This window comes from Triturus cristatus, chromosome 10 (assembly GCF_964204655.1).
Source record: "Triturus cristatus chromosome 10, aTriCri1.1, whole genome shotgun sequence".
NCBI classification, from domain to species: domain Eukaryota; kingdom Metazoa; phylum Chordata; class Amphibia; order Caudata; family Salamandridae; genus Triturus; species Triturus cristatus.
The window spans coordinates 162,559,931-162,632,019 of NC_140593.1; the positions used below are offsets into that span (position 1 = coordinate 162,559,931).

At 45.8% G+C, this 72,089-nt stretch overlaps 1 protein-coding gene across 1 annotated transcript; it reads left to right on the top strand.

The window, feature by feature from the left end:
- The first annotated feature begins 10,929 nt into the window (after positions 1-10,929).
- On the top strand, positions 10,930-51,950 carry LOC146789149 (uncharacterized). Its single transcript, XM_085630731.1, has 3 exons — positions 10,930-11,087; positions 43,873-44,081; positions 51,520-51,950. The coding sequence occupies exons 1-3, from the start codon at positions 10,995-10,997 to the stop codon at positions 51,557-51,559; spliced, it is 342 nt and encodes a 113-aa protein (XP_085486857.1). The 5' UTR covers positions 10,930-10,994; the 3' UTR covers positions 51,560-51,950.
- Positions 51,951-72,089: the final 20,139 nt, after the last annotated feature.

A 72,089-nucleotide genomic window follows, 5' to 3' on the forward strand; every position in this document is an offset into this window, starting at 1 on the left:
TGCCTGGGGGGCGGTGTGTCGGGGTTTCCTGTCGCTCAGCCCCTTGATCTGTTCAGGTGTGTCCGGGAGAGACTCCAGACGCCCAGCAGGAGAGGCGCCCGCTCACCGGGGGCCTGGTGGTCGATCGAAACCTCCCTCGGGGGAGAGACCAGGGGTGTGACCAGAGGGTCGGCGCCTCTCGGTCTGGTTTGGGGTGGGGGTTTCGTTCTCCCTCGGCCGGGCATGCGTGTTGGGGATCTGGTCGGCCCTCGGGATGTTGGCCCACGGAAGCCGGAAGGCCGTGCCCACGAGGTTCGGTGTGGTTGTAGTGTGACTTGCTGGTCGGGAGGGCGCACGCCACGAGGCCGGTCTCACACGTGCCCCCCCCAGCTGAAAGGCGGGGAGAACTACCCATCCACTTGGGAGTTCTCCTCGCTGAAGCGGAAGAATCGGGACAGGCCGTCCGCGTTGGCGTGGTCAGTCCCGGGGCGATGTTCCACAGTGAAATCCATCCCCTGGAGAGAGATGGACCAGCGTAGCAGCTTGGGGTTTTCCCCTCGCATCTGCATCAACCACCGCAGGGGTCGATGATCTGTTTGCACTCGGAAGTGTGTTCCGAATAGGTAGGGCCGTAGCTTTTTGAGGGCCCAGACTACTGCGAACGCCTCTCGTTCAATTGTGCTCCACCGCTGTTCCCGGGGCAGTAACCTTCGGCTGATGAAGGCTATGGGCTGATCTATGCCTTTGTCGTCGTACTGTGAGAGGACTGCCCCGATGCCGTGTTCCGAGGCGTCCGTCTGGACCACAAACTCCTGGGCGTAGTCGGGTGCTTTGAGCACTGGAGCCGCGCACATTGCGGCCTTTAGGGTGTCGAACGCCTTCTGGCAGGCGGGAGTCCAGTGTATTTTCTTGGGGTGTTTTTTGGAGGTTAGTTCTGTGAGAGGGCCTGCGATGCTGCCATAGTTTTTAATAAACCTTCGGTAGTAGCCGGTGAGGCCCAGGAAGGCTCGGACTTCCGTTTGGGTTGCAGGGGGTTCCCAGGACAAGATGGCGCCGATCTTCGGCTGGAGGGGGGCGACCTGCCCACTCCCCACCTGGTGCCCCAGATAGGTTACGGAGCCGTGCCCAATTTGACATTTGCTAGCTTTGACGGTGAGGCCGGCTCGGCGCAGAGCCTGCAGGACTTGACGGAGGTGCTGGAGGTGCTCGGCCCATTGGGAGCTGAAGACCGCTATGTCGTCGAGGTATGCTGCGCTGAACCCCTCTAGTCCGGACAGGACCCTGTTCACCAGCCGCTGGAAGGTGGCCGGGGCATTTTTCATTCCGAACGGCATCACCCTAAAGCGGTAGTGCCCATCCGGGGTGGAGAAGGCGGAGCGCTCCTTGGCTCCCTCGGTGGGGGCAATCTGCCAGTACCCACTGGTCAGGTCGAAGGTGCTGAGGTAGCAGGCGGCCCCAAGGCGGTCAATGAGTTCTTCGGCACGGGGGATAGGGTGAGCGTCTGCTCGGGTGACCACATTGAGGCCTCGGTAGTCCACGCAAAATCTCAGCTCGGGGGCAACACCCGGGGTAGTCGCTTTCGGAACTAGGACTACCGGGCTGGCCCAGGGGCTGTCGGAGGGTTCAATCACCCCGAGGTCCAACATCTTTGCCACCTCGGTCTGGATGCAGGTCCGGACCCGATCAGGGACCCGGTAGGCCCGATGTCTCACTGGCGGGCTGTCTCCGGTGTCCACATCGTGGACACACCAGCTGGTGACCCCGGGGGTCAGGGAGAAGAGATCCGCGAACTGCCCTAGTAGCTGGCGGCAGTCGTTGGTCTGTTGGGCTGTGAGGGCGGGCGACAGCCTCACTCCCTCCACGGATCCATCGGTTTCCTTTGCCCCCAGGGGGTCTGGAAGGGGCTCGGTGTCTTCTTCGGCCCCATCGTCGGTGGCCAGGAGTAGACTTAATTCGGTCCGTACAAAGTGGGGCTTGAGGCGGTTCACGTGGAGAACCCGGAGGGGGTTCCGCGGGGACTGCACATCGATGAGATATGTGACTTGGCTCTTCCGCTCGATCACCTTGAAGGGCCCAGTCCATTTATCTTGGAGAGCGCAGGGTCTCACCGGGGCCATGACCCAGACTTGTTGGCCCGGCTGAAACTCGAGCAGCGTAGCATTCTGGTCATACCAGCGCTTCATTTATTCTTGACTGGCCTCGAGGTTTGCTTCTGCGAGTTCCCTGAATTTTCGGGTCTGGTTGCGGAGCGCCAAGATGTATCGGAACACGTCCGGAGGGGTCCCCCGGGGGGTTGTTTCCCACCCCTCCTTGACCAGGCTCAGGGGTCCTCTGACGGGGTGTCCGTATAATAGTTCGAATGGGCTGAATCCCAGGGATTTTTGGGGAACCTCCCGGTAGGCGAACAGGAGACATGGGAGGAGGACGTCCCACCTCCGGCGTAGGGGTTCCTCGAGGCCCAGGATCATTCCTTTCAGCGTTCTGTTAAAGCGCTCGACTAGTCCGTTTCCTTAGGGGTGGTACGGGGTGGTGAATTTGTACGATACTCCGCACTGCTGCCAGAGGGATTTCATATAACGGGAGATAAAGTTCGTACCCCGGTCACTCACGACTTCGCGGGGGAACCCCATGCGGGAGAAGATCCCCATCAAGGCCCGGCCCACCACGGGGGCCGCCACGGTGCGGAGGGGGATGGCCTCGGGGTAACGGGTGGCATGATCCACTAGGACGAGGATGAACCGGTGGCCCTGGGCGGTCTTGGGGTCCAGCGGTCCCACAATGTCGATTCCTACCCGCTCAAAAGGGGTACTGACGACGGGGAAAGGCTGTAGCGGAGCCTTGCGCTTGCCCCCACTCTTTCCGCTGGCCTGGCACGTGGGGCAGGACTTGCAGTGGGCCTCCACATTTGCTCGCATCTTGGGCCAATAGAAGTGGGTGACGAGCCGTTGGTAGGTCTTATCTTGGCCTAAGTGTCCGGCCAGGGGTACATCATGGACCAGGCCCAGGAGGAGACTTCGGAAGCGTAGGGGTACCACCAGTACCCGGGCCGATCCCAACTCGGCCGACTTCTGTTCGCTGTACAGGAGGCCGTCCTCCCAGTATACCCAGTGGGTGCCAGTCTGGTCGCCTGCTGCTTGGGCCTCGGCCTGTTGTCGGGGTCCGATGAGGGACGGGCAGGTGGATTGTTCTTGGCAGAATTCTTCACGGGAGGGGCCCCCTTCGCAAGGCCACCGGGCCAGTTCTGGCAGGTCCTCGAGGCGGGTCAGGGTTTCGGGGTCGGAAGGTACTGACCCTTCGTCGGGAGCGGTCGGCTCGTCCAGAAGGGGTCGTTGGCCTCTGGTGGTGTATTCTGGACCTCGGGGGTGGTGGCGGTGTCTAGCGGCATGGGCTCTTCCCCCTCGGAGGGAGGCGCCCGGAGAGTCATTGAGCGCGTGGTGGCGCATACCCACTCGGGGAGGCCCATCATCTCGAGGTGGGCTCTTCTTTCCACTTGTCCCCACGGGGAGTTCTCACGGTCGTTGCCCAGGAGGCAGTCCACGGGCTGGGAGGTTCGGACCGCCACCTTTAACTTGCCGGTGACTCCCCCCCATTCGAAGGGGACTAGGGCCATCCGACAGAGGCTCTCGGAATTGTCTGAGGAGATGACGGGGCAAAAGGCGCCAGGCACGATCTGATCCTCGGAGATCAGGTGACAATGAACCGCCGTGACACTCGCCCCCGTGTCCCGGAGGCCCTCGATGCGGTGACCGTTGACCGTCACCTGCTGTCGGTATTTCTTCGTGTTGGCGGGCAGGGACGTTCCGGGGACCATCTCTCGATCCCCTAGGGAGACCAAGGCCATGGCGGCTGGTTCCCATTCTTCGGAGTCTTCTATCTCTTCCCCCAGGGCTACGGAGGCCATCTGTCGAGTCGGCGGGGTTGTGGTGGTGGACCGCTGGTACAGGGGACACTGGGGGTCGCTGGCATAGTGTCCGGTCTGTTGGCAGCGAAAGCAGGTGATCCTCACTCAGGGCCCCGGCCTCCCTGGTGGCCCGGTGCTGGCTGGAGGTGGAGCTGGAAAGGGCGGAGATTGTCCTCTGGGAGGGCTGAGCGGGGATCCCCCCGGAAGCTCCCTTTGCCGGCCTTGATTCCCTCCGCCCCTCTGGCGGGGGGGTCCCTGGCTGTGGCGACCGTAGTCCCCCACGGGGCCCCGGGAGGCCCGGGTGTTCACCCATCGGTCAGCCTCGACGGCCAGTTTTCGAGGGTCTGTGAGTTTGCTGTCCAGGAGGTGCTGGCGCAGCTCTACGAAGCAATTTGCGGACAAGTGTTCCCATGCGATTAGGTCGAATAGCTCCTCGAAGGTGGAGACCTTGCTGCCCTTGATCCATCCGTCCAAGGCCCGACTGTAGAAGTTCACGTACTCCACCCAGGTGGTACCGGGTATCTTTTTGCAGTCTCTAAACCGTTGCCGGTACATTTCAGGGGTGAGCCCATATCTGGCTACTTGAGCCTCTTTCATGTGACTGTAGGAGTTCATCACGGTGGAGGGTAGGTCCAGCAGGGTATCTCTCCCCTCGCTCAAGAACCGGCCCCACAGCCCAGCCCCCCAGTCCTTCTGCGGGACTCGGTGGGAGGTCATGGCGACCTCGTAGGCCTTGAACCATTGCTGAATATCGTCGTTCTTATAGTATTCTTTCACCACATCTTTGGGGATGTGGACCTTTGGTTCCACGGTGGAGGAGATGGGTTGGGTTTCCGAGGGTCGGGCCTCCGCCTTCTTAGCCTTGAGCTCGATTTCTTTTAGGCTACGTTCGTGCTCTAGTTGGAGTTTTTTCTCGTCGTGTTCTCTCTGTCGTTTCTTTTCCTCTAGTTCTCCTTGTAGGTGTAACTGTTCCACCGCCAGTTTTTTCTCAGCCAGCTTTAGCTCTCCTTCGATTTTTAATTTTGCTAGTTCTAGCTCGTGGTTGCGATCTCTTTCTCGGTCCGCTAGTTCCTCTGGGGATAGGCCCCTCTCGGGGGTGCCGTTCCTCCCCGGGTTGCTTCGTGGTTCGTTGGGGGGTTCTCCTTCTGTTTGTGTCCGGGGAGTTTCTGCCTCGACCCAGGTTTTTAATGCCCCCTGGAAGTCCTCTTTCGTGCTTAGTCCGGTGGTAGCGATTCCAAAGTCTTTGCAAAATTGTTTCAGTTCTCGGTGTGTATAAGATTCTAACTGGTCTTTTTGGAATGCCGTGCTCGGGTTGGTGCCTGCGGCACCTAGGGAAGTTTCTCCTTCCATTCTTCTTGGTAGTGTGTACGTCGTCTACTGCACGATCTCTAGGTGTTGGCTCGGATCCCGTCGCCTGCCACCAAATGTTGGAAGGCATTCCCCGGGGAGGCTGCGGAATGTGTTCCTGACCACCCTGAGGCCCACCTTTCCCAGAGTTAGGCCGAGCAAGAGCAGGGAGGCCCTTCCTGGAAGGGTCTCGCACCTAGGATCGCACACGCTACGCTTACTCTCTTCTTCGGATAGAGGGACACCACACAGTAAATCGTTGTAAGATAATAAGTTTTTATCGGTGGTTATCAGGGATCTTTATGATCCGGCAGGCAGGTGCAGAATTAATGCCACAAGCGGCAGCGATCTTGTGATGGAGGGAAAAGGGGTAGCGGGACAGTCTTTCAATCAGTGTCTCTGCGAGGTATCCGGCGCCCAGCTCTCAATCCTCGAGCTGAGGGGATGTTGCTTCTCTCGGCGATCTCTGCCGATTCTCTTGGAGGAACGGGCCGCGAGTCACTCAGCAGGCACCGGAGGGTCTTAGTTCAGGGAGCCGCGACGGCGTCAGCAGGGCTCAGATGGTTCAGAGTTCGGGGAGCCGCGACAGCGTCAGCAGGGCTCAGATGGTTCGGAGTTCGGGGAGCCGCGACAGCGTCAGCAGGGCTCAGATGGTTCGGAGTTCGGGGAGCCGCGACAGCGTCCGCAGGGCTCAGGTGGTTCGGAGTTCGGGTAGCGTTCTTCTGTTCGGGGAGCGATCGAGCCGCGACCAAGTCCGCAGGCTCTCGTCAGTCCAGGTCTTCTCTGCCTCTCGTCCCTTCAGCACCCCTTGTTATACTCCCCCTCCTCTTTGAAGTCCGGAGTCCTCGCGGAGATGGGTCTGGTGCCTGGGGGGCGGTGTGTCGGGGTTTCCTGTCGCTCAGCCCCTTGATCTGTTCAGGTGTGTCCGGGAGGGACTCCAGACGCCCAGCAGGAGAGGCGCCCGCTCACCGGGGGCCTGGTGGTCGATCGAAACCTCCCTCGGGGGAGAGACCAGAGGTGTGACAGGGTCGGCGCCTCTCGGTCTGGTTTGGGGTGTGGGTTTCGTTCTCCCTCGGCCGGGCATGCGTGTTGGGGATCTGGTCGGCCCTCGGGATGTTGGCCCACGGAAGCCGGAAGGCCGTGCCCACGAGGTTCGGCGTGGTTGTAGTGTGACTTGCTGGTCGGGAGGGCGCACGCCACGAGGCCGGTCTCACAAATTCGTTGTAAGATAATATGCTTTTATCGGTGGTTGTCAGGGATCTTTATGATCCGGCAGGCAGGCGCAGAATTATTGCCACAAGCGGCTGCGATCTCGTGAGGAGGGAAAGGGTAGCGGGACAGTCTTTGAATCAGTGTCTCTGCGAGGTATCCGGCGCACAGCTCTCAATCCTCGAGCCGAGGGGGTGTTGCTTCTCTCGGCAATCTCTGCCGATTCTCTTGGAGGAGCGGGCCGCAAGTCACTCAGCAGGCACCGGAGGGTCGTAGTTCAGGGAGCCGCGACGGCGTCAGCAGGGCTCAGATGGTTCAGAATTCGGGGAGCTGCGACGGCGTCAGCAGGGCTCAGATGGTTCAGAGTTCGGGGAGCCGCGACAGCGTCAGCAGGGCTCAGATGGTTCAGAGTTTGGGGAGCCGCGACAGCGTCCGCAGGGCTCAGGTGGTTCAGAGTTCAGGTAGCGTTCTTCTGTTCGGTGAGCGATCGAGCCGCGACCAGGTCAGCAGGCTCTCGTCAGTCCAGGTCTTCTCTGCTCCCGTCCCTTCAGCACCCCTTGTTATACTCCCCCTCCTCTTTGAAGTCCGGAGTCCTCGCGGAGAGGGGTCTGGTGCCTGTGGGGCGGTGTGACGGGGTTTCCTGTCGCTCGGCCCTTTGATCTGTTCAGGTGGGTCTGGGAGGGACTCCAGACACTCAGCAGGCGAGGCGCCCGCTCACCGGGGGCCTGGTGGTCGATCGAAACCTCCCTCGGGGGAGAGACCAGAGGTGTGACAGAGTCGGCGCCTCTCGGTCTGGTTTGGGGGGGGGGTTTCGTTCTCCCTCGGCCGGGCATGCGTGTTGGGGATCTGGTCAGCCCTCGGGATGTTGGCCCACGGGAGCCGGAAGGCCGTGTCCACGAGGTTCGGCGTGGTTGTAGGGTAACTTGCTGGTCGGGAGGGCCCACGCCACGAGGCCGGTCTCACAGCAAGGAACTTCTTAGCATCAAGTGGGATTTCCTCTCAGGCACCAACTGTGTTTTCCTCCTGACATTGTGTGTAATAGAGGACCTGACCCACTCTGGTGGCCATGTCAAAGCCTGTCTTGCATTTGTCTTCTCTCACCTTCATCTCATATAAAACATGCTTCACACTAAGGTGAAATTCTATAAGCTCCTCCCCAAAATCAGTTTCAACTCAATTAGGAAGGAGCAGGCACCTCTGCGGGTCCTGGTCCCACTCTTAAAGTGTGCATCCTTATGCTCGCTCTGAATAGTGACTGAGGGCCTCATCATCGCATTCACATCCTATTTGTCAGGCAAGTCGTTCCTTATAGAGTACTACTACACTCTTAGGGAAACTACTAAGTTACTCTATCTACTTCTACTCCAATGGGACCTCTTACAGAGACACCTAGTCCTAATATTTTTGGTGCCCCACCATACTAAACTGTTCACCTGTTCCCACCAGCCTGCAATCAGCCAAGATGTGTTTGGTCCCAGAGTCTCTAAAGGGAGACATCCAAATTCTATTCACGACTATCTTCTGGAGATATCTACTGGTTTTGTCTGAATTTGTTTTCTGCATCAGCATCTAGGAACACTAGCCTTTGCCCCCTTTCCTGCTAAGACGTTGGATTCTCTGAACCCCACTGTCACCATATCAGGGACTGCTTCACCCTAACTACAAACCCCTCTTCTAGGCTAAATTCATTGTTGGCCTAATAGAGACATGTGACCACTAAACAACATTGGATACTTTGTGTCAGGTTTTCATTACGTTTGCAATGCAAATCCAATGTAAAGTGTTGTGTTGGCATTTACAATCTGGAGCAAATTGTGATTTTCGTTTGATTTCAACCCAAATTAACACAAAGCTTCACAATGTGCTACCTTGTACTACTTTGCGTTACTTTGTGTGAAGGGGGCATTCCAGGGGTGGTGCATGGCTGTTCCAATGCAACCACCCATAGGTATTAAGGCAAATCCCCATCTTAAAAATAAATGTAGCCAGAGATTTGCACCAAAATACTGCACCTCCTATAGGCAGGAGTAACAAGAAGAAATGTCTTAATGTTTAATGTGTTTCCCACTTTGCACATGTGCTGCATTGCACAGCACACATTCGAATTGGGAAATGCCTTAAAACATAGTTTTTGCACTGGAAGAGACCAATCCCAGTCCAAATCCTATGCTTCCCACAATGCCGACACTTTGCACTATGGCACAAAGGTGTCTGTGTTGGCAGATGGCAGCCAAAAGAGCGCCAGTGCAGGAAGAGAGCAGAACAGTGTTACATCTTAGTAGATATGGCGTGGTTCTGCTCTCTCCCCTTCACCCAACGCATCGCAGCAGCTTTACTTGATGAGCTTCATTGTGTGACTTCTACATAAATCTGGGCCCCTATTCACTGTATGATACTGGCAACCAATTTTAAGTCAAAAATTGTGATTGTACACAACAATGTTTGTGGAGGTTTAGTGTATGTACTCCTGTTGCTGTTCAGACCCCAGGAGCTTGAAAGCAAGCCCATCACTTTGTTGCCTTGCTATGGCAAGCTGCTACTGAAAGTAGAACGTTCACCTTAGTAAATGATACACATTTTTTATCATACACTAGTGTGTCAGCCTGTGCATAGGCAATGAACAGAATTGTGCCTTTTTCAATTTCCATCCAATTATTGATGGACTTTTTAATCATGCCATTTACAAATATGGTCATGCTATTCATTGATTTTCTATGGAGACCACAGCGGGACACAAAGGTTCATATGTTGACACATAGGTATGCAGGACACTGCAGGCACTGTACAGAGTTTTTGTCATAACTGGGTATATGTGGCAGTTGCAGGAGTTATTTTTTGATAGATTAGCCACATCTGTTCACAGGCCACCCACAGGCATTGGCTCATAAGGAACTGGGTGTTGCAGATCAGTCACTGAGTGAGGAACTCAACACATATGGTGCATGTGCTGTGTTTGTCAGTGAACTGTAACCATGCATCCTGTATATACAAATAGCATAGGGATGTATGTATCATTTTCATTTGTTCTTTGTTATTGAGAAGGTGACATTGTAAGTTTCCTGCAATATTGGGGGTGTGTATGAAACAGCACATATGTGGTGTGCCAATCAGTTTACACTCAAACTTGCACATGCATAGTGCTGTGAGATGAGGTGGCATTGAGTTGTGTAGGCCTTACTCACATCCTTAGACCGCTTGTTGGGCTCCTTAGACTGCTTGTTGGGCTCCTTAGACCGCTTGTTGGGCTCCTTAGACAGCTTGTTTTGCTCCTTAAACCGCTTGTTGGGCTCCTTAGACCGCTTGTTGGGCTCCTTAGACCGCATGTTGGGCTCCTTAGACCGCTTGTTGGGCTCCTTAGACCGCTTGTTGGGCTCCTCAGACCGCTTGTTGGGCTCCTTAGACCGCTTGTTGGCCTCCTTAGACCGCTTGTTGGGCTCCTTAGACCGCTTGTTGGGCTCCTTAGACCGCTTGTTGGCCTCCTTAGACTGCTTGTTGGCCTCCTTAGACCACTTGTTGGGCTCCTTAGACCGCTTGTTGGGCTCCTTAAACCGCTTGTTGGCCTCCTTAGACCGCTTGTTGGGCTCCTTAGACCGCTTGTTGGCCTCCTTAGACCGCTTTTTGGCCTCCTTAGACCGCTTGTTGGCCTCCTTAGACAGCTTGTTGGCTTCTAGAGTGCTTCTTGGCCTCCTCCGCCGCTTCTTGGCCTCCTTCGACTGCTTCTTGGCCTCCTTCCGCTGTGGGTTATTGCTGGGCTTAGGTTGCAGAGTGAGCAATGGCTTTAGATTTGGCCTTGCTTCGCTCTTTTTTCATTTTTATGCTCGCTCAGGTTACGTTTACATGAGTATGGTCATAACCAATCATACGCCTCTCTTGTGTCGTGTGGCCTTTCACATTGGAATGCATCTCTGACGTTCACTTTCCGCCGCAACAATGCAATTTATTGAATATGTTGTGTGGAGTCACCAGGGGACAGGAAATAGTATGATTCGGAGTGAGCGTAGAGTGATGGTGGGCGGAGCTGACGACTGCACAATGTTTTGAAGACACAACGGTTTGCTTAAGTGAAATGCCGGCGATACAATTTGGTAAATCCATAAGTTTAATTTTTGATAGCCTGCGCAAATGTTACACCTGGCTAAATGAGGCCAGATGGAAAAAGTATTCATAAGTTCCGCAAACTGTTAGAAATTGAACTGACTGAGCCCAAATGAGCACATTTTAACCAAGTTCCTATGAAGCTGTTATCTGTTGCTCCGAAACATAGTTTTGTGTGCACTAAACAGCATCCTGTTTGTCACAACAATGACTCGAACTCTGCGTTGGCGCTGATCCTTTCCTCAAGGCTGTGATACACAGCTCCCCTTTGTCATCACAAATGCTGGAGGAAGGTTAACAGTTAAACTGCTGACATTTTTCTCAAATATTTGACCACTGTGAGTGACGTCCGAGAAGGGCAGCAGTGTGCTGGGGGAGGGTACAAGCCACGAGCTAAGTACACAGCCCTGCAGTGCAGCAGACAGCACACACTGTCCAGGCTGCTGTCCAGAAGGGAGGAAGCATGGGCCGCAGCAAGACCCCCCTGGCCATGCACAGGACAGTGGGGACCCTGGCCTCGGCTCTGGCCATGGTGGTGGTACTCTGCGCCTGGCAGGTAAGGAGGCATGCATTCTCATCTTTACATGCATCTCTGCATCGCATCGCATGGAGCATTAGAAATCACAGCAGCTTTCCGCCTCCATCAAAAACTTACAAAGGTGCTGCTCACAACTTCAGCTGAGGATGCTACAAAGCATGACATTTTGAAGGGTATTGAAATGCACCATTATTTTCATTCCAACAATTTGCAAAATAATGGAATACCTTTACATTTCTTTTGTTTTTACACTTTACTCTTTTAATAGAAATTACACTTAAAATAGCACTTACTATAAAATGTAAATATGGACTATTTTTTAATATTCATTACACTTACTATAAAATGTAAATGTGACCTTCTTTCTTAATATTTATTACACTTACTATAAAATGTAAATGTGACCTCTTTTTCAATATTCATTACAGTCAGAGTACAGACTTGGTAAAGGCTACAGCCATAAATTGATTCTGCAAACAGTGATAGTTATTTGCATTTCAAATACATTTACTTTACAGAAAAACGGTGTGTTTAAAGGTCCTAGTACAAATACATTTCCTTTGTTAACTTGAATGGACTCACTTGACATATGATTGCTTACTGAGGTCTTTTGGTTTTAGGAGTTAAAGGAAGCTTTCTCGTTATGATTATTTTTAACTCAGCTAAATTCCAGATAAATGCAAGGAAATGGGCGATAAGGTTTTTAATATTTCAAAGTTAAATGCAAAGAAATGGAGTCCGGTGCATTTAAAATCGTGCTGTCCTTCACACAAGTACCAGTGTTGACATATTTTGTGCATCTAATAATTTTCAATGCTGCACTTTTTTGAAGAAGTGTTTTTTTTTCACTGTTTAACTCATAAAAAGAGTCAGTTAGGCATGCTAATGTATGCTGATGTGTGACTCATAGCCCATATTCATTGGTAAAAGCTGTATATTGGGAAAAACAAGTTTTGGAAAGTATTAGGCACTCAAAACGACTGTCTCGTGCAAATTATGGCCCAGATTCACTAACATTTTGCATCAGAGACGCAAAATCTACTTTGGGATTCACAAAGTCTGCGGAACGACCCATGGTTTTGAGCAAAGCCCTATCAGCTAACAACAGTAGACAGGATTTTACACCAAAAAATAACGTCACTTTGAAGCAGGCATTAAAAGTAGAAATGCTTTTATGTCTCCTAACTTTTCCCACTTTGCATGTGTGCTACACTTTACAGCACACTTCCAAAGTGGGAAAAGTTTTAAAGTTAGTCTAAGCCTAGTATTTTGTACTGGAGGGGTAACCTTCCTGTACAAACCCTATGCTAGAATCATGCTGACACCCTAAGACTATGGCAAAGGTGTGTTCATGGGGTTCAGCAGCTCTAGGGAGAGAGCTGGACAGTGCCATACCTCTGTAGATATGTTGCTTTCCTGGTCTCTCTCTGTTACGCAACCCAGCGCTGTGCCTTTGGTTGCTGCGCTGTGTTGTATGACAGTTTGGTCAATCTGGGGTAAAGTGCACCAGAGCAAGGAGAGAGCAGAAATGTCATATCTTTGTAAATATGGCCCAGTTTTGCTCTTTCCTTTTCACACAGCACTGCGCTGCGTTGCATGAAATCTTTGTAAATATGGCCCAGTTTTGCTCTTTCCTTTTCACACAGCACTGCGCTGCGTTGCATGAAATCTTTGTAAATATGGCCCAGTTCTGCTCTCTCCTTTTCCCACAGCGCTGCGCTGCATTGCATGAAATCTTTGTAAATATGGCCCAGTTCTGCTCTCCCCTTTTCCCACAGCGCTGCGCTGCATTGCATGAAATCTTTGTAAATATGGCCCAGTTCTGCTCTCCCCTTTTCCCACAGCGCTGCGCTGCATTGCATGAAATCTTTGTAAATATGGCCCAGTTCTGCTCTCTCCTTTTCACAGAGCGCTACGCTGCATTGCATGAAATCTTTGTCAATACGGCCCAGTTCTGCTCTCTCCTTTTCACACAGTGCTGCGCTGCATTGCATGAAATCTTTGTAAATATGGCCCAGCTCTTCTCTCTCCTTTTCACACAGTGCTGCGCTGCATTGCATGAAATCTTTGTAAATACAGCCCTGTTCTGCTCTCTCCTTTTCACACAGCGCTGCGCTGCATTGCATGAAATCTTTGTCAATACGGCCCAGTTCTGCTCTTTCCTTTTCACACAGTGCTGCGCTACATTGCATGAAATCTTTGTAAATATGGCCCAGCTCTGCTCTCTCCTTTTCACACATCGTTGCGCTGCATTGCATGAAATCTTTGTAAATACAGCTCTGTTCTGCTCTCTCCTTTTCACACAGTGCTGCACTGCATTGCATGAAATCTTTGTACATATGGCCCAGTTCTGCTCTTTCCTTTTCACACAGTGCTGCACTGCATTGCATGAAATCTTTGTAAATATGCCCCGGTTATGCTCTCTCCTTTTCACACAGCACTGCGCTGCACTGCATGAAATCTTTGTAAATACAGCCCTGTTCTGCTCTCTCCTTTTCACACAGCACTGCGCTGCACTGCATGAAATCTTTGTAAATACAGCTCTGTTCTGCTCTCTCCTTTTCACACAGTGCTGCACTGCATTGCATGAAATCTTTGTACATATGGCCCAGTTCTGCTCTTTCCTTTTCACACAGTGCTGCGCTGCATTGCATGAAATCTTTGTAAATACAGCCCTGTTCTGCTCTCTCCTTTTCACACAGCACTGCGCTGTATTGCATGAAATCTTTGTAAATACAGCCCTGTTCTGCTCTCTCCTTTTCACACAGTGCTGTGCTGCATTGCATGAAATCTTAGTAAATCAGGGACTGAGTCTTTCCTTAAAAAAAGAAAAAAGGGGGAAAAAAGCATATACCACACACTACCCACTATAGCCCATAAAAAATAATAAGTACTGCCTGGGACAGTATATACAATAGGTCAACCACTAAAACGGCGAAGCCCTAATTAAAGAAACTGTTGCAGGCCTTATTTGAACAAGGATTGACAATTGTATTCCCTGTGGGGTCTCCTCTCCCTTGTACCGAACGAAGTCATGTTTACTGTCCTGGCGAGTGTACAATCTTCTAAAAGAAAATTATTGGCGCAATACAAGGGCAAGCGCTTTGCAAATACAGGTCCCACCTCCTGATTCATAGAATAAAGTCAGGTGGAACATTGCGTTTTTGAGGCGCACTTTACAGAGTAGAAAATCTGGCAATACGCAGAAGAGCCTCTTTCGCAAGCCTAGGGGTTGGGTCGTGTGTTTCTGGTTGGTGCACCCTGTGAAACTCGATGAAAACCCACAAACTTATATATCCAGAGATATTCAGGTAGTTTGCCACCATATAGGTAGATGTAAATTGACACCTAAATAAGGAAGAAAATTTAAGGAAGAAAATACGTTTCAATTTTGTTTTGGGGCTGCAGGGGAAGGGGCCTGCTCAGAGGGGAAAATATTTTCCACTTAAAATAAAAAGAAAAAAGTTCCATATGTTAATTCACCCTTCTGCATCATCTATCCATGCGGGATATAAACCTGGTCGAAATTCTGCATGTGTGCATGTTATGCATTGGATGAATCCATACACTTGCGTTTCCTGGATACTTGCAAATCTGCTCCAAACGTATCCTGTGGGTGCAGATTGCACTGAGTGCCGAAACCCCCTTACCAAATTTCAGCCATCAGTTTCAGCATGGATCAGAATAACTGCAGCAAAGAGCCGCATGTTAAATGGAAGCTTCAATAGTATTGTAAAGCGTGATCATATTTTAACAAGCATTGGCAAAGCCAATAGATCGCACCTGTGCAAGAGCTATTGGCTTTTAATCAATCAATTATTTGTAAAGCGCATTACTCACCCGTGAGGGTCTCAAGGCGCTTGGGGAGGGGGGTGCTGCTACTGCTCGAACAGCCAGGTCTTGAGAAGTCTGCTGAGGGTAAGCAGGTTCTGGGTCTGCCACCGGTGGATGGGGGGGTTGTTCCAGGTCTTGGCGGCGAGGTGGGAGAACGATCTGCCGCCGGAGGATGCACTTCGGATGCGGGGGATGGTGGCAAGGTCGGCGGAGCGGCAGAGCCAATGTTTTTTTACATGTTGCACAGCAGTTGAGCTTCTGTGTAACATGGCATAAAGTAAAATAGAAAGCGATATGACGTGGTCCACATTGACTGCATCATAACTCTTTTTTTTTTTTTTTACTTTAAGCCATGTTGCTAGGCCAGTGGTGCTGCTAGGCATGGGATCGGAGGCTACACAGTCGACAGACTGCAGACGCATGTAGAGTTAGAAAAACGCAGTACCTGTGGCCAGTGACAGGACCCTGGCCACAGGAAGAAGTACTTGGTCCAAGCTCCACGGCTTGGACTAAGACTGTAGCCTAGGAGGAAGTCAGATGCAGGGGGATCCACTGATCAATAAGAAGACAGGAACTGTGAGTGACTTGGGAGCCAGCCAATGGTGAGTAAAGGCTCTAAGCCTCTTTTAAGTTTTTTTATTTTTTATCACAAGAGATTTCTCAAGCACAGCGCAAGTGCTGTGCAGGCAAAACCTAAAAAAGGACATATCTAATGGGTATTTTGCTGGATATCTTGTGCATCCTATGGGGTGGTGAGCCTAACTTAATGTATCACATTGGAATCAACCTATTTGTTTACAGCGCACAACAGGGTTAATAAACTAGGGCTGGCAGAAGGTGTTACATATGGCATCACGTAACTTGGCAGCTGAGTAACACAAGGCGGGTGTCGTGAAATAATCATAATGCAATAATGACAATAATCATTGATGCGAGTGTAGCTGTAACAAGTCACTGTGGTTATAACACAATTATTACAGTCAAGGGAGAATGTAGTGCAACAATCAGATCCAAGTGTGGGCCTAGTGTAATAGCCAAGTAGTTTATGCAGAGCTCTCAAGTTTCCAAGGTCCATGCGTGAGTAGCTTCCTCACAGTCCTGGTTTTTTGTAGCATGATGGAACACGTAGTCCTGTTTATCTAATTATAAAACCAGATCTACAAGTTTCATAATTCAAAGGAAGCACCTGTATAGGGTGATCTACCTTACATGGCACTGGGAAACTTGAGATCTCTGGTTATGGTGAATTACACATCCTCACATGCCAGTCCAATATCCACGAGTAGGTGCAGGTGTTGTACAGTGATCACAAGGATGTGTGGATGTGCTACAGCAATCCAGTGCAGCGGTTTGTGCTGTCTTGCCCCACGGGCATATGTGCTGCAGTTTCAACTGAATGGAGCTGCTTAACCACCACCCTCCCCCCAGCGCCTTGAGATCCTCACAGGTGAGTCGTGCGCCTACAATTCCCTGATTGAGAGCAGTAAGCATGGGGAAGTGTGGCTGCATGGTAGAATTGGGAGCAAGGGTTTTGTGTGCAACAATATTCACAGGCAGGTGTGGGTGTAGTGTAAAAACACCCGCTGGATTAGGTGCTGGGCAACATGTATAGGTGTGGGTGTGTTTATGTGCAGTGCAATATTCACATACATAACATGCTGCAGTGAAATATTCACAAACATCGACTATGGAAATGGCCTGTATGTAGGCATTCCTGCTTTTCAATCTCGCCGACTTCAGGCCATTCAAAATCAAGCTGCTCGCCTTATTCTTACCCTTCCTAAATTTTCTCTCATCACTCCTGCACTCAAATCTCTTCACTGGCTTCCTGTACACTTTCGATCTTTTTTTAAATTGGCCTGTCTAGCCTTTCAGGCTCATTCCCGTTCTGCCCCTCTTTTCATCACCTCTCTCATTTCTTCTTATGCCCCCTGTCGCACCCTTCGCTCTTCTTCTTTGTCTCTCTTGCACATCCCTCGTTTTCGTAAATCCAGAACCGGGGGCACCCGCCTTTCGGTTCTGGCCCCTCAGCTCTGGAACAGTCTCCCTCTTTCTATTCGTTCTATTCCCATTTATTCCCATTTTCGTAAAGCTTTAAAAACCTTCCTCTTCTCTCAGGCTTTCTCTCCCTAACCCTTCGGTCTGATTTATGTGAGTCTTGATCAGGTTTTAGCTCCAGGAAGCCGCTTGGCCGCAGTGCGCTTTATCAAATATCTTTTTCATTTCATTTCATTTTCATTTCATTTCATTTTCATTTCATTTCAACAGGTGTGGGTGCAGTGTAATAACAAGTGGATCAGGGGAATATTTAAAGGTGTGTATGTGCAATGTAATATTCACATGCATGCCATTCTGCAGTGTAATATTCACAGACCCGTGTGGGTGCAGTATAATAATAACAGGTCATTTAGTGCTGGTCAATTCTGTGCAAGTATTGGTGTGTGTAGGTGCAATATTCACATGCATGTCATTCTGCAGTGTTACATTTGCAGACAGGTATGGGTGCAGTGTAATAACAACAGGCAATTTAGCTGCTGTTTAATATGTGCAGATGTGGGTGTCTATGTGCAGTGCAATATTCACATGCATGTCATGCTGCAATGCAATTTTCACAGACAGCTGTGGGTGCAGTGTAATATTAACAGTTGGATTGGGTGCTAGACAATATTTACAAATGTGTGTGTGTGTGTGTGTGTGTGCGGTGCACAGGGCCGGACTGGCAATTCTGGGCACCGGGCAATACCCTGGTAGGCTGGATGGGGTGGGGGCTGGTTCTGTTGCTGGGGGCCGATATCTTTGGCCGTGTCGGACCGAACGTGCAAACATTGCATTAACTTCCATTAAGCACAACCAGGCTGGCTACCTGAGCACAACGATTCTCTCTGCGTAAAATGCTGGTGCTACGTCTGTGTCCGTGACGTGAGCAGTCACCGGACCCGCCGGCCGATTTCAATTTTATTTAGGCAGAAGGTAGCCTACTATGATCAGGCCTGACTCATTATAATTTAAAAACCACCTGACCACGTGATCATGATGATGTAGACGCATGCAGATGTCACTTGCCACCGCCTCCGCGTCTGCGCGCCGCGGTTTTTGTTAGTTCAGCCTTAGGGTGGGCTCTGCTGCCTGGTGATGCTCATGCGCATTGGGGCTCGCGCAATTAAAAGTGTGCGTGACTCTGAGGCGAGGTCGAGGAGGCAGGCATCGCTCGCTCTCAGAGGCCAGAGACAGGGACCAGGAAAGAGAGGCACGGCACCCCATAATTTAATTCCCCTTGTCTGCCAACCGCAGCCGCAGGTGAGTCTATTTAGGACTGGACCAAACGCCGTCAGGTCCAGTCGTTTAAATTGCATGCAATCCTGATCCTCCTGCTCCTGGCCTGATCTGATGATTGATGATCTGATTCATGGGTGGTGGACGGGGCCTAGGCCCTTGTCTCCTAGGCCCCTTTTGCTTTTAATTCTGGCCCGGTCGCAACAAACAGTGCCACGGTGGCACTGTCTGTTGCGACTGTCCGGGCCAGAATTAAAAGCAAAAGGGGCCTAAGGGGCAAGGGCCTAGGCCCCGGCCAGGTTCCGCAGCGCAGTAGTGGCTTTTTGTTGTGAGCAGCCAGCAGGGACGGAGCCAGGTGGTGGCTGGCCTCAGGCTCAGCCTGGCCTTAGTCTAGGACTAGGCCAGGCTCTGATTGATGACTCAAGGAGCGGCTATCCCGTACTCCAGCAAAATGTTAAATAATACTTGTGAGAAAATGTATTTGGTACTTTGGCTAATGGTGCTCGAATAAATTATTGAACACGGGGGTGGGGCACAGAATTAAAAAGTGTGAAGACCATTGGTCAGATGATAAGTTGCTGAGCTTTGAAATCAACACCAAACGTATGACGCAGTTCAAACAATTGCTTCTCTCTGTGCCTACAATTGCAAATCAGTGCACCTGTCTAATGCCCGTATGTGTAAAATTCAGTGTACTGTACAGAACTCTACATATGTTCCAACCCTTCCCCCTCAGCCCCCCCGCACGTGTTGCAGGCAGACGCCTTTAAGCACTGACTGCACAGCTCTTCATCTAAGCTGTTGAGCACAGGGGACATTGTGGTAAACACGGCTTAGTGGGTTAATGCATGTGCTGGTGAGCAGATCTCTATGTTTTTTCAGTTCAAAAGGAAACTTTATTGGTAAAAGCCAAAGGTGTCAATATATAATTCTCAGTTATTAGGTTAAATCAACTCAATATAACATATTACAATAGAAAAGAACATATGAATTGGATTGACAATTACAATCATGTAAAGCATAGCAAAATACATGAAGCATCAGAATGGGAAAGAAAAGAGAAGAAGAAAAACAAGAAAAAATAGATAAGTGATAGCAAATAAACGAGGAACGTAAAAGGGAATCAGGGGGGTTTAGGAACTTCTTGCTGGGATGGTTTCAGGTGGGAATGACGTCTGGCACATTTATCTAAGTACAATGTAACAGGAGACCACAATTCCAGACGCTTCGGTGCCAGATTTAAAGGATAGACAAAAGAGGTATCTAATCTGTGATTATGACAAACAGCATACCACCATGCTTTGCAAGAAAGTTTTGTGAAGTCTTTCCAGTTAACCGTAATTTGCTGGAAAGCCACCTCAAGCAATAAATCAATAATTTTAACATTAAATGAAACTTTCCCCCAACAGAAGGAAAGACTGCCTAAGAAAACATGGAAATTGGAGAAAGAAATATCAGTTCCAAAAATTAAATTAATTTGGGACCACACTTGCATCCAAAAATCATGTACAGCCGGGCAGAGGAATAACATATGTAATAAATCTGCGCTTGGAGAAGAACATGTCCAACAAGCAGCTGGTACATTCGTAAATCGTTTGCCTAAAACACTTGGTGTGAATAACAGTCTATTATAAACAAAAAATAACGTTTGAACTATGTAAGCTGCTCTAGAGGATTTACGTATCTTAACCCATATTTTGTTCCATAAAGATACTGACCAGGACTGTCCTAGGTCTTTTTCCCAAGCTTCTTCTATTTTGGATTTCTGCCTAGGGTTACCTATATTTTGTAAGTAACTGTATATAACGGAGGCCTTAGGAATGGTTTTTAGCATAGTGTGAAGATGTAAGGAGGGCTCAGATGTGATGGAAACAATAGGATTAGCAGAAATCTGGGTGTATTTATCCATCACTGCTTTCTTAAGTAAATTGTATTTATGAATGAATGTGTGCGGCAAGCTAAACAACTGTCTAAGTGAAGGAAATGACAGGAAATCCGAGTCAGAAAATAACTGATGAATCCAAATCAAACCCCTCTGTCGCCAACTTTTCCAGTAGAATGGCCTATTCTGAATAGTCAGAAATTTGTTATGCCAAATTGTTGAATTGAGAAAGGAGTGAATAGTATTAGGTGCGGAAACAAGTGCAGTATCCAGAAATTTGGAGGTCAATTTAATTATGGGAGTGGATACAGCCTGTGGCTTGCGTGAGAAAGAAAGGTATTCGGAAAAGGAGAAGGGGGATAAAAAAAGACGCTCTATTGTAGTCCATAGAGGACAATCATCCATGGGACTTAACAACCAAAGTGAAGCTTGACGTAAAAGAAATGCTTTATGATACGACTGGAAATCAGGAAAATTGACCCCCCCCTTCTGCTTTAGGTCATACTAATTTGAGTAGTGACATTCGAGATTTCTTTTTATTCCATAAGAACGAAGAGAGGGTTGAGTTAATTTTCTTAAAGAATTTAAGGGGGATAGATACTGGAATATTAGAAATAGTACAAAGTATAATGGGTGCCAACATCATTTTTATAGTGTCTAGACGGCCCCACCACGACAGATAGAGAGGATGCCATTTAGTAGTGAGATCCGAAAGTTTTTGTATGCATTTATTCATACACAAAGCTACTGTATCAGAAATTGAAGTGGTGACATGTAGACCTAAGTATTTAATATTATTAGGGCTCCAAGTGAAGTCGGAAGCACTAAAATCCGACTTAAACGTGAATTTATTTAAGGGTAAGATTTCACATTTGTCTTCGTTCAATTTGTATCCATAAATAAGAGAATAAGCGTGTACCTCCGCCAGAAAGGCAGGAATTGAGTCATTTGGTTTTGATAGGAAAAGCAAAATGTCATCGGCATAAGCCGTAAGTTTAACATGAGAATTGGGAGTTACAAAGCCGTGTATATTTGGGTTTTGGCGCAATTTAGAAAGGAAAGGTTCCAATGCCAGGTTGAAAAGAAAAGGGGAAAGAGGGCATCCCTAGCGGACACCTCTCTGCAAGTCGAAAAATGTAGAGACCAAACCATTGACGTAAACCGCCGCCCGAGGATTAGAATAGAGGAGAGAGATTAGGGATATAAATTCAGGACCAAAGCCAAACCAAGTAAGTCCACTCAACTCTATCAAACGCCTTTTCGGCGTCTGATGCTATCGCCGCCAGGGAGTAATTTAAACAATGGGATTTAGAAAGAACATTAAAAAGAAGTCTTGTATTATCAGAAATGAATCTACCCTTAACAAATTCAGATTGCTCTTTTTCTAGTAAATCAGGTAAGTAGGAGTCTAATCGGATGGCCAACGCTTTAGCGAGGATTTTATAATTGATATTGACCAAGGATATGGGCCAGTAGTTCTTACAATATTTAAAATCTCTACCTGGTTTAGGGATAAGGCATATATGTGCTTCAGAAAAGGAGCCAGAGGAACTACCCAACGTGGCGAAGGAAGTGAAAAGGGAATATAGTATAGGCATTAAAAGTTTAGAGAAATGTTGATAAAATTTTACGGTGAAACCGTCTGGTCCAGGGGCTTTATCCTTTTTAAGATGTTGCAATGCTGTTAGTAATAATTGAAAGGTTAAATCAAGCTCTAAGGAAGATAGATCAGGTATACTATGCAAGGGTTTCTGTATGTCGGAGAAAAAGTTAGAAAGGGAAGCCAAAGGGGGTTGTGCCTCAGAGGTATATAATGATTTGTAAAACAGGGAGAACTCATTCAAAATCTCTGCATCCTTGAATTTTAGAACTGACTGATCATCATAAATAGATTCTATATTTAACTTATTGTGTTTAATTTTTAAATAATTGGCTAGTAATTTCCCAGCTTTATTCTTACCCCCATAATATTTTGCACTAGATTTTAACAAATATAAAGAAGCATCCTCCGTTGACTTTTTATTAAATTGTAATTTGGCCTGAATGAGGGCTGTAAGGCAATCTTTCGAAGTTGAAGTGTAGTAAGTATGTTCCAAATGCTTGATATCCTGGAGGAGATCTGTTGTGATCTTACGAGAGATTCTCCGTTTGGAGGCAACAAATCTTATTATGAAATCCCTTGCTGAAGCCTTAAAAGCATCCCATATCGTGGCTTGTGGCATAGAAGGAGTTTGATTTAATTAAAAAAGTCATTAGAAAATTCAGTAAAGGAGGTAGTAAATTTCGGATCTAGAAGGAGGGCATTGTTAAAACGCCACCTTCTAGGGCCAGTAACCGGAGGAAGAATATCTAGGCCAATTGAAACTGGGGCGTGGTCTGATAGTAGAATAGGGCCAATTTCAGCATGTGTAAGAGTTTGCGAGATATTGTGTGAGACAAATATATAATTAATTCTTGACTGAGTGTGATGGGAAGGGGAATAAAAAGTGTACTCTCTGGAAGTCGTATTACACAGACGCCAGGCATCTAGAAGTTTATGTTGAGAAATAGCCTGCACAAAAGACTTGTGAGATTTGTTAGGTACAAATGAGAGGAAGAAGCATAGATAGCAGATCTCTATGTTGAGGGACAGATTAAGACATTTCAGAGGGTTAATGTAGCTGGTGTGAAGCTCACTGTGTAACCTCCAGGTTCCAATCCGGTAAAATAGCATAGAGGTTAATGCACCTGCTGAAGAGTACCAGCAGGGAACAGACTTTAACTCGGCATATATCGAAGATTTTAGGTGAACAGTCCTTATCTGGCCCTCTGATTCTAGGGTCCTTAACTTTACAAGCAAAAATACTGGTCACAACAATGACTGTAAAAATCCTCAGGGTGATCTATGTCACCCATGCAGCCCCCGCTTACATTTCACATTTTACTTCTTCTTGCATTCCTTATGAGTGTTTGCTTTTTCCATATGTGTTTCTGTAGTTTTTACACAAGGTATAACTCTTGTATAGTGCATATTGTGAACTGATTCGACTCTAGGCATATGAGTGAGTTCAGGTTGTGGGTGGGTGTTTATGATGAAACACAATTGATAACTCTGCAGCTGAGGCTGAAGAAGGGTGAGTTTCTTTCAGTTCCTGTCAGTAGGTTATACAGGTATTCAGACTGCATGCACATCCCATCCTTGGCCTCTCCGCAGAGCGCACAGCGCGATGGTCTCATATGTTCCAATTATAACTTTGCGGAAGTGTGTGAAGGAAGTACACAGCTGTCAAAATATAGACAGTGCCAAAGAAATAGAAATGAAATGCTTCCAGGTGTGTGGGTTGAGTGTGGCAGGGATGGTGGAGTGGAGAAGATAAAAGCGGGTATGTGCAGAAGGCGAGAGTGAAAGGAATGGCACAGAAGAGGAAAGAGATGACACGGTTTCGCAACGACGTGAAGCACAGAATGTTAGTTCCTGTGTTTTCAGCCATGCCCTTCCTTACATAGACCACGACTCTTGGAAAATATTTCTAGTTCTACTTCTTTTGCCACATCCCTTCTAGAGACCCCTCGCCCTTTTTATCCTACTTGAAGCACTCGGTATGTATATAGTACAGTAGGTAAATGAGCCTGTTGTCCATATACGCGCATAACCCTCAGTCAGCAGGCTCGATTCCCCATCTGGCGCGTTATCACTCACGCTGCAGACATCTGCAGGCTGCAGGTTCAAATCCCAAACCCATGTGCTGCAGTCTACCCTACAACAGTGGGTCATTGAGTGTACCCGGTTCCTTTCCAGTCTTTTCATTACTCTCAGACTCATTATTCTCATACTCCACATGGTCAACAGCTTCATCCTTCTTCACACAACTACAGTATATCTATTGGCATTTGCTTTTGCCTTTTAAAGGAAAATAAAGAAGAGAAAAAATCAATAGCGAAAAAAGAAAGGGATACAAAGGAGAAGGGAGTGAAAGAGAAGCTAGGATGGGAAAGAGAGCCGAAGGTAGAGGAGACAAGAGGAAGAAGTGAGAGAAGGAATGGAATCAAGTAATGGGGTGAAAGGAAGGAGTAACAAGGGTTAGGGAGGGAGGAATAAGAGAGCATTAACCAGGAGAGAATTAAGTAAAGAATCTTAGGTGATCATGGAGAGATGGTAGGGAAGAGTGAAAGGGAAAAGAAAGGAACACAATGGAATGAGAGGGGAGATTATATTTAGAACATGGGTTAGAAAAAGGAGAGACAAGGAGGATAAGAACTGAAAGGATAAGAGAGCAAAGGAAAAAGAGGAAAAGCAAATGGCAAACAAGCATTTGCAATGCAATAGGTCTCGCATTTACGCGAGTTTGAGCTATTGGCATTGTAAATGACAATGCCTTTTATTTATGTTTTAAAAACGAAAACAAAAATAAAAAGCATTGTCATTTGCAATGTCAATAGCTCAAACTCGCTTGACCGCGAGACCTATTGCATTGCAAATGCTTGTTCTCCGTGGCTCCTGTAAAAGAAGGAAGGGTGATCGGGGCAGGAGACAGCAAGAGTGATCGAACGTAGACATGCAGTGGCCTCACGGATGGAGGTCTCAAGCAACGGAAGGAAGCGGAGGAGGGTTCATAGGAAACCAAGACAACGTGCGCGAGGCGTCAGAAGCACAAGGGTGGGCTTTAAAAAACAGTAATAATGAGAATACCACATTGGCCCAAAAGTGAGCCTTCAGGGAGGTATTTTTCCATAATGTGACCACCCCGCAGCAGTTACAACTATTATGTGTTTTTTGGCATAAAGACAATCTATATATACATAGGCTAATGTAGAAAGCAACAAAATAGATGAAACTATTATTCAGCCGGTGAAAATATGATATAAAGGTAAGAATTTAAAGAATACAATTTCCCGAAAACAACCAAAGCTTACAGATTCACACGAGTGATACATAACAAGAGAGAACGAGAAACCATTTCATGAGTTCAGCGGATGCACGGGACAGCACTCAGGAAAAAAAACACAAAACAGCGAAAACAAGGTGCATGCGTTTGGGAGACGTTAGGATAAAATAACAAGATCTGGGACAGTGCATTAAATGATCCCTCCAGAAACAAGCAGGAAGTGGGATAAGGGAAGGGGTGGCAAATGGTGAGCACTTTCGCGACCGCTTTGATGTTCTCAGTGGCCGCGCGGCTCACTGAGAACATCAAAGCAGCCGCGTAATGATCACGCAGGCTGCCAAATGGTGCGCGCGCCCGGCGCACATGCACTGTAGTTGGCGGCCTGAAAGCACTAGTTTGCACTTTCAAATCCCCCGTTTACAAAAGCTCTCGCGAGAGCAGCGCTAAAGCGCTGGCTCAGGCGAGACCTAAAAAGGTTTAAGGATGGAGAATTTAACATCTGAGTAAAAAGCGTAGAAGGCAGGATTAGGAAAAAGAGTAGCAAGGGAAAGAAAGGTAACTGGGAGAATGCCCTTCTTTCTGGGAAAGAACACGTTTAAAAAAAAGTATGATAACCAGCTAGATGAAGATTATTGAATCTGGCTGAAAGTACTTGAGCAGGAGTGAATGTGAAGAAGCCAGGGGCATCTCATAGGAAATGTGTTTAATAGCCAAAGTAGTGCAGTCAGAACATCGTATTATATCTGAGCTAAACTTGCAGTTGCAGTTTAGGGAGATAGTGGTCTTGTTCTAACTGGTGCTCCTCAGTGAGACACTAGATGCCACCGCCAGTGTATTTATTAAAATACAAACAGAAAATAAGATTTATACTTTCTAACGCATGCAATCAGAATAATGGTAATGAGATTGTTCAAAAATGTCAAATTCATACTATGAAATTCATTTTTCTTTTTAGTTTTAATTCAGTTCGACAACTGTTTATCCGCACTGAAGTTGCGACCATAGTTTTTTTTAACATCTCATTGTATAAGTTCATGACATTTAAGACAACAGCCAACACATGTTTCGCAAAATTGTAAAAACTGCTTTCTCAGGGCTCTTTCTCTTACTCTTTCCATCTATTTATCACATATCGTGTTCCAAATTAAAAATATCAATGTATATTGTTAGGACGGTTTATTCTGTTTTATTTATTCGTGAAGTGTTTTTCTTGCCCAGCATTTACTACAATACCTCTTTCTTCCCAATGCACGCACCAGATTTACCTCACTTGGTACTTGCTGTGCATATTCTCTACCAAATGGAAGCAGTCTCTACTGTATCATATCTGTAATGTAGCATGAGTTCCTTCCGACCTGCAGCATGCCTGCTGTTTGGTTTACCCCACCACTTACTAGTATGCATCCTAGCTTGCTGACTGTACAGTTGTACATGACCTAGGGCTACCAAAGGCCATCTCAGCCTACTGACTGTGCAAGGGCATTCTTGCCTGTCCTTGATGCGCCTCTTTCCATAGCTTAACACGGAGTCAATTAAAGCTGTCTCTAGGCCAGACTTAAATAAGAAACACAGACGTGCCTGTGGTGTTGGAAGCCTGTCCACGTTTCTACCGAGCCCATAGCTTTTTCTGATAACCTTGGAAACCAGTCATCATTTTCACAAGGAGCACAATGGAGGACATGGTTTTTCCTAGACTGTAAACAAAGCAATCCTCTCTTGCCAACCAGACCTGTTCTACCATTGGTTGGCTTGATGGTCTGGGGTTAGTAGGGGTTTTGCATGGCCCAGGCTCGAAACCCTCACAGTGCGAACGCAATGCTCGCCCTTTCTACGTCTGATAATGAGCTCACTGATGGTGTGATCAACATGGAGGATTTTCCTTGCTTGGCATAAATGTGTGCATAGGCCGTGCGATTATAATATATGATGGTTCACTTTTTGTATTTTGAACCTGTGAGGGCTTTATCGTAGATATACCGTGATAAAGCTGTTGGGCCAAACACTTACAATGTCCTTTGCATACATCTTTGTCCTCTCATCATGGGTGGGTAACCTGGTGCTTTTTAAGGTCATCATCCACTATTTACTGTGCTTTCATAGTTGACACAATTGAATATGTAATGAAAAATGTGCCGTAAAATTCACCATTTTGGTCTGTCTTTTTCCAAACTTTTCTTGGGGGGAGAGCCCCCCCAAATCCCCCTAGTAGGGGTCGCGGTCGCTCGCTGCGCTTGCTCGCTACGCACAGGACGGGGGCTGATCTGCCAAAATTTGCCAGGGCTGCTTTCAGTTCCCAGTCCGGCCCTGGCGGTGCAGTATTCACATGCAAGTCATTCTACAGTGTAATATTCACAAACAGGTATGAATGCAGTGAAATAATCACAGGTAGACTTGTATGCAGTGCAATACTCACCTGCATGTGTGGGGGGCAAGCATGATTGGGCACTGCATTGTATTGCAGCACTTCTATTGTGCCATCCTACCCTTTGACAAGGCCTCAACCCACGTCAGTTGGAAGAATAAGTGGCTTCATTGGCTGTGTAAGGTTGCAAGATAATGTATGAGGGGTAACATTAATCAGTGTTTTGGAGTAGTGCGTGAAGACAAGAAACAGGCTCGAGACATCATGCTACAGTGTGTGGCAGCATATTCTGCATCAAGCGTATGTTAATGTAGTGTCAGGGATAGATTTACACAATGCATATACAACCCACAGTGACTTACAGCACGACAAGTAGGTGAGTCATGATTTTGGGACAAGTCTTTATGTTTTCCAAATTATAAATGGCTTTTGGGAACTTGTTCCTTGGCGTGCACATCTGAGCAGAGATGGCGCTCCCTTAATGCGGGTTTCTTTAAAAGAGGTCATGACGAGATGGGGATCAATTTTGGACCACAGGTTTCTCATTCTCCTGCACTGGTGGAGTTTCCTCTGTAAGGAGATGGGTCTAGGTCTGCAATGAATAGTGTTCTGTGAGAACTTCTTCCTGGTGCCGTTTTACAGGATAGAGCTTTCAAGGCTGTTTTAGGGGTTTGTTGTAGTAAGCATTTTTGTAAGGCTGATGTAAAGCTGTTGTAGCTGGAGGGAAGGGTCGTCGCACAAGAGTCTGGAGCTGTTCAGGTTGGAGGTAAGTTTGTTATTTCATGTTAGGCCCTTGGGTTACAGCAAAGCCCGATGGGACCTGTTAGGGCGCCAGTCCCCGAAGAACTGAAGCAGAATGAAGCCCTAACGAGACCAACCTGCAGTGATTGTAACCTAAGGGGCAAACATAAAGAAAAGAATGATTATGTTTTTCCTACCTGAATGTCTCCCGGCTCTTGTGTGAAGCCCTGTTATGTTATATGTGTATGTACAGCACACCATTCACCTATAACGAATGCACGGTCAGCATGTGATATCAGTAAATTCTATCTGTGCCTGAACTAGGGGTGAGGGGGGCATGCGTGTAATAATCACTGGCAGTGCCAGGTTCATGGCATACTGTGTACGTTTGGTGCTGCTTTTCTTTGTGTAAAGCAAACACTATCATAGCCCAGTGTATCTAATGTTATGTGTTGTTATGTTAGAGGATTTGTAGAACGTGGCCGAGAGGGTATACAGCTGCTAACACCTAAACCCCTTTTCAGTGCTTAATTTGTGCCAGTGGTTGCTGGTGCTGGGCACCGGCACTCATATTTAGAGACAAGGGATTAATTTTCATCATCACAGTTCGACCCAAAGCAAGAGAGAGAAAGGCACACAAGGGAGAAAGAAGGAAGAAGAGAAAGATAGGATAGGATCAAGATAGGAAGGCAGTGACAATGGGAGAAAGTAAAGATGCAAAAAGGGAATGAGGCAGGAAGTGGAAGGAGATCCAGTAGAAAGAGGTGGAATCCCGATGGGGCAGACTTAGCATCCAGCAGCACCAGTGGTAAGCTCCTTAGAAAACCTTTGGGTCCCTGCACCTGTTTTTTTGTTATGAACTAAGACCAACCCACCTTTCAAGATCATCACATGAGATACGTTGCTGTATCACTTTAGTTTCTTGTGCCACTGTGGCTAGGCCCTCGTTTGCAGTGCTTCTGATGGCATGAGTCGCAACCAACAAGCACAAAACCTCAAAGTGGGAAACGTGCACATCTACATAAAATCTTTAGGTATAGCTGCAAAATAATCATCTATGGCTTGAGCATGGGGGACAAACTGTGGAGAGTAATAACCATCATGGAATGTAAGGAAGTTATGAATCATTTTCCAGTGACCATACTTGGTTCTGTCATAGTCATCAAGCTTGAATTTTAAAAAGTTCTATTTGAACGTTTCAATATGTAAATAATTTCCCCTCTCTGTTCCTGCCACCATAATATTCAACCTTGAACTTTGACAGTGGCTGCTAGATATGCTTTAGAGTAGAGTGTCTTTCTCTGACATGGCTAGCCATGAATGATATGGGTTCCAACATGGGTGTGCTGTACGCTAGGAGTGTGAACATAGAAACAGTGTGGTCTACGATGGAAAACAACTTATCGGATCGGTAAACAAAACTAAACAAAGTGTGATCAGGTGGTGGCAAGCAAAGCGGGCAACAGTATGGAGGGGGGTGTTGGACTCACAGACGATGGGGGTGAGAAAGCAACGAGGGGGTGGGGGAAACTACAGGGGAGGCAAGTGAAAGCAACATAATGGGTGCAGGTGGAGGCAAGCAACACGGAGGGTGCAAAGAGGGAAGCAAATAGAGACAGGGGAACCTGGAGCCGGGGAAAGCAGACAAGAGAGAGGACTGTGGAGAGGGGTAGCAAGCAGATAGATGAGAGAGTGCATAATGTGGAGACGGGAGCGTGCAGTACATGAGTGAGAAAACAACAGGAGGGGAGAAGCAGACCAGGGTGAGCACATAATGGAGGGGCCGGGGGAAAGCACACAGACAGGGAAAGAGCAACACAAGTACAGCAGAGGGGGGAGTGCACAAGGGAGACAGCTGGTGAACACACTCACTCTTGTGGAGTGCTAAAACTAAAATAAAAAAATGTAGCACCTGAAAAGTGAGCAGTGGATGGACACAAGTAATGCATCCATGCTGCAGTGGGGTTTGGGGGAGGGGCATAAATGCAAGAAGAGGAAGTAGAGCCATCACAAGCTAACAACAAGCATTGGCATAGCCAATAGGTCTCGCCTTTGGGATCTTATAAGTGTTTAGCCATGCAACAGTTGATGTTGTTGCACCAAGGATATTGGGATGCATGACTATATACTTATAAGCGCCCAAAAGCGAGACCTATTGACTATGCCAATGCTTGTTTTACTTTGCTTTTTTTAGCCATACAGCACAGCATCCAGATGCTGCACAGCAGGGTGAGACCTATTGGCTTTACCAATGGCTTTTAAAGGCGAGAGCTGATGGCTTTACTAATTTGTGTTGTGTTTTTTAAAAATATATTTCTAATACTGCAATCCAAAGATTTATAATAATCCAAAAATATTAATATCAGTAGCCTGGGTGGATATGAGAAGTAGGATTAAAACTGGGTACCTGTAGAAATGTTCGCTTCTTACCTACGATCTGAAACGGACTGTGGGGTGTAGAAGATTCCAGGAGCTGGCAGTTATGTTGTGGATCTGCTGGAGGTGACAGTATTTTACACTGCATAAAAGAAACTAGTGACTCGCTTCTGGATTTGTGTGGAGTTACTACATGTTTTTGGTGACGAGTAGCTGCACAGAGGGCAGCCATTGACCCCTGCACCTCCACCTCTGGAGAATCTTGTTGACGATTCAAGAAAGTTGTCAAGACCAAATTGTGAGTAATTGGGAACAAGGTTTTTTGAGGCAGCAAGCTGTGATTTTATCAGATGTCGTTGGCCAGGAGCTGAAACTAAGATTCTCTTGCATCGGCCGAGCTGCGCACAAATTGGTAAGGGAATGTGGCAGGGAAGTTGAGTTGATGTAAGAGACGACTCCTGGTTTTTTTTTGTTTCAATTTTTTGTTTCCTATGGTGAGACTTTCATTCCGTTACATTGGTAACACGAGAAAATTAGGCCATTGGATATCGGGCCGCCGCGCGCCTATAACGTGTTCCTGAAGCGTTGCACAAGACTGTCTCGAGCCTTGCACTCCTCGCGCCAGGTGCCGTGGCGAATTCTTGAAAGGCCACATGAGGCTGTCTCGAGCCTTTTTCACTGCACATCGAGTCTTGTTCACTGCGCTACACTATAACGAGGCTGTCCATGCTTTGCTCACTGCATGCCACTATAAGGCTTTTCAAGTATTATGCCGAACGTGCTCATGCCAATCTGCACGCCACATGCAATCCGCTCTTGTAAAGTAAATGGAATTAAACTCACCTTAATCAACAAGGGAATCAACAGGGTGTAGTGCCTTCCTGGGGACATTTCTAATACTGCTCAGCCAGTGCCCTGTCAATGATTGCATAAAAAAAACAAGCACGAGAGTGGTGCATGCTGGGCATGGTGTGCACCGCACAAATTACAAAGAGATGGTAGAACAGATGGCCCCTGCTCGTAACCGCAAGCCTAGGCCATGGGTGGATACATACAGACGCCTTTGACCAATTGCATGATGTATTTTTTAGAAAGACACACGCAAAGACCAATACAAAAAACACACGCACGAGTGTGTGGAAAGCCCAGAGCGTTTCCAAGAAGTTCTTTTCCCAGAGCAGCGCATGCGCGCTGCACTATGCTCGACCTAAAAAGGAAGCAAGCAAATGAGAGTGAAGATCAAGCCAACCCATGGTAAACAAATGTCAGGCTCTAAGCCCATTGTAAACTTACAATACATCTCGCAACAGACTATGCACACGGAATCCAGTAAGGGAGACCTAGAAATGAGTAAAAATTATTCAAATAGCATATTACAGGGACGATAAATAACTTAAGACATTTTTCAATGCATAGAATCGAATCTAAACTCTAAGGGAGTGCACAATTAGTAAAGTTGTAAATATAAAATTCGCTGTTCAGAGGAATCATGCCTAGCACCTTGGTTACTGGCAAATACTGTGAGGCCTACATACAGACTAACAGACTCGCATGTCCTCCGCTCAAATTGACTCGTACCTCCCTACACTCATACTAATACTATACTCATATTTCCCTATACTAATCCACCACTAATCCTTTTGGGTTTCGGAGTTGTGTGCTACTCACTGAAAAGTGCTTCGCTGCCTCATCAAGGGTAGTAAGCGCTATATAAATACAATTACAATAAGTAAAATTACAATAAATTTCAGCTGAAAATAAATTTGATCTGGCACGTGGAATGACATAGTATGTAATGTATATCAGTTCACAAAATTCAGCTGCAACTGAAGGACTTCAAACAATTCTGAGCACATACAATCTGTGCATGTAGTACCCAAACTACCTTAAGTACTATATTTACACAAGTGCACAGGAGCTATAGGCGTAGGAGTTGATAATAAAATTGATATTTACACTGGGGAACAGCGATGATGTAATTCATATTTTCTGTTTTAATTTTATGCAGGTCAGATAAAACATTTTATGAGGTTTAAATGTATGGATATAAAAATCAAACAAGCATTGGTATAGCCAATAGGTCTCGCATTTGGGACCTTGTGTTTATCCTGAAGTTTTGGCTATGTTGTAGAGCATTGTGGCTGATGTGCATTATGTTTAAAAGGTATAATAAAAAGTGTTAAGCATTTTTGCTACCTTTATAAAAACTAAGACGACATTATATACAACTGAAGAACCTGATTAAAAAAATATTTTAGTATAAAAATGTCTTTTATTTTTTTTTGTACTTATGTGGCACAGCTAGCTGTATTATGTGGAGTGTATTTGTTGCATTGAATAGAATGTAATTATGACGTGTATTTATGTTGTATTAAGTGGTATTACGTTGCGTGTATTTATGTTGCATTTATGTTGAATTGATTAGAGTGTAATTATGTGGTGTGTAATTATGTGGCCCTGAGTGGTATTATGTGGAGTGTATTTATGCTGCATTGAATAGAGTGTCATTGTGACATGTGATTATGTGGTACTGAGTGGTATTTTGTGGCGTGTATTTATGTTGCATTGAGTAGAGTGTAATTACGTGGTGTGTAATTATGTGGTACTGAGTGTTGTTATGTAGAGTGTATTTATATTGTATTGAGTAGAATGTAATTATGTGGCGTGGTATTACGTGGCACTGAGTGATATTATGTGGATTGTATTTATGTTGCATTGAGCGGAGTGTAATTACGTGGCATGTCATTATGTGGCACTGAGTGGTATTATGTGGAGTGGATGGTGCATTTAGTAGAGTGTAAGTACGGGGTGTAATTATGTGGTACTGTGTTGTGTTATATGGGTGTATTTATATTGTATTCAGTAGAGTGTAATTATGTGGCGTGCCCCGCCCACTGTCAGCCTCGTGGGGCAGCTCAGGCCATGGAGGGGGTGAGGCAGAAGACCCAAAGGGGTGAGGGGTGTGTTACAGGTATGAGGGTCAGAATGTGCCTGATAATATGGCCAAGGGAGGGATCAGATAAAGAGTGGAGTCATGAAGCGGGACTGCGAAGTGCCTGCACTGTGACCCATGTCCCTAAAGAGAGGCCGCAAAGCCACAAACACTGACACATTGTGAATGTGACTGCAGGGGTTAGGCTACGCTTATAGAAAACAGCAATTGCCTTTTGCAACCTATCAAAACACCCCTAAAACAGCTACTGTACTGCATATGTTAATTGGTAGGCAGGATGCAATTTATTCCCCAAATATTGTCTATAAGGTACACAACAAAAACAACTGTCACAGATGGGACTGGCAGAGCTAAGGGGAACTAAAATAGAATACAATGCGTCAAAAGCACCTCACTGTGGAATTACCCGGCGCAGGCACCTTGTACAACCAAACAGCATTTGGGCCAGCAGAGATAAGTCATGTGTGATTGCGAGTGAACTCCCGCCATGACCAAACAGTTGAAAAAGTAGCCTCCCTATCGTCGCATCCTGCCGCCGGGAGGGGCTTTGCCAATTGTTGAGGAGGAGACCTCACGCAGTCCGCTAATGAGGACAGCAGGAACCCAGCAAACAAACTCCCTTCAAGCCAGAAACCTCTGGTGAAGTCCCCACAACAAGCTGCTAATGCGTGCCTCCTGCTTTGCCTGCGACAACTAGGAGCTCAACGTACACAGCAGGTGCATACAAGCCCTCATGGCCCTGTGTACATCAGTAGGTCTGCAGCTAGGGGAGGCTTGTGCGGGGTCATATCAATAGGAAAAGCTGGGGTGAAGCGTTACTTAAGGAAGGGCACCATTTGTCCATGATATTCAAGGACAATCAGTGCTTTGTCCTAACTCGCAGCCCGGTGCCTTTAAATATGTCCCGAAATCCGAAATGAACCTGAGCACCAGCAATGCTTTTAGTACTTCAGGCTGCGCGCCCATTTGTTTTGACTCACAGAAGTAGATTCAGACAGCTGTCATAAAATAGTATTGCATCCTGTCTAGCTTATAAAGTTTTAATCAAATCTTACGTTTTCTATAAATCTGGCAACATATTATGTGAAAAACCAATGCTTTAACTTCCATGAACCTGGAAGACTGCCATAGGCCCCGGTTCACTGCCCAGAAGGGGAGGTGGCTGTCTGCAGCTCTGTGTCGAATCCCAAGCGGCGGGGACTAGATTGCCAGGAGGAAAAATTCTAACGGCGGCCTTAGAGCACTTTAAGGCACTTTCAGCAGTCAAGAGTGCAGCACTAAGCCTCATGCATCAAAGGCTAAGCGCGGGGAGGTGATAAACGCATCCAGGTGGCTCCTATCGTGTGCGCACGTTTCCCGATGTCTCGTTACACATGGCACCCACCAGCGGTAATCACTTATAAAGATGCCACTGATGTAGACCCTCATCCATTAGAGACATTTAATAATCCAGGGCTTCAAATGAAAAATATTCTGCTATTTAATTCACCCAGTTAATTCGGAGGCAGATTTTTCTAACTCTGTCTTTTGTATGGTGACTATAGAATGCACATCGTTTTGCCATTTAGTGGTGAAGTGCTGCCACCCTGTGGCAAGTAAAGTCAATTTCACGTAGATCTGATGTAGGTGTTACTGGTGGCAAACTACTTTAGAGAACGGGTGGGTTCAATGGATTTAATTTATTGGTCGCGCGCCACGCGCGGCAGCAGGGGAGGAGGAGGGGGGCTGTGCGATTCCCTTGCGAGAGCGATAATTGCTGCCATATGGCGGCGCTCGCTCCCGCAAGGGAATAGCCACACGTGCACGCGTTGCCATTGAAGGCAATGAAACTCGTACACGTTTTAGCCTGAAAAAGGCAATCAATGGCTACAGGTCTCTTTCCTACGCATGCGCGCTGCATAGGCGAGACCTAAAAAGCATTTACTCTGTTGCAAAATGGTCCTATGCCCTGGAATCCAGTGGTCCCCTGAAGTAGAATGAGAACTATGGAGCAGGTCATAGGTTACTGCCCTCATAGAATAGAATCAGGAATGACACCACCTTGTTTAATTCTAGCAGAAGTAGGCAAACATCACTGAACAGCGGTCAGTGCAGTCCAGTGTTCGACTTGTGCAGATCATCCCCACTCACAAATCAGACAAGCATCTCTATATGTTGTTTTCCAAGTCCCTAAATTTTGTGACACATTTATCATTATTTGACCATGCGCAGCACAGCACGTCAACATGCTGTGGTGCATCAAATGGAGAGAGCAGTAATGCACCATATTTACAAACATATGGTGGATTCTGCTCTCTCCCTGCGCTTGTACACTAAGTGCAGCCTAGCACCAATACAGGCACACTTGCGTCATGGTGCAAGGGTGCCTGCATTGCAGGCAGGATTGTTTTAGTGCAAGAAGGGTGACCTTCCTGTACAAAAACAATCCTAAGAGTTATTTTGTTTTTCTAAGTGTGCTGCAAATTGCAGCACATTTACAAAGAGAACGAAATTAGGAGAATTAAAGCTATTTCTCCTTGTTTTGCCTTTATCTGGACGGCTTGGTAAATTTGCGAATGCATCAAACATATGGGTGGATGCGTGGGAACACCCATTCTCCACCCATGTGACCCCATCCCGGTGCTGAATATTGGATGACCGCTGCCATGCGTTACTCCAGGTCCCAGATTTATCAAAGTAATGCACTACACAAGGTAACGCAAGGGCAACACAAACCTTAAGTCAGATTTAGCAAGACATGCAAAGCCGCCTTGCTTGGCCCTGCGTTGCTTGCAGCAAAGTCTCTGTCTTGCATTACTCTGCAACGGGAAGGCATTACATGGGATGAGAGTGAGTGTTCCCACGCATCTATCCACGTATTTTGCCATATTACCGGATTTACCAAGACATGTAAACCTAGGAACGTGTCAAAATTGTGCACCTTTCTAAGTGTGCTGCAAGTATGGCGCATTCTGCAGCACACATAGAAAGAGGAAAATACCCATAAGGATGGTTTTACCACAACATTCATGGGTGTAACACAGGGACACTTGAGCCATGGTGCATGAGTGTCTGCATTGGCGCTTTGTAGCCACAAGTGCACCAGCACAGAGAGAGAGAGAGAGCAGAACGTGCAATATGTCAGAAAATATGAGCATTCCTGACCTCCCGAGTTGATGCTGCGCAATGTAGCACGCTGTCTTGCTGTGTTGCGCTGTGTCAAATCTTGATACATCTGGCCACAGATTTGCCAAGCTATGCAGGGCCACGCGAGGTGGCCTTGGGTGGCTTAAGGATTGAGTTGCCTTTGTGTCACTCTGCGTGACACAAGAGTAACAGGATTCTATGATAAATCTAGGCCTTTATCTGCGTCTCACCCTGTTCCCCAAAGACCACAAGTACTATGATGGAGAACAGAACTCTCCTATATTATGAGTAAGTTACAGGTGGGGGTGTGAGCTGTGATCCTACCAAGGGTAGGAAGTTTTACAGTTGAGGATGGTAAGACGTTTGTGAAGAGGGATACTTCCCCCTCAAGTGTCCCCAGTAAACTGCAACAGATTTTTACTCTAGGGTACAAATGCCATTTGCCTATAGCGGTGTCATTAGCATGCTGTAATAAAAAGTGTTATTGTTTTTACACACTTATTACGAGCTTCTGTGTAGTTTAGGTTTATAATGATGCTTCTCTCAGGGTGGTTAATGCTTTTGTTGTTTGACAAACTCGGAATGACCAAGTCTCTGAGGGAACGTGGGATTGTGTCAAAATGTGATCCTGGGAAATATAGCTCACACAGAAGAAAGGGTGTGAGGAAGTAACATGGAAAACAAGGATTTCATTACATTCCCAGATTCTTTTAAGCATCTGATTTTTGAAACAGCCTATCATATTGCAGAGGTGGAACAGATGGGGAAAAGATATTGGCTGCTGGGGGAGAACAGTCATCACAATAGAAAGAGGGCAGAAGGGTGTCCGCCATTTGCCTGGCCTTGCAGAGTGTTAGAACTCAACATGCTGCTCTCTTAACCTACCGTCGAACCCTCTACCCCAGTGCAGGCAGAGGGTACGCACACAACCTCACCTGGAAACAGTGGAATTCTTGGCTTAGGGAGACGGCAACAACAACGAAAGCCACCCGGAGTGTGTGGCAATCGTGAGGGGAGGCAGTCCACACAGGAAAGGACTCCAAGACATAAAGACATTATCCAATGAGCTGGTAGCCACTGTCAAGTAAGCTCTGCCAATACAGTACACGTCACTCAAGTGAAGCCCCGCCCTCTCTCTCGCACACCCAATCAGCACACCTGAAGCCAGTTAGTAATCAGGGAAAGACCTATTGACAAGCACAGCCAGAGAGGGGCAGTGTCTCAGCAGACAGACTGGCCCTCCTCTCCCTTAAAACAACTGAAACCTTTCCTATCTCCAACAACATGCCCTGCTGATCTAGCAAGTAATATACTTTATTGTCTCAGTTGTTTCTTAAAAAAAACCACATACAATATCAAATCTAATACCATATAAAATCTAATTCAAAAGAATATATACAAATGCACCTCCCTAAGACTGTCCAAGAAGCATAATACAGCTACAAAAGAGGGACCCTGAGTAAGTTAAATGGGTGAGGAAGTAATCAGGGAAATGAAAATATCAGCAAAACATACTAAACTTCCTTCACGTATATGCTTCAATAATAGGCAATATGTCCATACAGCAGTTAGTCACACCCACAGACCAAAAGTGTACAAAAAATAAGTTAATTTATTATATAATTTTTTCAAAGTTTATAATTTTCATGATGTTTATATGTACATGTTTTTCCAATTTTTTTTATATATAGTGCAAAGTAAATGACAATGGTAGAATAAAACACATCCAGGCCCAGCACACAACGTGATGACAAAAGTCAATCGAAATAGCAAGACATGAAAAAAACAAAATCTACAGATAAGAAACAACAACGACAATATTACAAAACAATGAATGACAAAACATGATACATTAGACGAGTACAATAAAGTAAACAAAAGACAAGCGCATATAACAGCAAATTCAATGTAAAACCGCAAACCATGTAAAATGTAATTCGATAAAATACATACAGATGCACCTCCATAACACCGAATAACACATCATGTAAAGCAGCAACCATCAAACACCCTGTGATAGCAAGTTTCACTCGCCCTCAATAAAGCATCCCATCTCTCAGTTGCTTGAGTCAAATAGTTTGTGATATAGTTTGGAGCCGCTGAAACAAAACCAAATTGCTTCCGTGATAGTTCTAAGTCCCTCTCAGAGCCTCTCATAATTCATTTGGATTACAAAGCAATCAATGGTGAGTTGTCAGTGATGCACAGAATGGCAGCAGAATGTGCTTGGGAAATTGGTGGTGTTCCTAGCTCCCTTTATAGGCTGTATATAACATTGGCCTCATTGAATCACTTTGTCATATTAAGTTTTGTGTGTCACAGAAGTTCTTGCCATTGGATGAATCGTAATGAAGATTATTGATAACATTGATACATAAAGCTTTGTTTCTAATGGGAATTGCCAGGATCACAAATGCAATAATCATATCACAGTAGCCTCAAGAAAGCGGATTTCATTTCAATTTTCCAAACAATCCATGGCTGTTGTAAAAAGGTGAGTATCGGAGCGCAGATATCTGGTGTAGAGGGGCGTGGTTGTGTGCTGTACTGTGTCCAACGGCTGAGGCTGACTATTAGCCCCCTTGATGTGTTGTTGGTAGGAGTCCACCTGGCAACCACCCGATTTTAGGCATCAGTGAGGTGGAGATGCGTACCCGTGCCCTGATGAAATTGCCAAAAAGAGTTCGGGCAATGAAACATGTCGGCGGTTCAAGCTAAGATGGTCTAAACATGCTGCTTCTTTTAAATGAGTGTGGACACTATGGAAATAAAGTATGCACAGAATAGATGTTCATAACTCACTTTTAATTAGGAGATTTATTAACTTTTTTACACAACGGGGTTTAGATGTACAATAGTTGACACTATCATTTACATGCTAGTATTAAAATATTCTTTACCACTTCACGTGAGTGTAAGGTTTAGGTCAAACACGTTTCCTTTCTGTCAAGAAAGTTGCCAATGATGACAGAACGAGCAAACTGGTGAGTACCAACCAGTAGCTCCATGGGTGGTGCTTACGTGAGGTACTTTCTGACTTTTCTCACACTTTTTCTCTTTTTGGTGGGATGAGATCTGTTGGTGATGGTTGATAATTCTTAAATGAGGAACACTTAGAGGTAGGCATGACTAGATAATTCAGCATAGCCATATCTTTGGAGTATTTAAATGCCCGTCATATATAACTTACAAAGAATATGATGTGTTCCGGATAACCAGGTTATTTGTTTATGAATTCTATGTGTTGTAAAAGGGTAACAACTTTGAATTTGTTAAGAATGTCTTTAGAAATTGAACAATAATTGTAAACGTGTAGAATTTATTGATCTTGAAGATGAAGCAATAAATGCAACCATAAAAAGTTTATGTGGTCCGTCTAACTTTGTATCTTGAGTGCCTCCACAAATTGATAGTTGTTTAATGCACATATTTTTAGGGCTTTAAGTTTCAAAGAGGAGAAAACACCTATAGCGCAGGCCCTTTTTCTGTCTCTGAAGTTACTCCAAGAATTTTTTTTTGTCAAATCTTTTTTATTATTATGCCAAATATAAACAGGACGTTTAAAGTCGCAGACATCATCATGAATACCAAAATACGTCAACATATTTGTCACACATTTCTTCAAAAACTGCCTTCTATCATTCTTACCATGGCTTGCCCCTAAGAAAGTGCTCCACCCAGGGACACTAGAATTTTCTGTGTTTTTGAGGGCACCGTCTACATTTATAAACCATTTCTTTTTCCTGGGCGCAGTAGTCCATACCACGGAGCCAATCAGCAATAGTGAGTCTCCAATAATAAGCAATGTCCCTTTTTTCCAGCACAAGGACAATTCCAAAAAGCGTCCTCATGCTCCACCTCTATCATTCATGAGTCAAGATAGCGCCATTTTGGAGTCTACAGCAACGGGCTCAATATCAGATATCATGGACGGGCAACCAGTATTAGGTATCGGACAGTCTGATGTCGTGTGTAATAGGGTATCTGCTGGCAGTTTAGGCTTTGACTTCCATCAATTCTCACAGCCCTTTCTGAAGTGTGGTACAGTGTGAAAATACTCTAATTGTATCAAACACAGGCAGGATGTCCTCTCGAAGGCTTGAGGAGCCACTTTGGTTCACTCCAACTCATCCAATGTACTCAAGTCTTATTTCCATTTCTCTTTGTGAGCCTGAAGAGGGTCAGTGAAGTTAGTTACCAAAGATCTATATATCTAGATCATCTCTTTACTTCCAAGTGGTTTCATGGTCTATATATCTAGATCATCTCTTTACTTCCAAGTGGTTTCATGGTCTATATATCTAGATCATCTCTTTCCTTCCAAGTGGTTTCATGGTCTATATATCTAGATCATCTCTTTCCTTCCAAGTGGTTTCATGGTCTATATATCTAGATCATCTCTTTCCTTCCAAGTGGTTTCATGGTCTATATATCTAGATCATCTCTTTATTTCCAAGTGGTTTCATGGTCTATATATCTAGATCATCTCTTTACTTCCAAGTGGTTTCATGGTCTATATATCTAGATCATCTCTTTCCTTCCAAGTGGTTTCATGGTCTATATATCTAGATCATCTCTTTCCTTCCAAGTGGTTTCATGGTCTATATATCTAGATCATCTCTTTACTTCCAAGTGGTTTCATGGTCTATATAGCTAGATCATTTCTTTCCTTCCAAGTAGTTTCATGGTCTATATATCTATACCATCTCTTTACTTCCAAGTGGTTTCATGGTCTATATATCTAGATCATCTCTTTCCTTCCAAGTGGTTTCATGGTCTATATATCTAGATCATCTCTTTACTTCCAAGTGGTTTCATGGTCAACTCAACCTTAACTGGAGAAAATTCTGGCAATGAATCAAGGCCAGCCTTGTGCGCTTCGAAACGCACTTCGTTCCTGGAGATAGTAGTAGAAGTAGGAGTGCAAATTCCTCCTTTAACGCTTCAAATTATTGAATGCTGTTTCCTGTCCACGCCTCTCTGAGTTATGAGATTCATATTAAATCCTGGGATCGGAAACCCTCCAGTTTGGTCAGGTATGATCTACCTACCCTACCAAAGAGATGTCTCCCGTATATACTTATCTTCCCACTTTATCCATACAAGAGCTTTATGCAAACAGCTCAGGGTCACTTTTATGGCCAGCGGAAGTGAGTGGAGAATGGCCAAACAGCAAAGTCAATTCAGCATTTCTGAAACCATTTAGTAAGGCAATGCAGAATATCAGCCGAACCATCTCTATCACTGAAAAAAGCAGTCCGAGAAAAGAAGCAGCTGGGCTGCCAAGGAGTAAAGAATACCCCCAGCCATCGCTTCACCCACCTACGATACACATTTATAAAATTATACTCTTGGTGTCCTTCCACTGCACACAAAGATGTAGACATTTGCGTGGAGAAGCCACAGGGGATCTCAAACAGGTAAATTTATATTTTGGGAAGAAGGATCATATTGAACAACGCTTCCTATCCAATAAATGAGAGTGGAAGGCGATCCCAGTTCTGTATGTAGCCTGATATTTGTCCTACCAGTGGGGCCATGTTAAGGTTCCAGTACAGTTGGGCATCTCTAGAGCTGTACATACCCAAGTACTTGAAGCCATCAATCTTAACCCGGTGCAACACACACCACTCTGCTACCACTGTCTCACCTGTCACGGAAACACATGTGAATTTATCCAAATTATCCCTAAGTCCAAGGGTCTCTTTGTACACGTTCAGAGTTTGCACCATTCGTCGCCCAGTAACAGCACGATTCTGGATAACTAATAGCATTTCATCCAGGTACAGTGATGCCCTATCTTCTCTGTCTTTCTGCCACCCAAAACCTGACACCTAGGCATCACATCCTATCCACTCTGCAAGACGCTCAATCACCAGAGCAAACCATTGAGAATACAAAGGGAACCATAAAAGGTTCCCTGCTCCATGGGAAGGAAGAGGATATAGTGCTGTTGACCCTGGCCTGAGTCCAGGTTAATGTATATAATACCTAGAGATATCTACAAAAATAGAGGCCAGGGCTCATTTCTTCAATACTTTGTGGAGGAAGGGCCAGCTGACCGAATCAAAGGCCTTCCTGAAGTTGACTAAAATGAAAGCACTAGAGGCCAACACTTAGTGCACCCAAGGATTCTATTATTTAAAGGTGGCACTTTCCCTGTTTGTGCCTGCCGCACCTTAAAACAGGTGTGCCGGGTGCAAACAGGGAAAGTGCATCCAATTGCATGGAATGCACTGGCCCCAGGGCAGCTACAAACTCGTGCTGCTCTGGGGGCAGCGCAATCATGTGAAAAACTGAGAAACTTTTAAGCAGCCGCTCCGTGTTTCACAGCGCAGGCGGCAACCCGCCTGCACTTTTAAAGGGGATTAACGATTTGCATGGGGCCAAACCCCCATGCAGATGAGCGCATGCCCTCTGAAGAAAACGCTGGTGCTTTATGTACGCCAGTACTATCGGTATTACAGATGGAGACGAACAGGTGTCTGCGGCCCCTTCTATAATACCAAAGTGCCCAAAAGGGGGGGGGAAAGGAGGCACAAATGTCTGCTGCGACCCCGGGGCACTTCCATAATACGACCCCCAGGCCAGTGTCCAGTTTAGCTGTCTGAGATAGTGGTGCATACATCACCCTAGCTTGAAGCTGCACTCTTTGTATACATGTGTATTCACTGTACCTCCCAATAACCCAAGACTCTAAGTAATTTATATTTTGTTCACAAATGGACAAGGCCGAAAATTTGAATTTAAATTAGTATGGGCTAAGTGCATTTACTTTAGCAATTCCTACTAACTTGTCAGGCTTGTGTTCCGTCTCTGATTTATTATAATGACTGAAAGAGGTAAATAAATGATATTACCCCTAATAAAGGGGTGTCCTGGAGCTAGGGTATGGAAGATTTAAAATTAAGAGAGAGAAATACATAAGACCCAAGAGAGTGAAAAAACAGATACACAACTATGTCAAACTTAAAATATTCTATTTTCTCTATTCGGGTAACTAGAAAGTCAACATATCTAGTACTTCAAAAATACAAGTATATCAAAAAACAGGGTCAAGACTGATTTGCATATGGCTGGATTCAAACTGAGGTGACATGGTGTGCAAAATAACAATTGAGTGGGATGCGGCCCGGAGTGATTGCCAGTGGCTGTGATTAATTCATTCATTTCATCCACCACTTTTTTGTATCCTTTAGATTCGAAGAAGAGAGCACCTAGTGTTATTTGTGTCACAATGCCTAATGAGATACACAATATTAACTTAGAAGGAAATCCTATGCGTATGGCAGTAAAAAACAACTCATGGGTTGTTCTGTGGCTGATTTCAAAATATTTTTCATATGAGTGGTACAAATTCAATTATTTATAAATGTGTTCTTTTTCGACAGGTCTTCTCACACCCCATCCTTGAAGACCAAATGTTGTTGGATGCATTGGCTCAAGAAGGAGCATCTATGTCAACGTCAAGAATGAATGACTTAAGACTTCAGTCTCTTCGGAGATTCACTCGGATGACACCATTCTGGAGAATGGTTGGTAGTAAACCCTTGGGAGCCTACTGCCTGCAAGGATTGGAGTGCACCACCAAATTGTGCAGGTGAGACTGTGGATCACCTGTGCAAACAGATTCATCTCTATCAGTAAATGGCAACTCATTACTTTTTCTTTCTCCTCTATTAAATCTACATGAAAGAAGCTAGCAGGAAATTGTTGAGGTTCTTCTCACAACTTCTTCCTCTCCTTCTTCGTCTTCTTCTTCTTCAATAAATTCGGAAGGGATTTTTGGATTAGGAAGAAATGTGTTGAAGAGGCTACAAAAATGAAGCGCAAATGCTTCTGAGTAAGGTAGAGTTATCTGTAGAGTTCAAGGCCCTACAGTTGACATGCTGATGAATTCCTCGGGCTAGCCTGTTCCAGAAAACAAGCCCGATAAGCATACGACTTATACGCTCTAGAGTCTTAGTAGGACTCCTGTTGCCAGCTTAGAAACACAGTGTGCAGGTTGCACGGCGAATGGCTGACTTGTCCTTGTGAGAAGTTGGCCTGGTATATGCTGTCCACTAGTTATAGTGGGTACCTTGTACCAATCCAAACAACCCTTATTGATGAATAGGTTTAAAGACAACCTGTATTGAAAGCTATCCTAGTGGTAGCTATGGAGAGCAGCCTTCAGGCTAAGTCTTGAAGGAGTGTAAAGCAGCTTGGTTTACCAGATTATGACCTCTTGAATCACTACATGAAAGGAGAACCACACAAGGTATATATAAAATGTATGTATTTATTTCTAAACACTCACTACTAATCTCTTTATGAGATTAGAGTACAAGATACACAATAATACAGTTCTAAAACAACAATAAATAGCACAATATACACTGGGCCACAGGGGGGGACCAAACCATATATTAAGAAAGTGGTATAAGAACCACGACTTGACTAGACACAGTGCCTAGAGCACGTAGAATCGCTGGGAACCCAAGCAACCACCCAAGGTAGTGGCACAGGGGACCCACGAGAACACAGCCACGAGCTCCCATACTATTCTATGAGGAAAGTCGCGGTTGGAATTTTAAAAGTTAAGGACACTTAGGAGAGGACTTTGAGCAAACTCCTTTAGATTTAGTGGTTTCTAGGGCCAACACCCACGGGAGCACCAGAGGACTCGAGTTACCTCACCCAGGGAAGCCGGGTGCATAGGTGTGAAATGGTGTCGGGAATCGTCGTTGATTTCAATGGCGATCTGCTGCAAAGTTCTGCTGCCAGGAAGAATAGAAGTGTCCGGGGTGATCCAAGCCTGGATCAAAGATCAGAAGAACCTGAAAGCAGAGGGGACAGAGTCTGGGTCACTTGTCAGTGACCAGGGGCACGATAGACGAATACCCACTGATGTCGGGTGTTTCAGGTGCGAAGAGGTGAAGCTTGACTCTGCAGCCACGAGGACCAGGCGGTGTTGACGACAACCAGGAGCTGGATTTCAGCTGTCCCACAAAAGATGTCACGTGCTGTGGTGTCAGTGCTCGGATTGAACCTAACAAGCCTTGGCAACAGCAACCCACGCAGGAAGAGAAAAGATGCTTTGGTGCAGACCAGCAAGGTCCTGGGGACTCCCCAATCAATGGAGAGTCAGGGCAAATCTGGAGCAACCAGGTAAGCCCAATCAGAGTTAGAGTTGCCTTCGTAGGGACCCACCAGTCGACGGACCAGGGATCGTGAAGGGACCTCGAAAGGAATCACACAATACCAGCCCACGGGACACCCAGTGAGTGTTAGCTAGTAATCTTCAGTGGAAACACTGCTCGGGTGTGGACTACAAGTAGTTCAAAGCACAGACGAGAAGCATATGCACTTGCAAATGTGCACGGTGCTCAGGGGTTCCGGTTCCATGGTCCCCACGAGGGCTACGGGTCTCAGCTTTGCTGGGAGCTCGGGTCAGCCTCTGGGGAGTCTGGAAACCCACCTCTTGTGTTGCAAATTCTTTGGAGTCCGGCGGGAGCTTCGGAGATGCAAACCAGTCAGATACATCTTAGGTGCCTGCCTTGCAGGGGAGTAACTCCTTTACTCCAAGGGAGATTCTTCAGTCATCTAGCGCCTTATAGATTGTCGAAGTTCCAAGATTATGTATCAGAGTTTCATCCAGATAAATCTAATGTCCTGTAGCCAGGGGTTCCTATCTTATACCCAAGGAAGGGGTGGGACAAACTCTAGGGACCCACCTATGGGAGGGTCAGGAAAGAGGGGTGACTACACCCATTTCCTTTGTCCAGTTTCGTGCCAGAGCAGGGGCTGGTAGCCCCTGCAACTGGGTTGAGCCGGACTATGCACAGGGACACCAAATGTGCCCCCAGTGCAGACTTCAAAGCACTCTTGGAGTGCACCCATCCAGCCCCAATACACCAAAGCATGTCTGGGAGGTGGTCACACCTCCCTGTGACAGGAAACCTATTGTCCAGGCCTCCCCTGCCAGAGTTTCGTCCAGCAGCAGGAGGGCAGACTTGTGTCTGTAGCTGGCAGCATCCATTTTGTGATGCCAGGGCTCTGTTAACTGGTACCGGGTATACCAGTTCTGTCATGGTTCTCCCTCTAGAGGGGTGGGATCATACTCCCACACCAGTTACTGGTGTGGGGGTATGATTCCAAGGTGTTTGACACCAAACACAACATGTTTCCATGCAGCCATCCCAAAGTTAGCATTAACCGTTTGGTTATAATGAACTTAAGAGTATATGGTTTGGCTGCATCACAAACAACCTCGGAATAAAGGTTCCGAAGGCTGCAGAGAGGCTCTGCTCCTGCATTGGCACTCTCTCACATAAAACCCAGCACCCTGCCTTCAGGATTAGTAACGCCTGCCATAGGGGTGACTGATAAGTTCATATGTGCAGTGATATGAAGAGATATAGTGAACCTATATCTCAGAAAGGGGTGTATGCACCACCTTACCCAGGCTGCCGTGGCAGTCCTGTGGTGTCATTTTGGAAGGCTCCCCAGGGGTGGCATAAGACATGCTGCAGCCCCTGATAGGACTCTGGGGTACCTATGCCCTGGGTAAATAGTATACCATATACTAGGGACTTATAAGGATACCCCAGAATCCAATCTGGAGTGTACCTAAAGTACTGGTAATCAATTTAGAGAGGAATCAGCTAGGCTGGGGTTCTGGTTAGCAGGGCCCCAGACAGACTATAGTCGAAAAACAGTGAAACATCAGCAAAAAGTGGGGGTAACTATAAGAAGCAGATCCTACTCTCCTACAGTCCTGATATAAAAGCTTTCATTTTTAGTAAATGTCTTTTGTGCCCAAATATTATTGAAAAATCTCCATCAAGTACTCACATGTACTCCTGGCACGAATGGATTGATTTTGCCCTACAAGCCTATGCATCAACATCTCATGCCAGAGAACCTCATCACATACAAAGAGATATAAATGTTGTGCAGGATCAACAATAAAAAACAGCAGGGCAACTAGTTGCTATATGCCAGGATTTACCACAGAGTCACCAGGGATATATTATCCTTGAGTGAACACCACTATGCCATGGATATCCACAATGTTTCAGGAACTTCCACCAATATGCCTTCAATATTCCAGAGTATGTCATCACCATGTGATGGGTGCCTAAAATACACTATGAAATGCCAGTTATTCCATGGATCAGGCACCATAATGCCACATGTTCTCACAACGAACCATGAATTACCACCTTTATACAAGGGACAGCATTAGAACAGAGGGCACCATCAAGCCATGAATAAACATGGTTGATGTTCTGGTGGAATACCAGATATAATACTAACAAATAGTGAGGCCAGAGCCTGGCTGGAGAAAATAAGTTATTGGGGAACAATGTTGCTGAACCATGCCCCTTGAAGCTTTTCTGTGATTAACCAGCTCCATTAGGCCAGCTATGAACATTTGGTCGCTATAAGACTATTGATATTTGGGGCCAAATGAGAGGGCACTTGACAAACTTTTTAGAACACATCCTATGCCAGATATGCAAGTTGGGCTAGTGAGTAAACATTTAAGGTCTTTCTTAGCTGCGAAATACATATCCATAACCGAGCAAAGTATTGGGCAAAAGGGATCAGATAACAAATGGCACAATCCAAAAATGCAAAGGCAACAATGGGCAAGCATGCTAATAAAACGTTTAAGGACCTGATCAACAAATCTATTTTAAGGCAACAAATCTTATGAATTGCAAAATGGCTTTTTTGTATTTAGAAACCAATGTTGAGAACAGGAAAATTATTTCTACCTCACCAAATTACTTAACTAACCCATACTGAATTACAATTAAGAAGGGGCTTGGACGAGGCATTTCTTCCTAATTGCAATACGATTGATCCGTTGCTGACACCTCAAAGGTGGTCGCTCTTGATTTGCAACGGGGAACATGACCCAATAAGACACATTCACCTTTGTGAAAGGTGTTTAAAAGATACTTCTTACAGAAGTAGATGCATGTACCACAGGCTTACAATAAAATGTTTTGAAAGGTGAAGCAGAAGACTAGTCGGCTGCTCTCAGAATGTCCTCCAATCTCAAATCCAAGTGAAGAGACTCTAGAGGAGTCTCTTCACTTGGATTTGAGATTTGAGATTTGACACTGCTTATGAGCCCTGAACACTATATCCATACCAGCTTGCTGCATGGTGCATTTCATACATCTGGCAAGAGTTGCAGAAGGAGCTCTTGCCAGATAATCATGACAGTCCATATTGTAGCCTCCATTTAAAAAAATGTAATATATGCATTGAAGCGCTATGAGACGCAGTGTAACTTCAAGATATGTAAATTATTTCATAGTGGGTAGATTTCCACTGACATGTTTTCTACTCAGGCTATTTTGGTGAGTTTTCAGAGAGGTGACAAATGTTTTATGAATATAAATATAAACTAAAAGTAGCTTCTAAGAACATGGATATTTGACATACACATCCAGTAACTGGCTACAAATTTGAGCACAGAAGATTGCAGTTTGGATGACATAACACACTCTGGACCAATCCATATGGCACAAAAAGTAGTACTTTATTTATTTCATTTTTTTATCCTCTTAAATGTTTTTATTGTTTCCGGTCAACATCTAGCACCGCATACAATTACAGTATATCACAGCCATATGTAGTATGAAATTGCATAACAATTTATACATTAATAATCTTTTGTTTCCATATTTGGGGAGATCACATACATATCATCTCGGGCTTCCCGACCTATTGCTAGGTTCCCTGAGTGCACTACCATACAATTTTTATTGAATACATTTCCTGATCACACTTTTTTAACATTACCTCTGTTCTCCTCCCACCATAAAACTGATAAAGGTGTCATATATCTTACTGTCTCACTGGTACCATAACTTTACCCGTCTGCCTGTGCAAGTTGGAGATATTGCATCAGAGGTTCCCAGTAATCTCTAGGTCTGGATGCCTGCGGTAATTCTTCCGCGTAGACCTCCAAGGGGTCTCTACAGTATGACATGTCCTTAAGCCAGTCTTTGAACCTGGAGGGACGTTTGCTACCCCATCTGATAGCAACACAGCGCTTAGCTAGCAAAAGTGCTACAGCCAATAATGTCCTTCTTTTTACGATTGTAAGTTTATATATTCCTAATAGGCATACAAGTGGGGCATTTGGTATAATTTCAGATAACATAGTTGTAAGTGCTTCCGTGACTTCTTCCCAATATCTGTGTATCTGTGGGCAGGCCCATGCCGTATGTAAAAAGTCTGCATGTAGAGCCTCGCATCTGTAACACTTATCATTTGATCGAAGGCCGTATCTGTGTAACTGAGTTGGGGTATAATAAAATTGGTGTAGGAATTTAAAGTGTATAATGCGCAAATTGCAGTTTGGTGTCATCAGTTGTAGCTGCGTGCAACTATATTCCCAATCTTGTTCGCTTATAGTATCACCTAGCAGCATTTCCCATTTTTATTAAGCGATCTGTTCACGATCCCGCCTTGCTCTGATTGTGACACGTTGTATAAGCGTGTGACTAATTTACGGCGGCTAGGTGTTATTATTAGTGTTTGCAGTGCTTGCAATTGTAGTGGTTCTTCCGGGAATGAGGCGTATAGATCCCTTATCGCCGTCTGCAACCGCAAATGAGCAAACAGCTTCACGGGTGTATTGTGTATGCTTAATGATGGGTCCTCTCTCTGGATGAATCTACCATGCGGGAATACATCTGCCATAGTATTTAGTTTCATTTCTCCTAGCAGATGTAACATACTTTTCTCCTGCGTAACTGACAGTCTCGGGTGGTGTGCGATGGGAAGTGCTGGCGCATAAATGGGAAGCTTTTTCGCTCAGCGCGCTAGCATATACCAGGCTCTCGAGGTACAGTGTAAAAGACTTTGTTTCTGACACATATGCCGTCAAGGGGGTCGGGCATACACTGTCCCTTTCCACTGACACATTTGGTATGTACGCATGTGGTTGTAGCCAGTAGTGAGCATGTTGTGCCTGTGCACAATAATAAAATAGTTGGAGATCTGGCGCCCCAAATCCGCCTTTGTGGTACGGTTTCATCAATATATCCCAGCTTATTCTGGCCAGTTTCCCCGCCCATGTTAGCTTCTGCATGGTAGTTCTCAGTTTTGAGAACATCGCCTGTGTTAGCCAAATAGGAATATTACTGAATAAATATAAAAATGTTGGTAGGACAATCATCTTTTGCAGAGCTATCCGATCTGCTAGTGAAAGGGGCATCCGTATCCATCTGTCTATCTGTTCGTCCAGTTTGGTCATTGCCAGTTTTCCCTTCCCACCAGTTCTGGATCCCTATGTATCCATATGCCCAAATACTTTACAGGGCCCGTGTGCCACTTAAAAGTAGTGTTTTTTAAAGTCCCCTAAACAAGTCCGGTCAACAAAGGCATTAATAGTGGATTGAGTTAGGACGATGAGGAAAGTACCAGAGGCATAGGATATTAATTGGACTTATCAATGAAAAGCTATACAGTGTTAAGATATTTCATCAATGTATCAGAGGGTGAGTATAAATAAGGAAACAGAAGAGGGAGTGTATAGTTTACGTCTGTAATGTAAACTTAGCATTACTCAGACAAATTCAGACTTTAACCTGGTCTTCAAGTTTCCAAAGCATTCCAATTTACCTGAGCTCAGCCAGTCCCCAGAGGGACCAGTCAGATGGTGGTAACTCTGAGAGATAAGAGGGCTGCCATCAATTGATGCTTGAATGAGGGAAAACTAATTTGGTTGCCGAGCATGAATGAAAATGGCATCCTGTTTCACATAATACAATGTACACATGTTTTAGGTAAAGAAATAACATTTGTGGAAATGACAACTTATCACATAACTGTATTTTAGCACTGTCCTATGTTAGTTAAAACACTAATGTATCTGGCAACTTGCATGAAAACCCCTTAAATGCAGAATGCTCTGGTGGTAAAAGGTAACTCTTTCCTTTTGATGCTAAGAGGGATTGGCTTAGTTTAATTTGAGTAAATGCTACCAAGCTCACCTTAATAACCAATGTTGTCTTCTTTTCATACAGGAAAGGACACTGTGCTTACCAGCAGCAGTTTGAGTCATGAAGCCCTCTGCACAGAAGTACATTTGAAATGGAGACACAAGTTCTTATGGACAACGAGACCTGGCACCAGGCTTTTTCCACAATGCATACTGGCATTGGAATGCACTTACCTTTTCATTTCTGTTTTATTGAACCCTTTTGCCATTTTGCTATTTGTACACCTTTGACCAGCAGCGTCCAATATAGTTCCAGGGTGTCCAAATGATGCCCAAGTAGGGACCCTCCATAGGTTTAGTTTTACTGGAATGAGTTTTTAATATTACTAATTATATTCTGGGGTTTTCCCAATTTTTTTCAGAGTCCTGTTAGCGGCTGCTGTTAAACTTCTGCTCTCATTTCGAAGACACGATGTACAATAAAGCACTGAGATGTACGGAAATGTGCACATATCACTATGTGTAAATGTCTTTTATTTAGTCTTGACCTATTACTGTCAACAATCTTGGAGGATACTAACAAGATCAAACACTCCACCTTGCCCATACTGGCCATACATAGGGGCATATTTATGGCATTGTCATGCAGCGCAGCAAGTCACCTTGCACTGCGTAACAGGGAAAGGGCAAGAATGCAATGTATTTAAAATAATATGGTGCATTCCTACCTTTTCTCTGCACTGGTGCACAATTGGCTGCCTAGCATCTACGCAGGCACTTTTGCACCATGGTGCAAGGGTGCATGCGTTGTGAGGTGGACTGTTTTTGTGCAGGAAGCACTGCATTCCTGCACAAAGACAATCCCCTAAGGCATTTTTCTGTTTCTGCACACACAGAAAGAGGAAAAAACGAGGAGAAATAACAATATTTCTCCTCATTACACCTCATCTAGGAAGGTGTAGGTTTTTGGCGCATTCCCAGGTCTACCACTTCTGAAAAATCTAGGAATGAATTAAAAACCATGGCTGTTGCATGGGAAGACACATGCTCGATCCATGGAACACTACCTGGTGCAGTGTAAGGTAATGCAGCAATATGCTCTGTATTGCTTTACTCAAGATTTATGAAGCCACGCAAGCTGGCCTAACATGCCTTCATAAATCTCATTTTTTAGGTGCATCACTCTTGCAACACGTTGCATGGTGCAAGAGTGACGCAAGGGGGTCGGAAATATGCCCCATGGTGTCCCTGTGGTATCAACCATTATGGTGTAGCTGGCCACAGATAAAGTGAAGGGCTGATTTAGGTACCAAGCTTGTTTTCATATAGTTGACTGTTCCATCATAGAAGAGGCAGATTAATAGCGAGCACTAGACTGGAAAGAAATACTATGCCAAACAAGTTATCTAAGTAGACATTGGACATAATGCCTGCCTGTTACCTTTCACCCAGCAAAACTGGAAGACGACCTTCTCAGCCTCATTAGCTTCAGCAAACAGAGGATTGCAACATGGCTGCCCGGCTTTTTATGTGTGTAGACAGCTGTGTACTTTCATAGGAGACACATAAAGAACAGCGACCTCTAAGGGTGACAAAGGGAAAATGCCTGCTCAGTCCAAGGTCTAATTCTCTAAATGGACATTGGGAATCACTACTGAAACAGTATCCCCTGTTGCCCTTTGCCCAGGATCACTGGAAGCTTCTGTGGGCAACCTTGGTAGCCTACCAATTCAAACATATCTATACTGATATGTTATGTCAATCAGTAACAAAGTATTTGCTACAGTAAATATGCATATTGCTGCTACTTGAGCTGTTTAAATTAAATCAAGTCGCTGGTTGTATAATGTTACATAACAAGAAAAAAATATAGAGGCACTAAATGTCCATGTACTTGGTATTTTTATTATAAATGGCACAGTAAATATTATTCAGTATGATGATATTCTGTCCATTCAAAAGTGGCATGCATCTGGTTCTACACATTGAAATATGAATTTCCGCCATTAGGAACTCATTTGATATATTCCAGTTGTGTTCTGCAATGACTACTAAATGTGTCACAGTTTTCATACAGCATGGTAAAACTGATTGTTGCTAAATAATCCCTCATTAAGACAAATTGCCATTCTTCAAAAGGTTGTTTGCCTTCTTTAAATAAAAAATTCATGCTAAATATATATTTTGAAAGTAATCGTGAGCCTCAAGCATAGGAACAATTTGCAACTCATGTATTTATTTTATTTATTTATTAGTTATTATTTTATTTTTTTATTTATTAGTTTTTTTCTATAGTGCGGAAGTCATCCCAAAGGAGCTTAGAGTTCTTTTCATGTATTAAGAAAAGTAACAAGACATGCACCTTAATTCATAATTCATGTTTTTCTGCATACAAATATACACACACACACACACACACACGTATTCACTGAAAAAAAACAAAGGTTACAGGAACATTATAGTTAGAAAATATAATTACAAAAACCTTGGAAATTCACTAAAAAAATAAAGGTTACAGGGATGTTATAGTTAGGCTCACATTTCACTGGTACAAAGCCATTCAAATTCAACAGTTATAGTTAGCTCAGCTAACTAACTTACACCCCCACAAGGCACTGCTTATGACCTCACACATTATATCATCCATGACATGGTCAGTGACATCACTGATGACATCTCAAATGACATCACTGGTGACATCATCCATGGAAGCACTCACACACCCACTTATATCCCTACACAACCTCTTATACACCCATTCGCATGCCCACACAAACACTCACATACCCATTCACAGACCAATATAAGCACTCACATAACCACTCACTCATCCATAGAGCCACTTGCACACCCACTCACTCACTCATACATCCACTCATACAACCACTCACTCACCCATGCAGCTACTCTTACAACCAGTCACTTCCACATACAGCCACACTCTTACACATTCAGCTATTCACATACCCACTTATTCACCTATACAGCCACTCACACACCCACTTACCCACCCATACAGCCTCTTACCACAGCCACTCATTCACCTATAGATGTACTTACACACTCACTCACACATCCACACAACCACTTATATACTCAGTCACACATCCACACAAGCACTCACACATCTGCTCACTCACTCACCCACACATCCATTCACACACACACACACACACACACTTACACTACAGCCTTTGTAAGGTTTTTAAAATGTATTTCCTTACTGTAACTAATAACCTTTGCCAGTGAGTGTGTGAGTGAGTGCATGAGTGTCTCAGTAGGTCTGCCAGTGGGTGTTTGAGTCTCTCAGTAGGTCTGTGAGTAGGAGCATGAGTCTGTGAGTGCCTGAGTGGTTCTGTAAGTGAGTATGGGTCTGTGAGTAAGTGCATGAGTCTAAGAGTGAGTCTGTGAGTCGGTGTGTGAGTCTCTGAGTGGGTCTGTGAGTGGGTCTGTGAATCTCTGAGCAGGTCTGTGAGTGGGTGCGTGAGTCTCTAAGAGGGTCTCTGAGTCTGTGCATGATTGTCTACGTGGATCTGTGAGTGGGTGTGTGATCGTCTCAGTAGGTCTGTGAGTGGGTGTGAGAGCCTCTGAATTAGTCTGTGAGTGGGTATGTGAGTATCTAAGTGGGTCTCTGAGTGGGTGCATGAGTGTCTGAGTGGGTCTGTGAGTGGGTGTTTGAGTCTCTGACTGGGTCTGTGAATGGGTGAGTGTATCTAAGTGGGTGTCTGTGTGTCTTAGGGGGTCTGTGAGTGGGTGCATGGGTTTCTGAGTGGGTCTGTGAGTGAGTACATGAGTCTCTGAGAGGGTCTGTGAATGAGTGCATGAGTCTCAGAGTAGGTCTGTGAGTAGGTGCATGAGACTCTGAGTGGGTCCGTGAGTGGGTGTGTGTGTCTAAGTGGCTCTGTGAGTGGGTGCATGATTTGTCTGAGTGGGTCTGTGAGTGGGTGCATGAGTGTCTGAGTGGGTCTAAGAGTGAGTGCATGAGTCTCTGAGTGGGTCTGTGAGTGCATGAATCTTTGAGTGGGTCTGTGAGTAGGTGCATGAATCTCTGAGTGAGTCTGTGAATGGGTATGTGAGTGGGCGTGTGAGTGTCTAAGTAGGTCTGTGAGTGGGTGCATGACTGTCTGAGTGGGTCTGTGAGTGAGTGCAGGAGTCTGAGTGGGACTGTGAGTGAGGTGCATGAGTCTCTGAGTCAGTCTGAGTGGGTGCATGAGTGTCTAAGTGGGTCTGTGAGTGGGCTCAAACATTTCTGAGCGGGTGTATGAGTGTCTCCTTGGGTCTATGAGTGGGTGTGTGAGTCTCTGAATGGGTCTTTGAGTGGGTGTGTGTCTGAGTCCTTTCGTTTTGCTCTCTTCTGCTTTGTTTTGCCTTTCCTGCTCATTTTTCTGCCCTCTGTTTGGCACTCTTCTGATCTGTTTTGCCTTTTCTACTCATTTCTCTGCCCATTGTATGCCTTTCAACTGCTTTTCTGCCCTCTGTTTTGCCTTTCCTGCTCATTTTTTTACCCTTTGTTTTTCCTTTTAAATTGTTTTCTCCCTCTAAAATGGGGGAGGGAGGCTGACGTAATTTCAATGGGGTAGGGACAGCCGCGGTCGGTAGTAGGAGTACCTGCAGGGCGGTGACGTGGGGAGGGGGAGGGGCAGGGTGGGGGGTAGTAAACTATGGATTACGGAGGTTTACAGGTAAGTAAACATATAAATTAATAAAACGAATTTCGTTGCGTGCACTGCATCGCATTTGGGAATGCAGTGCACGCAACGAAATTCGTTTTATTAATTTATATGTTTACTTACCTGTAAACCTCCGTAATCCATAGTTTACTACCCCCCACCCTGCCCCTCCCCATATCACCGCCCTGCAGGTTCCTACTACCGACCGCGGCTGGGTAGGGAGCCGTTTTTCAGTGAATTTCTGAGGTTTTTTTTATGTTTCCTAACTATAACGCCCTTGTAGCTTTTCATTTTTTAAGTAAGTTTCCTAGGTTTTTTAAATGTTATGTCCTAATTGTAACCACTAACCTTTGCCAGTGAGAGTGTGAGTATGTGCATGAGTGACTCAGTAGGTCTGTGAGTGGGTTCATGAGTCTATGACTGGGTATGTGAGTGTGTGTGTGAGTGTCTGAGTGGTTCTGTGAGTTAGTACATGAGTTTGTGAGTGTGTGCATGAGTCTCTGAGTGGGTCTGTGAGTAAGTGCATGAGTCTAAGAGTGAGTCTGTGAGTGGGCTTGTGAGTCTCTGAGTTTGTCTGTGTGTGGGTGTGTGATTGTCTGAGAGGGTCTGTGAGTGGGGGTGTGAGCCTCTGAGTTGGTCTGTGAGTGGGTGCATGAGTATCTAAGTGATCTCTGAGTGGATGCATGAGTTAGTGGGTCTGTGAGTGAGTGTGTGAGCCTCTGAGTGGGTCTGTGAGTGCATGAATCACTGAGTGGGTCTGTGTCAGTCAGTCAATTTAACTTTATTTAGTTTGTTACAACCATAAAAGTGTACATTATATCTATTTCGTCTATTAAAATACATATATAAAATATATCACATATTCATCATGGCTAAAATCAAACATATCCTATAAGATATTCTAAAATTAATAAAACCAGGTGATTCATGCGTTTGTACCTTTACATCCGATATTTCCAATAGATCAATTACAGGACTGATGTCTTTTCGTTGTGCCATATCATAACAACGTTAGCATACCCATACAAGGGTTACTCTGAGCCCTTAAGAATCGCTTTGACCTTACACATAAATTTCCCCATGGCGCAAGCTATATCTAAATTCCTCATTTCCGTTAAAAGTTCGACAGCTTGCTTCCTACTCACTGTTCTGTATTTTATAAATATTGGGCGTAGAATCTCCTTTCGTAAATCTAAAAATTTCATACAATCCAATAAAATGTGTACAATATCACAGGGGGTCCCCAAAGTGCAAGTGCATTTCCCCCTAAGATCTATCATGAGATTTTTCACCCCATTATTCATATAACAGGGGTTTATCCCCATTCGCACTCTTAGCACCTCACGTCGTAAAAAGTGACTTGGTAACCTATCTATATAAGGGTAGTGTTTATCCTTTTCCCAAGCCAAAGTCATATGTAATACTGAAATTTTTCGTGAGAGATACTCCCGGTCATGTATACATGACGTGTCAAAACCCAATGACCTTAGTTCTTTCTTATCTATTCGAGGGTGACCTAACTGCGGATCCAGCATCAAACCTAATATTCCGTACGCTTCCTTTATTACAGATTTTGCCTCTTTTGCCCAGGACAGCTCACTCGTGGCAATTTCTGCTTTACACCACTGGGAAACTTTATGAGACTCCTCTGCCCCTAAGCGCTGCCAGAAGCGTATAAGTGCCATACAGGCTGTTATGGCCCAAGAGGTAATTCCCAGCTCAAGCCTTGCGGCTTGTACCATTGATGATTTTGGCAGCGAGAACAAGCTTTTTAGGATATTTCCCTCTTCTTTATCCCAGCTGGATTTTCCGCTTAAATATAGTACTTCTATCCCGTACAGGAATTGTGGCGGAACCATTGCTATATAGGCCTTTATAACCGGCCTATCGGACGTCTCACCATATACGCTATTAAATCTTTTTAGGCCCTTCACAGAGGCCGCTGCCCGCATTTTTAGCGCATCCAGATGAGTATTCCATTTTAGATTACTCGTAAACCATATTCCTAGATATCTATACTCCGTAACTCTCTCGAGGCGTTCTATACCCAGGTTCCATAGAAACTTTGTTTTTTTCTTCCCGAAGCATAACATTTTTGTCTTCTCCATATTCACTACTAGTTTTGTATTCACACAGTAGTCTTTAAACCTATTTAATTTTCTCTGGAGACCTATTTCCGTCTGGTCCATAATCACCAGGTCGTCTGCATATAGTAAACAGGGTACATGATTCCCTCCCAGTTTCGGGCTAGCCCCTCTGACCTCTCTTAATTTTTGAGGTAGATCTGCTATGAACAAGGAAAATAGTAGGGGGGCAAGTACACACCTCTGCCTCAATCCATTTCCAATTTGTATCCTCCCTGACAGACCTCCATCCTTATCCAAAATTATCTGGGCCCAGTTTTCAATGTGTAGGGCTTGGATTAGTGCTAAAAGGTCATCCTTGGAGAGGAGCCAAGATGGCGACCGGGACGGCAGCGTAGGCTCCCGGCTCCGTGAACCTCCACATCCCGCACAGATATCCTGCATGTGATCCTCAGCCTGCGCTACATGCCCGTGTTGGTGATTGAGAGCGGCAACCGATCGTGTGATCCTGAAGCTTCTAGCGGCGGTACCGCCCGAGAAATGTTCATTTGAAGTTTGCGGCCTGTGCAGCCCTGGAACCGGGACCTCGGGTGGACAACATGGCCGGGCGGCAGTTCAACAACAGCGGCCATTGGTGACCGGGTGGAGTCGGAATACCGAAGCGGCGCGAATATTGGCCTGAATCTCGCAGTGGTCGCTCCTATCACCGAGAGTAGCGTGACGGGTGCATACCCGGGGTGACGATTCCAGGGGTTTATCGGCGATCGCCTGGACCCTCGCCAGTGAACTGATCGGACGCGGCCTGTGGCTCGTCCCGATTTGCGCGGGCTGCTCCCGGTTTTCGCGGACACTGGCCCAGGGGGAGAACGACTGTTACCTGTGGCCACACACTGGATACACATTTTGCCTGCCTCCGGACCCTTGTTTGCAGGGACATGGAACTTGCTGCGCCTGTGCCTGAGACCCGGTCCCCATCTGGGGTGGCCCTGCCCTGTGGCCATCTTGATGGGATGGACTCTATCATCCTGTACACTGGGCCACAGCAAGATTGGGAGTGTGTGGCGCAAAGGAGCGTAGCGGAGCGAGCGCGGGGGACCGTGCTGGGGTACGGTGACCTTCTCGATGCTCTCGGAGCCCTTCATTCCACCCTGGTTCACGGCGCCCGGGTATTGGGGAGGAAGCTTGATGGTATTGCGTCAGCGTCGGAACAGTTGCGGTCTGCTGTCGTACTTTAATATTCGGGACCGCGTAGGGGACAGGGCCCTACCCCTATCTATCTTGGTATTAGCGAACCGCAAATGGTAAATGCGGCATGTACGAGTGCTTTATATATCGTTCTAGCTATGAATGCACTGTGTACACGTTATTCTGCTCCACTACGCGGGTTCCATTTTGGAAACAGTGGCCATCTTGTCATTGCCCTCACATAGGCTATAATGGAGTAAATACGGGCCTCACAGTACATGGGCTTTCCCTCTGACTTCTCTGTGACCTGGGCAGCTGGCTCTGCTGCCCTGGGTCAAACCGGTCTCACGAGCTCCCCTTCCTCCGTCCACCTGTGATTAGCATCAGGGTTTGACCCGTCATAAAGCCCTTTCATTCTACACAATCCCCCGGCTAATCTCTTCCACACCTGCTTGTTCCTGCTTTATGACTTGTTTCCCAAAACAGGAGATGCTCATGTTTATTGGGGGGTCTCTTCACATCAAACATGGGATCTGAATCTTACTGTGTAAATCATTGTGGGCTGGCCGAACTGGAATGTGGGATGGTCATCATGACTCTGCCTTTTCTTTGTAATGTACACTTGTATATTGCCGTATCATAAAACCTAGGAATGTATGCTTGAGGCAAGGAAAAGCGTATTTAAGATGAAGTCCGTTCCTATGATTTTCAGCAGTCTCCTGAGAACATACACGCTGTTGTACTTCTAGGATACCTGTCATTGGTCTGCAGCCAATAAACGATTCTTTGACTTCACCCAGAAGACTCTGTGTTTCTGTAGGTCCGGAACAGGGTGAAACCCAGAAGTCATAGGGTGTGTGCCCCTGCACCGCTGGGTCTAAAATACCCAGTACTTCAGTTTGGCGCCCAACTCGGGACGATTTCAGCGGTACCAGTCCAAGCCAGAGGTTCGTGAGGAGCTTCGTGTGGAAATTCCGGAGGAAGGCCGCCACTTCATCGACCCCTGCATGTCGACGTGGTCCGAAAGTCTTTTCTGCGAGGTTCCCCGCGTCCCGACGGCTACGAAGGACTGCTGCCCTGATTAATCGAACTGTTTTGGACCCTTGACGAGTTTGAGAGAGCGAAACAATCGAGAGAGTCTTCTGGTGACGCCATCGATCAGCAATATTCAGTTAAGTATAAGTGGAGCGTCTCCCATTTGTTTTGGTATCCTTCGGGATCATTTGAATTGGTACTTTGGAGTTTGCAAACGCCAAAACCAGAGGACTCGTGTATTCACGAGGCTATCGTAATCGATAATCCTTTGACGTTTGGATCTAGACTAGTGAGCGAAGATGCCTGGTTCTGGACTATTTGGTAGATTATTCTGTTTGGGTTGTGGAAAAGATTTCCAGCTAGAGGAATCATGTCCGGTTCCTCCGGTTGGAACTCCAACTTATGAGCTCTATGTGAAACATGGCGTAGGCCCCATTGCATATAACGAAGTGTGGATCCACTACACCAGGAAAGATGGTGTTTTAAAATGGCCTCAAAATGGTAGTTTCGATACTGATATTTTAGATAATCTGGAAATTAAATTGTTTAAGAAGAAAGCCCGGCCGGCGATGTTTGACTCTTTCCGCTTATGGCGAAAGGAAGCCAAACAGAAGGACATTAAGTTAGCGAAAAAGAATAAGAGAGAGAGAGGTATGTCAGTAATGCAAGCAGCTGTACAATTTAAAGACAATGAAGAGGAGCAAATGAATGAGCAATTGCACAGGCAGCGTAAGTTAGGGATTGACAAATGTTACCCAGCTTTGCCACATTCTAAGCAGGATGAGTCCGAAGAAAAGGAGAAAGATCCCTTGATGTCACATTTGTTGAGTTCGCCACCCCCGTATGCTCAAACTGCCACGGCGCCTCCCCAGCTTGTAAATATGCCGCCTCCAGTGCATATACTGCAAGCCTTGCCGCAACCGCCAGTTGCTTTGCAGCCAGTTCCTATTCTTGTAGCGCAGCCCTCTCAAGCGCCGCCAGTTGTGCTTCCAACTGCCCCCGCACTTCCTGCGACTTTGCCTAATCCAGTAACTGCCTCCCCTAACACTCTTCCTTCCACCACTCCAGTACCTGTCTCTACATCCTCTTTTCTTCCCTCTGTTTTTCCCCCTGTTCTCGCCTCAGCTTCTCCTTCAGCGCGACAGCGCTTAGCTAATGTGGTTACTACATTAATGTCTCCTCTCTTTGGGTCATCTGGTGCAACTCCTGGTGTACAGCGTAAGCAGCTGCGCAGCCAATTGCCTAACCCCGATGAGAAAAAGGTAATAGATCACATGGCGCGTAGATGGATCGTTTTCCCTTCACTGTATGATGTGGAATCAGTTGTCAACACTTTCCATCAATGGGATGCCCCTAAACAGAGATATGTGTTCGAGAAAATGTGCGAAATTCTCTGTGAAGAATTGGAGGATAGTGGTAAAAATCCGAACCCGCAGGAGTTGTGTAGAGTGAGGTTCGATTTTGGAACTGGTATAATTGTGGACCGCGAAGTAGATAAAGCAGTTGCGGTTGTATTGTCACTTAGGAATGACGATTGCCAACAGTCATTGTTTGAACAAGAGGTCCTTGTGGGGAAAAAGGCAAAAGCGCGACAATACCCCATGAGAGAAGTTCCCCCGGTATGGAAGGAAGCGGTTGCAGCTGTCGGTGGTAACCCCGCTGTGGCAGCGCATTTCCAGCGTGTTTGGGTGCATGTTCCATGGAAGCGCTCTGAAGTGTTAGCGCTTAAGCAGTCCTTACCTGATCCCCGTAAGAACCCAGCAGGTTATTATAAAGAGTTGTCACAGACGGCAGGATCATGCATTATGAATCTGGCCGATATAGACATGTTGTTTGGTAATGTTGTTCCACAGCCTCTATGGGGATCAATTCGTAATGTAGATCACAATGCAGAACTAGGGGATACATGGGCTAACATTGTTGCTGCTGATGCTAGACAAACGGGTGGTGCAAAACCAGAACCTTTAGTAGCTGAATTGCCTGGTAGAATCATCACGTATATGAAGACAATAATGCCTGCGATGCGCGTAAATTGGGACAAGTTATCTGCATGCAAGCAGAAGAAAGATGAGACAGTGTCAGACTTCTTTACTAGGTTTGAAGAAACGTTTATTGACCACAGTGGGCAGGATATGAGTACTGAGGGTGGCCAACGGTTGTTTGTGGATAAGTTTGTGCAGAATTTACTTCCTGACCTGTGTAAAAAGTTGAAAGATTCAGAAAGTTCCTGGGCTGTTTCTTCTTCAGCGCAAATACTGGCTACTGCACAGTATTATGAAAATAGAGATAAGGACGAGAAAGATAGAACAGAGAAGAAAACGAAGGAACTGAAGACAAAGGTCCTTTTACAGCAGGCCTACCCGCCACGTGGAGGTGGTAATAATTATAGGCAACCCCAAGGTGTCTATCACCAACCCCAACAGTTTCAGACAAACCAGCAAATAAATGGGTATTATCAACCACGTGTCCCTGTAGGTCCCAACCAATGTTCATACTGCAAAGAGGAAGGTCATTATAAATATAGTTGCCCTAAATTAATGCAGCGGAACGGTAATATGTATGGCGCAAGAGGTAGGGGTGGTCAGCAAGCTCCTAGAGGCAGAGGGCATGGAAATGCTCCCCAGAACGCGCGTCCTCTGCCGCCTCAAAATACCATCAATAGTTTTGATCAGCAAGCTAACGCGACTAGTAATACGGCCCAGTATTATAATAATGATTATTATGCGGAGGACGGTGATGCAGAGAATAATGATTACTCGGACAGCCATAGACAAAGAGAGGGAGTTGTTTCAGTGCCAGTGGATCAGAGTGGACCGTATGTTGAGGTGACTACAGCAAATGTAACGGAGCCTTTTCTGCTAGATACTGGTGCTGCAAAGAGTTCAATCATGCATTCAAAACTTCCTGGCGCACCTTTGTCTGGCGAGATAAATGTTTCAGTAGGTTTTTCTGGCGCCCCAGTAAGGAACCCGATTTCTAGTCCCATGTCACTTTCTGTTGGACCTTGTGAGCTGAAAGCACCCCTGATCCTGACAACGGGTTGTGGTGAGAATTTGCTGGGATTAGATTTGTTGAAAAGATTGCACGCTACACTGTATTGTTCTCCTTCAGGAGTACAACTTACATTAGGCAAGAAAGTGATTTCCCCGATGTACTTGTCTAAAAATACAATGCCGCCTGAATTGTCATCCCTTCCGGATGCCCTTTGGGCTACTGGTCCCAATGATGTGGGCCTCTTGGAGATACCGCCATACGTGGTGACTTTAAAGGCTAATGTCAGACTGCCACGTATTCCCCAGTACAAAATCTCTAATGAAGGCCAGAAAGCATTGTTAGACATTGTCAGCGACCTGATTAATAAAGGTGTGATTGAAGAGACAAGAGGCAACGTTTGCAATAGTCCGATTTTACCTGTCTTAAAACGGACGGATCCTTCACAGCCACCTGTTTACAGATTTGTGATTGATCTTAGAGAGGTTAATAAGATTGTTGTGCCACAGTTTCCAGTTGTCCCTGATATAACTGCCTTGTTAACGATGATTCCAGCCTCTGCTGTATGGTTTTCAGTGATCGATTTAAAGAATGCTTTCTTTAGCATCCCAATTGCAGAAGAGAGCAGAGACATTTTTGGTTTTAGTCTGGGAGGCCGAAGCTTCCGCTTCAAACGCGCTCCCCAGGGCTACTGTGAGAGTCCATCCATATACAGTCAAGCTTTGAAAGCGCAGCTTGATGCACTTATTCTACCTAGTGGCGCTATCCTGATTCAGTACGTGGACGATTTACTAATCGCTGCGGATACTGAGAAGATCTGTAAAGAAGCCACATTGTCACTGTTGCGCCATTTATCCGCTTTCCATCACAAAGTGTCTCTCTCTAAGCTGCAATATTGTCGACAAGAAGTGACCTACTTAGGTCATCTCTTATCGAAGGAGGGAAGGAAACTGACCCCAGAAAGAATTCAAGCCATTGCACAGTTGAGTGTGCCAAAGACACAGAGAGAAGTGCGTGCTTTCTTGGGCATCACTTCATACTGTAGGCATTGGATCCCTAGTTTTTCTTTGTTGGCAAAGCCTTTATTAGCCTTAACATGCAAAGACACGCCGAATCCTATCCCATGGTCTGAAGAGTGCCAGAAAAGTTTTGTGGAATTGCGTAATGCGTTATGTTCAGCTCCTGTGTTGGGCACTCCTGACTACAGCAAGCCTTTTACATTGTATGTTCATGAGAAAGATGGATGCGCATTATCAGTGTTAACACAGCCTTTTGGCGACAGACCGCGCCCATGCGCATATTTTTCATCAACCTTGGACCCTGTAGCGAGGGCATTGCCAAGCTGTCTGAGAGCGACAGCTGCTGCAGCGATGTCTATCCGACAATCTGCTGGTTTGGTAATGGACAATACATTGATTGTTATGGTTCCACATGCTGTAGACACATTATTAAATAGGACCAAGACACAACACTTGACTAGTGCGCGATTATCAGGTTATGAACTTACACTGTTAGCGAATCACATACACATAAAAAGATGTAATACGCTGAATCCAGCTACATTGTTGCCAATTCCAGCAGACTCAGATGAGATTGAGCAACATGATTGTCTGTTCAGAACAGAAGAAGAGACGAAAGGGAGAGTAGATCTAAAAGATACTCCCCTGACTGAGTGTGATGGCACTTTATGGGTAGATGGTTCATGCTTCAAGCTCCCTAATGGTGACACGACTGCTGCATATGCTATCATGACTCTACACACGGTCGTGGAAACTGCACGAGTGCCACATAATTCGGCCCAAGCAGCAGAATTAATCGCCCTCACGAGAGCATGTGTGTTGTCTGAAGGAATGAGAGTGAACATATACACAGATAGCCAGTACGCCTTTGGCGTGGCTCATAATTTTGGGCGTTTGTGGAAAGAGCGTGGGTTCCTGACGTCGCATGGAGCTAAAATTCAGAATGGCAAGTTGGTGAATGATCTCCTTGAGTCACTGACCCTACCGTTGCAAGTTGCGATCATGAAATGCAGTGCGCACAAGAAAATCACTGATGATGTTGGACGTGGGAATGCGTTTGCTGATGAGACCGCGAAAGAAACGGCACAGAATGTGAAGACTAGAATGTATGTTGCAGGCCCCGCAAGATGGGTTAATGATGTTGGGATGTGTGAGAACACAATAGAGAGTGTGAAGTCGCTTCAGGCTGAAGCCACAGAGGAAGAGTTAAGCAAGTGGAGAGAAAGTATGGGTAAGTTGGATGAGAATGGTTGTTGGACTGATCTGACAGAACATAGGCGATGGTTGTTGCCTGATGCATATGTGCTTCCAGTGGTTACTATGGCACATGGAATGGCACATATCAGTACGAAAGGTATATGCAAGTTGTTGGCTCCAGTATGGCAGAATGCTGGGATTCCCAAGTGTGCAGAGAATGTGGTCAAGAATTGCATAGTATGCTTGAAGTACAACCCTGGTAGGGGAACCCCAACTCCGGCTGGTCACTTTGCACCCCCATCATGTCCATTCGAAGTTTTGCAGCTGGACTTTATTCACATGGAAAGATGCAACAACCTGAAATATGTACTGGTGGTTGTTTGTGCTTTCTCAAAATGGATAGAGGCTTATCCTCTGAAAGATAACACTGCCCTATCCACAGCCAAAGCCCTTGTAAAGGAATTTTTCCCTAGGTTTGGGATGCCAAGAATGGTATGGTGTGATAACGGAAGTGAGTTTGTGGGTAAAGTGATGAAGAATGTATGTGAAGGGCTAGGGATAAAGCAGAAGTTCCACGCTGCAAATCACCCCCAATCAGCTGGACTAGTAGAACGCTACAATGGAGCCTTAAAGCTCAAGCTGGCCAAAATTCAGGCGAGCACCGGTCTTAAATGGCCTGACGCTCTGCCCTTAGCACTCCTGTCCACTAGAATGACCATACACTCACGAGTGGGACTTAGTCCTTACGAGGTCGTTTTTGGCCGTCCCGCCAACGTATGGGGTGTACCGAGGCCTACGAAGTTCAGTGAGATAGAGCATCCAGTACTACTCGATTACCTGTATGATTTGACTGTTAAACTGCGTGTTTTGCACCAACAGGTACATGATACTCTTCCCCAAGCCTCTGAACCTCCTGGACACCCTATCAACCCTGGCTCGTGGGTCCTGGTCCGGAATTTCCAGCGTAAGGGCAACGACGAGCCTCGCTGGATCGGCCCTCATCTTGTTCTTCTGTCGACGAGATCAGCAGTGCGAGTGAAAGGGAAGAAGCACTGGATTCATGGTACTCACTGCAAAGTAATCCCCTTGCCTCTGCCATATGACCAGTGGGTCAAGGAGGGTATCGCCGACTCTGAGACAGACACTGTACCTCGTTTTGTACCATTCAGTGACGCACGCTTAAGAGACACAGTTTCAGACCAAGAGAGTGACAATATTCTGCAAGAAACTGTGCCACCATCAAATCGACTGGACACCACTGAGCCTGAACTTTTGTTTCAAGACCAAACAGCACCTGGCCGCCTTCGCTATAATTTGAGACCAAGGCCCATGGACAAATAAAGATTTTCCTCACTATTTCCCTTTTGACATTTTTTGCTCTCCCATCTGAAGGACTTTCTTGATTTTTGTTTTTCGAACCACCATCCGGGTTCTGCCGCAGGGTCGCGGTGCCAAGACTTTGGGGTACAGGCCGAAGACGCTAGGTCGACGGTTCTGGTTAGTCTAGGGCGTTTCCCTGGACTGACAGGCGTACTCCTTAGCAGAAGAAACTCATCCACCGTGAGCGGCCCGAGTAGAGGATGGAGTTTTTTAAGATGGAGAGACCGATTGAGGAAATGAACTCTAACGCAAGAATGTGTAGAATTGTGGAAAGTAAATGTTTTGTCTTTTTGTGCCTTTTTACACTATGTAGTATCATAATGTTTATTGTAGGATTTGTGTTCTTCTCCGCTCAAAAGCCCATTGAACCCACTCAACAGCCTATATCTCTTTCTACTGCCTCCTCTCACTCTTTTCACCCTTTGCCTGAGCATGAACAGACCAGACGATCAGAGTTTGTAAATAACTCGTTTATCCAGCTCTTGCACCAGCACCAACTAGTAATGAATACGACCAATTGCTGGGTGTGTGGGTTAATGCCACATACCATTAACAAAGGTATTCCCTACCTGGTGCTACCGTACAGTTACAATGGATCGTCATGGGCATTCCAAACCATGTTTCTCTATGCTCTAGATACATACTCCCCTCGCCAACCGCGTTCCATCAGACCTATCACCAATAATAAGGCTTTGATGAAAGGAGTTGCCGATATGAGCAGGGATATCAATGCATACTCATCCATTCCCAAAGAAGAGCTGAGACCTTATGTAGGATGGAACGCGACGGGGTATAGTATTAGTCTGGGTGAAAGACAGCGAAAAATCTCATCTCCAATCTGGGTCGTACCCCACATGGGTCGGTTCTGCTTACAGGGTAATGGTCAGAATCCTAGAGCTCAACTGGGAAGAAGTGACTGTACTGAAACGTACACTTTCCCGTCACAGTTTTCCCCTGCGTTTCTAGCTGCCAAGGGCACATATTTCATCTGTAATGACCGAGCATATACATGGCTGCCCCCTGATTTCTCGGGCACATGTTATATTGCGAACTTGCTACCGCCGACATTTACTGCCGCCTCTGACTATCACAAGACCAGAGTTGTGAGAGGTGTGATTAGTAAGGAGGATACTGCCGGTCAGGAAGCAGGAGACTTCTTCTTGGGTTTCCTGCCGTTTTGGGGACCTATGGTCAATAGTAGGAACCTGAGACAGCTGACACGTGTGGTTGAATCCACTGTCAATGTAACGGCTGGTGCCCTTAGTAATCTGACAGCTGAGCTCCAAGCGGATCGCCTTATGACTCTGCAGAACCGCATGGTTCTAGACGTTATTCTTGCAGACCGCGGTGGGGTATGCAAGGTCATCCAATCCAGTTGCTGCATTTTCATACCAGATAATGCTCCAACAGTGTATCAAGCCATCTCCAAACTCCATAAAATATCTGAAGCCATACACGTGGATAAGGGAGATTGGTCCCTGGTGGGGTGGTTCTGGGAATTGATATCTGCCTGGGGTTGGAAAGTTCTGATGGTCGTTGGAATGATCTTAGCCATTCTTTTCCTGTTCTGTCTGTGCATACAGTGTGCTCCTGCGATATGTGGCCTCTGTACTACCTTATGTGTAAGGAAACCTGTATCAAGGGACGAGCTAAGTAATAGGATGATGCTACAGCAACATCTCCATGACTTCGTGAACATTGACCTAGACTCGGATTAAGATGAGTATAGTAATTGCCTATGTAAGGGCAAAAGGAGGGTCTGTCGTACTTTAATATTCGGGACCGCGTAGGGGACAGGGCCCTACCCCTATCTATCTTGGTATTAGCGAACCGCAAATGGTAAATGCGGCATGTACGAGTGCTTTATATATCGTTCTAGCTATGAATGCACTGTGTACACGTTATTCTGCTCCACTACGCGGGTTCCATTTTGGAAACAGTGGCCATCTTGTCATTGCCCTCACATAGGCTATAATGGAGTAAATACGGGCCTCACAGTACATGGGCTTTCCCTCTGACTTCTCTGTGACCTGGGCAGCTGGCTCTGCTGCCCTGGGTCAAACCGGTCTCACGAGCTCCCCTTCCTCCGTCCACCTGTGATTAGCATCAGGGTTTGACCCGTCATAAAGCCCTTTCATTCTACACAATCCCCCGGCGAATCTCTTCCACACCTGCTTGTTCCTGCTTTATGACTTGTTTCCCAAAACAGGAGATGCTCATGTTTATTGGGGGGTCTCTTCACATCAAACATGGGATCTGAATCTTACTGTGTAAATCATTGTGGGCTGGCCGAACTGGAATGTGGGATGGTCATCATGACTCTGCCTTTTCTTTGTAATGTACACTTGTATATTGCCGTATCATAAAACCTAGGAATGTATGCTTGAGGCAAGGAAAAGCGTATTTAAGATGAAGTCCGTTCCTATGATTTTCAGCAGTCTCCTGAGAACATACACGCTGTTGTACTTCTAGGATACCTGTCATTGGTCTGCAGCCAATAAACGATTCTTTGACTTCACCCAGAAGACTCTGTGTTTCTGTAGGTCCGGAACAGGGTGAAACCCAGAAGTCATAGGGTGTGTGCCCCTGCACCGCTGGGTCTAAAATACCCAGTACTTCACTGCCTGTCCCCAGGTACATAAGGCTCTGTCTCACCTTCCACAGGAGGAAAGTGCCGTGACCGCCTCTGTGAATAAGGGACAGATGGAAACTTTGGACACTGTGGCAGCGTGTGGTCGGCTGGCTGTGGGGTCAGTCTGTTCCGGAGGTTTTGGACTTGAGCAGACGGTGGTGACTTTGTCCCATGCGCGGCCTCCGGCGACCCAGGCAATCTTCACGCAACGGTCGCCTGCTCGGGCTGATTCCTCCTTCCTGGACCTTGTGTGCGGCGCAGGCCCTGGGGCAGTACTGGGAAAGGTGATCTTCCATGACGATGACTGTGTTGGTGTTCCGAAACGTCCTCCCCACATGTGTGTGTCCCTTCCTAGTCTTCTCTGGACGCTCCTCTTCCTTGTAACTTTGGACATGATGGTGGGTCGATGGGTATGCATTGGTGGATTCGCAAAGAGTGGCCAAGGATAAGGCTGATCCTTCAGAGGTGGTCAATTAATAGGCGGGCGGGCTTGGGGGTTGTGTGCTTTCACGACGTAACTAATAGTGTAGCCGGTGCATAATGCTCCCCATTTCTCTTAGATATGGCCGAATTTTTGCTGTTTACTGTTTGCGCTGGGGAGGAATATATTGTGCGGGAGGGAGAAGCCGGGGGCATGGTTGAAGGCCCTCCTCCAGTTTATTATTACTCTCTCCCCTTTTCTGTTAGGGGGGGTTTCCTCTCTTTCCCCTTTTTCTCTGTTTCTTCTATATTTCGGGTCTGGTTCTGGGGCGACAGGCACACTGCGGGGGGGGGCCGTAGTCATCTGCAGAGGTGCAGGGTGGGGGGTTGGGGGAGGGGCTTCTTTAGTCCTTTACTTTGTTTCTATGGCCTCCTTTTTCTTCTCTTATTCTTCTTTGTCTTCTTTTCTGGGGTCAGTGCGGTAGGTGTCCTTCGTGGCCAATCATTGTTTTTCATTTGTGCCTCATTTCCGTGGGGTTTTCTGGGTCCTAGGGCAGGAGACTGCAGGCGCAAACGGCTCGTGATATTCCTCCACATCCTGAACCTCCTGTTTCAGCGCCATTGACTTGATAGATTGCTATTTATTGTTGACGTTCATTATTCTGCCTGCCATTTTTCGCTGCTGAGAACTTGATTGGCACCTGATCCTTCTATCCCTTATTGTAAAATGAAAACCTTTTATATCCTGGTTTCCCTCTTGGGCTGTTCGGTGGACAAGAGAATACTAGCATGGAGAATCTGCTTCCCGAGGTGCTGCTTGTGATTAAAATCTGTTTGCTGTTACTTTCACTGCTTAGCGGCCGGCCCCGAGGGTTGTAGGCCCATACTTGTCTTTATTTGCAATGTCAATAAAGATTTTTCAAAAAAAAAAAAAAAAAAAGGTCATCCTTTATTTTATATCCTATCAGGGTTGTCCACAACTGCTCTCTGTCCACTAGATCAAAAGCCGCGCGGAAGTCCACAAAGCAGCAGAATAAATTACCCCTCTGTTCTATCGACTTCCGCGCTATGGCCCAGAGAGCAAAACAGTGGTCGACCGTCGAATGTCCTTCTCTAAATCCTCCCTGTTCTGGGGGTACTATCTGATTATCATATGCCCAATCCTTTAGCATACCTAGGATTACTTTGGAGAATACTTTTTCGCCTATATCCAGGAGGTTTATCAAGCGGTAGTTTTTTGGATCTTTTACATCGCCTTTTTTATGTATTGGCCTAATTATCGCCCCTTTCCATCTATCTGGGAAAATTCCTGTAATCAATATCCTCAGAAACATCTTTGAAAAGAACTCGGCCCACCACTCAGAGTTCGTTTTTATTACAACTGCCGGTAAATTGTCAGGACCTGCTGCTCGTGTTAATTTTAAGTTTGATATAATACTCTTAATATGATCGGTGGAGAAGTTCTCTTTCACATCTTCCCTGACCCCTGGCCAATTATTTGATAATATTTCCTCTTTCCTTCGCCATTTACCATATATTTCTTCAAGGTGACTTTCCCACTTATCTTCCACGACCGAAAACTGTAGGGTCCCTACAACTTTTCCCATACATTCTTGTATCATTTTCCAGAAGCCTTTGATATTTTTATCTTCGATTGCCTCCAATAAATTCATCCAGCATCTATCTTTATAGGATCTTTTTTTTTCTCTAATGGTTGCCTTATATTTCATCCTTAGTTCCTTAAGTTCATGCAGTAGAGCATCATTATAAGTCTTTCTTAGGCGTCTTTCTTTCTGCCTAATAATGGCCTTTACTTTTCTGCAGTCATTATCAAACCATGGTTTACTGTTTCAGGGTGCTTTTGGTCTATTTTGTGACCCATTGTTAACCAGTTTAATATTAAACCTAAGGCAATCTACTAGTTGCCTTATCATATCCTCATACCAGGGTAGATCCTCTCCTGCTGGTCGATTTTCTATTTTCACTAGTAATTGGAGTGCAGTCAATTTCCTTATGTGGTCATCACTAATCCTGGTTGTCAT

What these genes read in the sequence shown, in the direction of transcription:
- LOC146789149 (XM_085630731.1), top strand. Translation starts at nt 10,995, where the DNA reads ATGGGCCGCAGCAAGACCCCCCTGGCCATGCACAGGACAGTGGGGACC. An exon ending in TGGTACTCTGCGCCTGGCAG is followed by an intron (nt 11,088 to 43,872) that starts GTAAGGAGGCAT and finishes CTTTTTCGACAG; the next exon opens with GTCTTCTCACACCCCATCCT. An exon ending in TGCACCACCAAATTGTGCAG is followed by an intron (nt 44,082 to 51,519) that starts GTGAGACTGTGG and finishes CTTTTCATACAG; the next exon opens with GAAAGGACACTGTGCTTACC.